The 71,677-nt window shown below is 44.1% G+C and overlaps 1 protein-coding gene across 2 annotated transcripts; it reads left to right on the top strand.

Annotated features, from left to right (window-relative positions):
* Window positions 1–27,718: 27,718 nt before the first annotated feature.
* inhbaa (inhibin subunit beta Aa) lies at window positions 27,719–56,481 on the top strand. 2 transcript variants are annotated; one of them, XM_072378925.1, is made up of 3 exons: window positions 27,719–27,832; window positions 28,207–28,966; window positions 54,759–56,481. In XM_072378925.1, the coding sequence occupies exons 2-3, from the start codon at window positions 28,429–28,431 to the stop codon at window positions 55,577–55,579; spliced, it is 1,359 nt and encodes a 452-aa protein (XP_072235026.1). In that variant the 5' UTR covers window positions 27,719–27,832; window positions 28,207–28,428; the 3' UTR covers window positions 55,580–56,481. The 2 variants fall into 2 exon arrangements, with proteins under 2 accessions (XP_072235026.1, XP_072235027.1); XM_072378926.1 differs by lacking the exon at window positions 27,719–27,832 and having other exon boundaries at window positions 28,045–28,966.
* Window positions 56,482–71,677: the final 15,196 nt, after the last annotated feature.

The following is a 71,677-nucleotide window of genomic DNA, read 5'->3' on the forward strand; positions in this document are numbered from 1 at the left end:
GGATCTGTGGCTTTCCGTCTCAGTATGAGGTCTAAACCAGTCAGAAACCAGCTAAAAACCTTGGATCTGTGGCTTTCCGTCTCAGTATGAGGTCTAAACCAGTCAGAAACCAGCTAAAAACCTTGGATCTGTGGCTTTCCGTCTCAGTATGAGGTCTAAACCAGTCAGAAACCAGCTAAAAACCTTGGATCTGTGGCTTTCCGTCTCAGTATGAGGTCTAAACCAGTCAGAAACCAGCTAAAAACCTTGGATCTGTGGCTTTCCGTCTCAGTATGAGGTCTAAACCAGTCAGAAACCAGCTAAAAACCTTGGATCTGTGGCTTTCCGTCTCAGTATGAGGTCTAAACCAGTCAGAAACCAGCTAAAAACCTTGGATCTGTGGCTTTCCGTCTCAGTATGAGGTCTAAACCAGTCAGAAACCAGCTAAAAACCTTGGATCTGTGGCTTTCCGTCTCAGTATGAGGTCTAAACCAGTCAGAAACCAGCTAAAAACCTTGGATCTGTGGCTTTCCGTCTCAGTATGAGGTCTAAACCAGTCAGAAACCAGCTAAAAACCTTGGATCTGTGGCTTTCCGTCTCAGTATGAGGTCTAAACCAGTCAGAAACCAGCTAAAAACTTGGATCTGTGGCTTTCCGTCTCAGTATGAGGTCTAAACCAGTCAGAAACCAGCTAAAAACCTTGGATCTGTGGCTTTCCGTCTCAGTATGAGGTCTAAACCAGTCAGAAACCAGCTAAAAACCTTGGATCTGTGGCTTTCCGTCTCAGTATGAGGTCTAAACCAGTCAGAAACCAGCTAAAAACCTTGGATCTGTGGCTTTCCGTCTCAGTATGAGGTCTAAACCAGTCAGAAACCAGCTAAAAACCTTGGATCTGTGGCTTTCCGTCTCAGTATGAGGTCTAAACCAGTCAGAAACCAGCTAAAAACCTTGGATCTGTGGCTTTCCGTCTCAGTATGAGGTCTAAACCAGTCAGAAACCAGCTAAAAACCTTGGATCTGTGGCTTTCCGTCTCAGTATGAGGTCTAAACCAGTCAGAAACCAGCTAAAAACCTTGGATCTGTGGCTTTCCGTCTCAGTATGAGGTCTAAACCAGTCAGAAACCAGCTAAAAACCTTGGATCTGTGGCTTTCCGTCTCAGTATGAGGTCTAAACCAGTCAGAAACCAGCTAAAAACCTTGGATCTGTGGCTTTCCGTCTCAGTATGAGGTCTAAACCAGTCAGAAACCAGCTAAAAACCTTGGATCTGTGGCTTTCCGTCTCAGTATGAGGTCTAAACCAGTCAGAAACCAGCTAAAAACCTTGGATCTGTGGCTTTCCGTCTCAGTATGAGGTCTAAACCAGTCAGAAACCAGCTAAAAACCTTGGATCTGTGGCTTTCCGTCTCAGTATGAGGTCTAAACCAGTCAGAAACCAGCTAAAAACCTTGGATCTGTGGCTTTCCGTCTCAGTATGAGGTCTAAACCAGTCAGAAACCAGCTAAAAACCTTGGATCTGTGGCTTTCCGTCTCAGTATGAGGTCTAAACCAGTCAGAAACCAGCTAAAAACCTTGGATCTGTGGCTTTCCGTCTCAGTATGAGGTCTAAACCAGTCAGAAACCAGCTAAAAACCTTGGATCTGTGGCTTTCCGTCTCAGTATGAGGTCTAAACCAGTCAGAAACCAGCTAAAAACCTTGGATCTGTGGCTTTCCGTCTCAGTATGAGGTCTAAACCAGTCAGAAACCAGCTAAAAACCTTGGATCTGTGGCTTTCCGTCTCAGTATGAGGTCTAAACCAGTCAGAAACCAGCTAAAAACCTTGGATCTGTGGCTTTCCGTCTCAGTATGAGGTCTAAACCAGTCAGAAACCAGCTAAAAACCTTGGATCTGTGGCTTTCCGTCTCAGTATGAGGTCTAAACCAGTCAGAAACCAGCTAAAAACCTTGGATCTGTGGCTTTCCGTCTCAGTATGAGGTCTAAACCAGTCAGAAACCAGCTAAAAACCTTGGATCTGTGGCTTTCCGTCTCAGTATGAGGTCTAAACCAGTCAGAAACCAGCTAAAAACCTTGGATCTGTGGCTTTCCGTCTCAGTATGAGGTCTAAACCAGTCAGAAACCAGCTAAAAACCTTGGATCTGTGGCTTTCCGTCTCAGTATGAGGTCTAAACCAGTCAGAAACCAGCTAAAAACCTTGGATCTGTGGCTTTCCGTCTCAGTATGAGGTCTAAACCAGTCAGAAACCAGCTAAAAACCTTGGATCTGTGGCTTTCCGTCTCAGTATGAGGTCTAAACCAGTCAGAAACCAGCTAAAAACCTTGGATCTGTGGCTTTCCGTCTCAGTATGAGGTCTAAACCAGTCAGAAACCAGCTAAAAACCTTGGATCTGTGGCTTTCCGTCTCAGTATGAGGTCTAAACCAGTCAGAAACCAGCTAAAACCTTGGATCTGTGGCTTTCCGTCTCAGTATGAGGTCTAAACCAGTCAGAAACCAGCTAAAAACCTTGGATCTGTGGCTTTCCGTCTCAGTATGAGGTCTAAACCAGTCAGAAACCAGCTAAAAACCTTGGATCTGTGGCTTTCCGTCTCAGTATGAGGTCTAAACCAGTCAGAAACCAGCTAAAAACCTTGGATCTGTGGCTTTCCGTCTCAGTATGAGGTCTAAACCAGTCAGAAACCAGCTAAAAACCTTGGATCTGTGGCTTTCCGTCTCAGTATGAGGTCTAAACCAGTCAGAAACCAGCTAAAAACCTTGGATCTGTGGCTTTCCGTCTCAGTATGAGGTCTAAACCAGTCAGAAACAGCTAAAACCTTGGATCTGTGGCTTTCCGTCTCAGTATGAGGTCTAAACCAGTCAGAAACCAGCTAAAAACCTTGGATCTGTGGCTTTCCGTCTCAGTATGAGGTCTAAACCAGTCAGAAACCAGCTAAAAACCTTGGATCTGTGGCTTTCCGTCTCAGTATGAGGTCTAAACCAGTCAGAAACCAGCTAAAAACCTTGGATCTGTGGCTTTCCGTCTCAGTATGAGGTCTAAACCAGTCAGAAACCAGCTAAAAACCTTGGATCTGTGGCTTTCCGTCTCAGTATGAGGTCTAAACCAGTCAGAAACCAGCTAAAAACCTTGGATCTGTGGCTTTCCGTCTCAGTATGAGGTCTAAACCAGTCAGAAACCAGCTAAAAACCTTGGATCTGTGGCTTCCGTCTCAGTATGAGGTCTAAACCAGTCAGAAACCAGCTAAAAACCTTGGATCTGTGGCTTTCCGTCTCAGTATGAGTCTAAACCAGTCAGAAACCAGCTAAAAACCTTGGATCTGTGGCTTTCCGTCTCAGTATGAGGTCTAAACCAGTCAGAAACCAGCTAAAAACCTTGGATCTGTGGCTTTCCGTCTCAGTATGAGGTCTAAACCAGTCAGAAACCAGCTAAAAACCTTGGATCTGTGGCTTTCCGTCTCAGTATGAGGTCTAAACCAGTCAGAAACCAGCTAAAAACCTTGGATCTGTGGCTTTCCGTCTCAGTATGAGGTCTAAACCAGTCAGAAACCAGCTAAAAACCTTGGATCTGTGGCTTTCCGTCTCAGTATGAGGTCTAAACCAGTCAGAAACCAGCTAAAAACCTTGGATCTGTGGCTTTCCGTCTCAGTATGAGGTCTAAACCAGTCAGAAACCAGCTAAAAACCTTGATCTGTGGCTTTCCGTCTCAGTATGAGGTCTAAACCAGTCAGAAACCAGCTAAAAACCTTGGATCTGTGGCTTTCCGTCTCAGTATGAGGTCTAAACCAGTCAGAAACCAGCTAAAAACCTTGGATCTGTGGCTTTCCGTCTCAGTATGAGGTCTAAACCAGTCAGAAACCAGCTAAAAACCTTGGATCTGTGGCTTTCCGTCTCAGTATGAGGTCTAAACCAGTCAGAAACCAGCTAAAAACCTTGGATCTGTGGCTTTCCGTCTCAGTATGAGGTCTAAACCAGTCAGAAACCAGCTAAAAACCTTGGATCTGTGGCTTTCCGTCTCAGTATGAGGTCTAAACCAGTCAGAAACCAGCTAAAAACCTTGGATCTGTGGCTTTCCGTCTCAGTATGAGGTCTAAACCAGTCAGAAACCAGCTAAAAACCTTGGATCTGTGGCTTTCCGTCTCAGTATGAGGTCTAAACCAGTCAGAAACCAGCTAAAAACCTTGGATCTGTGGCTTTCCGTCTCAGTATGAGGTCTAAACCAGTCAGAAACCAGCTAAAAAACCTTGGATCTGTGCTTTCCGTCTCAGTATGAGGTCTAAACCAGTCAGAAACCAGCTAAAAACCTTGGATCTGTGGCTTTCCGTCTCAGTATGAGGTCTAAACCAGTCAGAAACCAGCTAAAAACCTTGGATCTGTGGCTTTCCGTCTCAGTATGAGGTCTAAACCAGTCAGAAACCAGCTAAAAACCTTGGATCTGTGGCTTTCCGTCTCAGTATGAGGTCTAAACCAGTCAGAAACCAGCTAAAAACCTTGGATCTGTGGCTTTCCGTCTCAGTATGAGGTCTAAACCAGTCAGAAACCAGCTAAAAACCTTGGATCTGTGGCTTTCCGTCTCAGTATGAGGTCTAAACCAGTCAGAAACCAGCTAAAAACCTTGGATCTGTGGCTTTCCGTCTCAGTATGAGGTCTAAACCAGTCAGAAACCAGCTAAAAACCTTGGATCTGTGGCTTTCCGTCTCAGTATGAGGTCTAAACCAGTCCGAAACCAGCTAAAAACCTTGGATCTGTGGCTTTCCGTCTCAGTATGAGGTCTAAACCAGTCAGAAACCAGCTAAAAACCTTGGATCTGTGGCTTTCCGTCTCAGTATGAGGTCTAAACCAGTCAGAAACCAGCTAAAAACCTTGGATCTGTGGCTTTCCGTCTCAGTATGAGGTCTAAACCAGTCAGAAACCAGCTAAAAACCTTGGATCTGTGGCTTTCCGTCTCAGTATGAGGTCTAAACCAGTCATAAACCAGCTAAAAACCTTGGATCTGTGGCTTTCCGTCTCAGTATGAGGTCTAAACCAGTCAGAAACCAGCTAAAAACCTTGGATCTGTGGCTTTCCGTCTCAGTATGAGGTCTAAACCAGTCAGAAACCAGCTCAAAACCTTGGATCTGTGGCTTTCCGTCTCAGTATGAGGTCTAAACCAGTCAGAAACCAGCTAAAAACCTTGGATCTGTGGCTTTCCGTCTCAGTATGAGGTCTAAACCAGTCAGAAACCAGCTAAAAACCTTGGATCTGTGGCTTTCCGTCTCAGTTTGAGGTCTAAACCAGTCAGAAACCAGCTAAAAACCTTGGATCTGTGGCTTTCCGTCTCAGTATGAGGTCTAAACCAGTCAGAAACCAGCTAAAAACCTTGGATCTGTGGCTTTCCGTCTCAGTATGAGGTCTAAACCAGTCAGAAACCAGCTAAAAACCTTGGATCTGTGGCTTTCCGTCTCAGTATGAGGTCTAAACCAGTCAGAAACCAGCTAAAAACCTTGGATCTGTGGCTTTCCGTCTCAGTATGAGGTCTAAACCAGTCAGAAACCAGCTAAAAAACCTTGGATCTGTGGCTTTCCATCTCAGTATGAGGTCTAAACCAGTCAGAAACCAGCTAAAAACCTTGGATCTGTGGCTTTCCGTCTCAGTATGAGGTCTAAACCAGTCAGAAACCAGCTAAAAACCTTGGATCTGTGGCTTTCCGTCTCAGTATGAGGTCTAAACCAGTCAGAAACCAGCTAAAAACCTTGGATCTGTGGCTTTCCGTCTCAGTATGAGGTCTAAACCAGTCAGAAACCAGCTAAAAACCTTGGATCTGTGGCTTTCCGTCTCAGTATGAGGTCTAAACCAGTCAGAAACCAGCTAAAAACCTTGGATCTGTGGCTTTCCGTCTCAGTATGAGGACTCACTTTGGTTCAGACTTTCTTTCTGATTCAGATAAGTTTGTTTCAGGTCCCTGGAGCACATCATATCTGACGGGGTCCTCACACAGATGCAAAAACAAGTGTGTGTGTGTGTTTGTACTTGTTTGTGCCACATAATGGGGACAAAGAGCCTGACCTTACGCACACTTATGGGGACTTCCAATGAAAGTGGGGACAGCAGTGTTGTCTCTTCAGAGGGATTTCAAGTGTAAAGGTTTTAGGGTCAGAGCTGTGTTATGCCAATGTTGAATCACTACAAAGGCAGAAAAACAAGTTCGTCTGTGTGTGTGTGGTGCAATCAGATCGCTGGCAGCGTGCAGCAGTATGTGACGGGGTTATATAAAGCACTCAAAGCTCTTCAGAGAGAGAAGAGTCGACACGCACACACAAACGAACACTCTGGGGAGCGATGATGCACAAAGTGAGTTAAAGAGTAAAAAACCCAGACGAAAGAAAGAGCTTCAAATGCCACCGAGCTTCCAAGAAGCTGCTGTCGTCGTGCCGCATGGAGAAGAGGTGAAAAGAAAGAGCAAGAAGTGAGTTAATGAGGCAAAGATGGAGAGAGAGGTTGGTGAGAATGTCAGGAGCAAAGCAAACAGAGATAATGACGAGGAAAAGATGAGGATATTCGACAGAAAAGACGAGAGGAGGGAAGCAAAGAGCCTCACGGGGGAAACGGGATAATAAGGACGCAGAGGTGGACAAATGAGCAGAAACAGCAGATGTGAGGGGGATGACAGGTGAAGATGGAAGGGCTGACATCACAGAGACAGGTGTACCTGCAGTGAGTCACCGCTCAGTGTGCAGTGGAGCAGCAGGAAACCTGCTGTGCGTCACATCTCTTTACTGTTTCATCCCTTCTCCTGGGAGACAGTTTCCCAGAAAACTTCAGCAGCGACACAGAAAAGCTTCTCCAATACAGCCAAAGCTCAGCCGGACCGTAAAATACACGAATCTCACTCCTGTGGCGCTGCAAAACCAACCAAACACACCTGAAAAGGAAGGAAATCTGCCCCCGACACGCTCTTTTTCTGTCTTTGTCCACCCAAAAACATCTTATTTAGGGTTTTTAGACTCTGACACAGAAGCTCAGACCACATCTTTCTGTGTTTTCCTTTGTTGTTGATTCCATCCTCGGTTTCCAGTCTTCTTCTGATTATAGATTTGGTTCATTTGAGGTATTTTCCTGCCAAATAAAATAAAAACTTCTGGTTAACTCCAGTTCTGCCTCCTGTTGGTCCACCTTTGGGTCCAAACTTCGCAGCTTTAACCGTTGAACAGAAGCAGTCGGATTCAATCCGATATCCATTTTCTGTTTTAAAAACAAGTCATTTCTGTAAATGGGGCATTGATTAGCATTGATTAGCATTGATTAGCATAAAATGGAATCACTTTAAGTTGGTAAATCTTTATCAATAACTCAGACAGCAGGTGCTGAAATGACCTTTGACCTCCCTGAGTTGTGGTGTAACTCAGAAAACTTCAGCAGCGACACAGAAAAGCTTCTGAAATACAGCCAAAGCTCAGCCGGACCGTAAAATACACGAATCTCACTCCTGTGGCGCTGCAAAACCAACCAAACACACCTGAAAAGGAAGGAAATCTGCCCCCGACACGCTCTTTTTCTGTCTTTGTCCACCCAAAAACATCTTATTTAGGGTTTTTAGACTCTGACACAGAAGCTCAGACCACATCTTTCTGTGTTTTCTTTAATCTGGGAGTTCTGGGTTGGAATCAGGATTTATTCTTTGTCTGTTCTTCCTTTGCCTTCGGTAGTTTTTTCTCTGTTTCAGTTCTGTTTTGAGTTATTTTCTCAGTCCTGATCTTAGCTCGGTTTCCAGTTTATTCTCTGTTTCCTCACCAGAGTTCTGTCTGTGTTCTGTTAGGGACTTTCTCTAGTTTCTCTTTTATTTTGAAAGTCAGTTTCCTGTTACTCCTCCTGTAGTTATTCCCGGATGTTTTCCTTTGTTGTTGATTCCATCCTCGGTTTTCAGTCTTCTTCTGATTATAGATTTGGTTCATTTGAGGTATTTTTTTAGTTTCCTGCCAAATAAAATAAAAACTTCTGGTTAACTCCAGTTCTGCCTCCTGTTGGTCCACCTTTGGGTCCAAACTTCGCAGCTTTAACCGTTGAACAGAAGCAGTCGGATTCAATCCAATATCCATTTTCTGTTTTAAAAACAAGTCATTTCTGTAAATGGGGCATTGATTAGCATTGATTAGCATTGATTAGCATGAAATGGAATCACTTTAAGTTGGTAAATCTTTATCAATAACTCAGACAGCAGGTGCTGAAATGACCTTTGACCTCCCTGAGTTGTGGTGTAACTCAGAAAACTTCAGCAGCGACACAGAAAAGCTTCTGAAATACAGCCAAAGCTCAGCCGGACCGTAAAATACACGAATCTCACTCCTGTGGCGCTGCAAAACCAACCAAACACACCTGAAAAGGAAGGAAATCTGCCCCCGACACGCTCTCTTTCTGTCTTTGTCCACCCAAAAACATCTTATTTAGGGTTTTTAGACTCTGACACAGAAGCTCAGACCACATCTTTCTGTGTTTTCCTTTGTTGTTGATTCCATCCTCGGTTTTCAGTCTTCTTCTGATTATAGATTTGGTTCATTTGAGGTATTTTCCTGCCAAATAAAATAAAAACTTCTGGTTAACTCCAGTTCTGCCTCCTGTTGGTCCACCTTTGGGTCCAAACTTCGCACCTTTAACCGTTAAACAGAAGCAGTCGGATTCAATCTGATATCCATTTTCTGTTTTAAAAACAAGTCATTTCTGTAAATGGGGCATTGATTAGCATTGATTAGCATTGATTAGCATAAAATGGAATCACTATAAGTTGGTAAATCTTTATCAATAACTCAGACAGCAGATGCTGAAATGACCTTTGACCTCCCTGAGTTGTGGTGTAACAGCTCTTCAGTCTTTATTTTGTGTGCTGTTGCTGAGATCTGAGATCAGACCATTTCCAGATCTCAGATTTGATGTAAACTCAGTCGGTTCTGATCACTGGACACTGAGAAGACTTCCCTGGTTGCTCTTCTGCAGTAATTTCAGCCACACATGGCCACAGTATGGATTAGCTCCAGCAACAAGGTGTTTTTTAGGTACAAACTCAGGCAGAAGAACCTGATTAACCTGAAATTGTTCTTAAATGGCAGTTTGAGGGCATCGAACCTGTGACGTTTCCCTGTTTCTCCACTCAGAGAAAGGAGCAGCTGTGAAACCACATCATCCTCCTCCTGGTTTCCGAACCAGTTCGTCTCCATCTCCACCCTCGCTGTTTCTCACCCCCCCCCCGCTCCGTGTCATGTTTGGACGCATCGCATCCGGCGGTTTGGCCTGAAGTCATGTTGTGGTCAGCTGGTTTCTCAGCTTTAGCGGCTCCTGCTCCGGCTCTGATGAGAGGCTCAGTTAGCGTGTGCAAATCCTGCAGAGTCACGGTGGAACTCGTTCCTCCAAAGCACCGAGGGGGGAAACCCAGGACCTTTGACCTTTGACTGAATCGCTGCTGACTCAGTAAAAAGCTCCGGCTCCATGACTCGTGCCCAAAGATGATATAAATGATGGCTGAAAGGGAAGAACAGGAAGTCCGAGGTGTGAGAATCTAAGCTGGGACGGGATAGTGTGGAGCGGTAAGATTGGCACCTTTCCTGTGGGTTCAAAAGGTATTACCTCCAGTAGGGTCCTTAGGTGAGCCCCCTTACCCTACCTGCCCCCTTAGGCCCCCCTTTACCCTACCTGCCCCCTTAGGCCCCCTTACCCTACCTGCCCCCTTTACCCTACCTGCCCCCTTTACCCTACCTGCCCCCTTAGGCCCCCCTTTACCCTACCTGCCCCCTTAGGCCCCCTTTACCCTACCTGCCCCCTTAGGCCCCCCTTTACCCTACCTGCCCCCTTAGGCACCCCTTACCCTACCTGCCCCCTTAGGCCCCCTTACCCTACCTGCCCCCTTAGGCCCCCCTTTACCCTACCTGCCCCCTTAGGCCCCCCTTAGGCCCCCCTTTACCCTACCTGCCCCCTTAGGCCCCCTTACCCTACCTGCCCCCTTTACCCTACCTGCCCCCTTAGGCCCCCCTTTACCCTACCTGCCCCCTTAGGCCCCCCTTTACCCTACCTGCCCCCTTAGGCACCCCTTACCCTACCTGCCCCCTTTACCCTACCTGCCCCCTTTACCCTACCTGCCCCCTTAGGCCCCCCTTTACCCTACCTGCCCCCTTTACCCTACCTGCCCCCTTAGGCCCCCCTTTACCCTACCTGCCCCCTTAGGCCCCCCTTTACCCTACCTGCCCCCTTAGGCACCCCTTACCCTACCTGCCCCCTTAGGCCCCCCTTTACCCTACCTGCCCCCTTAGGCCCCCCTTTACCCTACCTGCCCCCTTAGGCCCCCCTTACCCTACCTGCCCCCTTAGGCCCCCTTTACCCTACCTGCCCCCTTTACCCTACCTGCCCCCTTAGGCCCCCCTTACCCTACCTGCCTACCTGTAAGCTGCTTTGGATAAAAGCTAAATGCATAAACATAAACATAAGCTGCTCTCTTCTGGTTCTGTGTGACATCAGAGTCCAATCAGTGCAACTCAGGCTTGAAAATATTAATGAATAGAAACCCTGAGAAAGAAATGAAGATGATGTGGTCATTTTGTGTAATTTTTTTCCCTTTTTGGTCATTTTTTCTCCCTTTTTGGTCATTTTTTCCCCCTTTTTGGTCATTTTGTGTCATTCTTTTCCCCTTTTTGGTCATTTTTTCCCCTTTTTAGTCATTTTTTTCCCTTTTTGGTCATTTTTTCTCCCTTTTTGGTCATTTTTTCCCCCTTTTTGGTCATTTTGTGTCATTTTTTTCCCCTTTTTGGTCATTTTTTCCCCTTTTTAGTCATTTTTTCCCCTTTTTGGTAATTTTTTTCCTTTTTGGTCATTTTATGTCATTTTCCCCCTTTTTGGTAATTTTCTTCCCTTTTTTGGTCATTTTATGTCATTTTTTCCCCTTTTTGGTAATTGTGTGTCATTTTTTGTGTCTTTCTCTGCTTATTATCTGTAATCCTGGTGTTTTTTTGCCTTGAAATTAATCCGTAGCAGTTCTACATCTCTTTGCTGTGACTTTCTTGCATCCCTTTGGTCATTTTTCATCTCTGTGGTTGTTGCAGGGTAAGCCAATCAGATCAACTTAGGCTTGAAAATATTAATGAATAGAAACCCTGAGAAAGATATGAAGATGATGTGGTCATTTTGTGTCATTTGTTTCCCCTTTTTGGTCATTTTTTTCCCTTTTTGGTCATTTTGTGTCATTTATTTCCCTTTTTGGTCATTTTTTCCCCTTTTTGGTCATTTTGTGTCATTTTGTTTCCCTTTTTGGTCATTTTGTGTCATTTTGTTTCCCTTTTTGGTCATTTTGTGTCATTTTGTTTCCCTTTTTGGTCATTTTGTGTCATTTTGTTTCCCTTTTTGGTCATTTTGTGTCATTTTGTTTCCCTTTTTGGTCATTTTGTGTCATTTTGTTTCCCTTTTTGGTCATTTTGTGTCATTGTTTTCCCTTTTTGGTCATTTTGTGTAATTTTTTTCCCTTTTTGGTCATTTTGTGTAATTTTTTTCCCTTTTTGGTCATTTTTTTCCCCTTTTTGGTCATTTTGTGTAATTTTTTCTCTCCTTTTTGGTCATTTTTTCCCCTTTTTGGTCATTTTATGTCATTTTTTGTGTCTCTCTGCTTATTATCTGTAATCCTGGTGTTTTTTCACCTTGAAATGAATCCGTAGCAGCTCTACATCTCTTTGCTGGGACTTTCTTGGTCACCTGGTGCATCTCTGTGGCTGTTGCAGGGTAAGCCAATCAGATCAACTGGTTTCTGAAGCAGCGAATAAAAAGAAACTCTTGGAGACAGATAAAGGTGCTCTGCTGGCTTTCTGAGACAGATTCAGTGGCATTTGGAAAAAGCAGATCACATTTTCTGCTGATTTCATCTTTATTCGTGCTGACTGAGAACCACTCTAGTGATTATTATTGCAGAGGTTTGGTTTTAAAGGTTCAGTTTTTCCATAAAAAGGCTTTTAGACTTGTGCAGTAGCAGATAATCCACTTCATGCGTGGAAACCACAGTTTCTGTCTTCTTTACCTCTGCCAGCTACAGGCTGATTCTGACAACAGTAACCCATTCGCTCTAAATGATCCGTCCCGACGAGACGTTTTAAAAAGAAACCGTAGCTTATATAAACAGCTGCGCTGCTTCCTGGCTGATTTGCCTGTTATTCTTTTTGAAAAACTCTTAGAAGATAATCAGTTGACCACCCTGAAAAATCTCTGCAGCCCTACTCCGAGACCACCGCTTTATTTATGAACTTAAGTTATTTTCAATCCCTGTTTGGATGAGTTTCATCACCATAAATGCTCAGTTATGACAAGCAACTCGTCATGCTTTGGGTTAGACTTCAGCCCGGCTTGATTCATTGACCAAAAGTTCCATCGTCATCCCGCGACAGGGTGAGGATGAAAGGTCAAAAACAAGCTTTTAAAACCCTGTGTGGTAATAAGACTCCTTACAGCAGCAGCTTCTTCCAGCAGGACATCAGTGGGCCCCACAAAAGCTGCTCAGGGAGGCCTCTGAGACACAGAAAAGAACTCAGATACCGACCTGATGGCATCTGCAGGTCCAGCCCACAACCCACGGGCCTGAAGGACCAACCGGAACCGGCCAGAGCCGTCAGGCCTGTTTAATATAGGCAGGTGCCTATAATGCCTATATTAGAGACTCAAAGAAGGTCACGGCTGGCTCTGGAGTCCATCAGAGAATCGTCAATAAGCTGACGAGACAAAGCAAAAGCTGCTCAATAAGATGGACAACTGCCCCCTCTGCACAGCTGTGATCCAGGTGTGTTCAGCCAGAGGCTTCCTCAGCTCTGCTGCAGCAAAGAAAGGTGGAGGAGGGCATTCCTCTGTCTAATAACTGCTAAATCATGTCAGATGTGGGGATTCATAAAGTGTTATTCAGTTAAATCCATCTGAAAGTCACCCTCTGAGGTTCAGTCTGAGCACATTTCATCATCTATTGATGAGGCACCAGCTGGGAGCAACTAAACTGTCTGATGAGGCTCATCACCGGCAGCTTGAGATTCAATTCAATTCAATTCAATTCAGTTTTATTTATAAAGCGCCAGATAACAACAAATATCATCTCAAGGCACTTAAGTAATAAAGTCCAATTCAAGCCAATTGGAATTCAATTCATTGTAATCATAATCCAATTAATTCATATGGAGCCAATTCAAAAATAATATCCGAGCTAAGGAAACCAACAGATTGGACCGAAACCTGTCTTCAGTCCAATCTCCCGTCCTGAGCCTGAGGGACTGTGGAAAGGAACGACTCCCTTTAACAGGAAGAAACCTCTGGCAGAACCAGAACCAGGAAGAAACCTCTGGCAGAACCAGAACCAGGAAGAAACCTCTGGCAGAACCAGGAAGAAACCTCTGGTAGAACCAGACTCAGGAAGAAATCTCTGGCAGAACCAGAACCAGGAAGAAACCTCTGGCAGAACCAGGAAGAAACCTCTGGCAGAACCAGGAAGAAACCTCTGGCAGAACCAGACTCAGGAAGAAACCTCTGGCAGAACCAGAACCAGGAAGAAACCTCTGGCAGAACCAGACTCAGGAAGAAACCTCTGGCAGAACCAGGAAGAAACCTCTGGCAGAACCAGAACCAGGAAGAAACCTCTGGCAGAACCAGACTCAGGAAGAAACCTCTGGCAGAACCAGGAAGAAACCTCTGGCAGAACCAGAACCAGGAAGGGTGTCCATCCGCCTCGACCAGCTGGGGTTTGAGAAGACAGAAAAGAGGGAAAAGAGGGGGAAAAACACCATAACACCATTCAAAGGATACCTGCTGGAACAGGGAAACACAAGTTAATAACCGCAATAATGTCACATGGACATAAAATCATTTGAGAAATTAAACAGGAGGAAAAAGAGAGCAAAGAGGGGAAAGGTGCATCATGGGAGCTCCCCCAGCAGGCTGGGCCTATAGCAGCAGAACTATGGGATGTTTCAGGCTCACCTGAGCCATCCCTAACTATAAGCTTCATCAGAAAGGAAAGTTTCAGCCTGATCTTAAAGGTAGAGAGGGTGTCTGCTTCCTGAAGCCAAACTGGCAGCTGGTTCCACAGAGAGGGGCCTGATAACTGAAGGCTCTGCCTCCCATTCTGCTTTTAGGGGCCTGATAACTGAAGGCTCTGCCTCCCATTCTGCTTTTAGGGGCCTGATAACTGAAGGCTCTGCCTCCCATTCTGCTTTTAGGGGCCTGATAACTGAAGGCTCTGCCTCCCATTCTGCTTTTAGGGGCCTGATAACTGAAGGCTCTGCCTCCCATTCTGCTTTTAGGGGCCTGATAACTGAAGGCTCTGCCTCCCATTCTGCTTTTAGGGGCCTGATAACTGAAGGCTCTGCCTCCCATTCTGCTTTTAGGGGCCTGATAACTGAAGGCTCTGCCTCCCATTCTGCTTTTAGGGGCCTGATAACTGAAGGCTCTGCCTCCCATTCTGCTTTTAGGGGCCTGATAACTGAAGGCTCTGCCTCCCATTCTGCTTTTAGGGGCCTGATAACTGAAGGCTCTGCCTCCCATTCTGCTTTTAGGGGCCTGATAACTGAAGGCTCTGCCTCCCATTCTGCTTTTAGGGGCCTGATAACTGAAGGCTCTGCCTCCCATTCTGCTTTTAGGGGCCTGATAACTGAAGGCTCTGCCTCCCATTCTGCTTTTAGGGGCCTGATAACTGAAGGCTCTGCCTCCCATTCTGCTTTTAGGGGCCTGATAACTGAAGGCTCTGCCTCCCATTCTGCTTTTAGGGGCCTGATAACTGAAGGCTCTGCCTCCCATTCTGCTTTTAGGGGCCTGATAACTGAAGGCTCTGCCTCCCATTCTGCTTTTAGGGGCCTGATAACTGAAGCCTCCTCACCAACGTTTCAGGTCCCAGAAACCAATCTGGAGCCTAATCCCAGTGGGAGGCGTCTCCAGTATAAAACAACCAGCCATGCATGTCTGGTCGCTGTTTTTCTCCTGAAAACCTCTGAATCCGGTGGTCAAATGTTCCCAAACTGTGACGGAAACACATTGTTCACGAAGCATCAGCTGCAGCTCCACTTAAAATCCAAATAAGCTGTTTGGAAGCAGTTTCGAGTAAATGTCATCAGAGATGACTGGAACGGTGTCATAACCCAAAGCTCTCGCCCACGCTGACGTCTGTTTACATTGTTATTAATGTCCGAGGAGCTTTAAACACTCCGAGGAGCGGCTAATGTCCACCGTCTGCACTGCAACATGCAGATGAAGCCTCCTTTTATTTGTTTATACTCCGGTTCACATCCAGTCTGCTGTGTTTGGGCTGTAATCTGCTGTTTATACTCAGATTTGCTGTTTCACTGCACTTAAGTGGAGCTGAGCTGACAGCAGGAGTCAAAGTGTCTGATGCAGAATTACTTCTGGGCTGGAGAAAAATGGCCCGATTCACTGAAATGGAGGAGTTTTTGTGGCTTATGTTCACATCCAGTTAGTCACCAATCTTCATGTTGAATGCTATAGTAAGATATAAATCTCTGAGAACCCGGGGAGACGATCCTTATATAAACAGAGATGCTTGGATAAAAAAATCTGAAGCAGTTTTATATGTTTTCGGCATTTTATGCCCTTAAAAGGCTCAACTCGCAGCTGCAGGTTGCCTCATATAGTAGAAACAATGACAGATTTCTGTGTCTCATCTGCATTAATCACAAGTTAAATCTTTCTTCTGAACCAGACTGTAGATTATCTTTGAATTATACCTGAATATTACCTGAGTTTAGTGACAGCTGCTCTCTATTGTTGCCTGTTTTTTTCAGGCAGATTAATGGGAGATCTTCAGGGGTCCATCCAGATGGGCTCGAATCCCTTTGTTTCATCTGCTGTTAAACGTTCAGAAAGCCTGCAAACATGCAACAAAAACCTGAATCAGTAACTTCTTCATTAGTTTGAACCTTTACGTAACAAACAAGAATCCTAAAATATATTTCCTCACCTGAGGAAGGTGCTTGTGTCCCATGTGGTCAGTACAGATCAGCAGTTTTTTCCAGAAAGGTCGGTAATCCTATGAAATTAAATCTGTAAAATGATTTTTAGTGTTTTTCTGACTAATTTAATTGTATTTAGAAACAAATCAGAGTCCGACGCAGCATCAAATTTAGTAAAAGTCTAGTTTGTGGGTCAAAACTTGACGTAAAATTCACTTTAAACACGACTCGAAGCTGCTTTTCTCACCACAGGGATGAACAAACAACTTATTATCAGGTGTTCCTCACAGCTTCTCTTATCCTTTAGCTTTATTATGTGAGTTTTACTCAGCCTGGTTTCATCTGCTGTTAAACGTTCAGAAAGCCTGCAAACATGCAACAAAAAGCTGAATCAGTAACTTCTTCATTAGTTTGAACCTTTATGTAACAAACAAGAACCCTAAAATATATTTCCAGCCTCTTCACTGACCAACAGAACCAAAAGTAGAACCTGAAGCTGTTCTGGAGCCAAAGAAAGACATAAAGTTTGTAGAATCTGCAGCAACAGCTTCTGGAGCTTCTCCAAGCAGCAGGTTACCTGCTGACAGGTGAGGGTGTCAGGATTGGGTATAAAAGCAGCTTCCACCAAAGGTTCAGCCTCTCCAACAAGGATGGGTCGTGGCTCACCGCTTTGGGCCAAACTCCATCAGAGAATCATCAATAAGTTCAGGAAATATTCCTCAGAGTCAGACTGGAAAGAACTTTGGTCTTTCAGCATCTACAGAGCAGGATATTGGGAACAGATTCAGGGAGTCTGGGGAAGTCTCAGTGTGGAAAGGCCAAGGACAGAAAGCCCTGTTGGATGAGCTCGGAGCCCTCAGGCAGCACTGCAGGAGAAACCGTCAGGCCACCATGATCCATACAGCCACATGGGCTCAGGAGGAGCTGGGAAAAGCATTTCCACTCAACACAGTCCACGGCTGCATCCAGAAATGTGAGCTGAAGCTGCATCACACCAGGAGGAAGCCATATATCAGCTCTGAGCAGAACCACGGCCCAGTTCTCTGGACTCCAGCTCATCTCAGAGGGACAGAAAGACAGTGGACACGTGTTCTGTGGGCAGATGAGTCCACGTTTCAGCTGCTTCTGGGAAAAACTGCTGAGAAAGAGCATCCAGCTGTTCTCAGAGGAAGGTTTAAAGCAGCGTCTGTGATGGTCTGGGGCTGCAGCAGAGTCCAGGGCATGGAGGGCTTCATCTGGGTGAAGGTACCACTGATGCACAGCTGGATGTTGGAGTTCTGCAGAGACAGATGCTGCCATCAAGGTGCCGTCTTTTCCCGGGAGGTCCGTGGTTATTTCAGCAGGACGATGCCAGACCTCATTCTGCAGGACTTCCAGCAGCTTCAGACACACAGAGTGTGTGAGCTCGGCTGCCTGCCTGCAGTCCACATCTGTCTCCTGCTGCAGATGTTGGAGCATCATGAAGAGGAGAACCAGACAACCAGGGACTGCTGAGCAGCTGGAATCTGGGATTCAGCAGGAATGGACTCAGAACAACTCCTGCAGAGAGCGTGTTCCTCACTTCTTTGAGAAACTAAATAAATTAAACATTTATAGCAAAAGTATAAAGCTGCTCAACCAGTTTTCTGCCAGTTAAACTGTTAATGAATCGTTTCGGTCTGTGGCACAGCTGGAAAAAGCCCAAAGTAACCAGCAAAGGGAGCATAACTCCACCTGTTGAGTCAGCTGGACACACTTCTGTCATTAAATCTATTTCTGTGCAGAGCTTGTATACTCGGACAGGGACGGTGGTTGAGTTAAATGGCTGGGTGGAGCTGTAACCATAGCTTAACTGAACTGTACTTGGGAAACAACTGAGAGAGGCTGGTGTGGTCACACTAACTGTCTGAAGTCTACCCGTGTGCAGCCCTTTAGGTTAGAGCAGGGGTCGGGAACCTTTTTGACTAAGAGAGCCATGAAAGCAAAAAATTTGGAAATCTATTTCAATGAGAGCCATATAATATATTTTAAAAGTGAATTCAACTAAATGTCAGTATAATAAGCCTCTGAATTTATTAGCATATTATATTAGTATATATTAGCATATTATATTAGCATATTATTTATTAGCATACTCGCCATCTGTGAATGGTTTTCTGTTCCTCACTATTGCTAAAGATCCAGCAAAGCTAGCAGAATTATAGCCACCTTGCCGGGTTGCTGCTGGTTCGCTTGTACCCTGCTCAGTAGCTCTAGCTTGTACCCTGCTCAGTAGCTCTAGCTTGTACCCTGCTCAGTAGCTCTTGCTTGTACCCTGCTCAGTAGCTCTAGCTTGTACCCTGCTCAGTAGCTCTAGCTTGTACCCTGCTCAGTAGCTCTTGCTTGTACCCTGCTCAGTAGCTCTAGCTTGTACCCTGCTCAGTAGCTCTAGCTTGTACCCTGCTCAGTAGCTCTAGCTTGTACCCTGCTCAGTAGCTCTAGCTTGTACCCTGCTCAGTAGCTCTAGCTTGTACCCTGCTCAGTAGCTCTAGCTTGTACCCTGCTCAGTTGCTCTAGCTTGTACCCTGCTCAGTAGCTCTAGCTTGTACCCTGCTCAGTAGCTCTAGCTTGTACCCTGCTCAGTAGCTCTAGCTTGTACCCTGCTCAGTAGCTCTTGGCACGCTTTCTTTCTGCTGTCTCCTGCCGGGTATTTTGATGCAAAGGTAGCATGGCGCGTATCGAAGTGCCGCTTTACATTCGACCGTTTCATCGATGTAATTTTGTCTTTGCAAATTAGACACACCGCAGAATTTGCTCTCTCCACAAAGGCGAATTCTTCAGTCCATTCGGCCTGAAATATACGATACTCGTCATCTTTTTTTCTTTTCGCCATCTTCTTCGTCGAAGGGTTAGCTTTGAGCTAATGACCGAGCAGACTGATTCAAAAGGGGGCGTTTACCTGTTTTACGCTGCCAACGTAGTCCAGTATCATCCAATTAAAATAATGCTCCTGCAGCCCTGAACAGGACATGAAAAATCGATGGATGGATTAAAACAAGTGAGAATATTTAGTTTTATCTGCGAGCCAGATGCAGTCATCAAAAGAGCCACACCTGGCTGGCGAGCCATAGGTTCCCGACCCCTGGGTTAGATCCATCGTGTATGATTTGACTGTAAAGATGCAAACATCTGCAGACTTCCTGGTCACAGCTGGATGTTTCCCAGCCTCAGAAATACAATAACCAGCGAAGTAAGCAGCCGGTTCAGTGGGTTTAAACACGGGTTTAACCCAGAACAGGTAGTCATCCTCTTACTTTCCATCCACCAGATCAGTCGAGCTTTGACCACTTTGTGAGCTGCTGTTTGGAACAGCTCCATACGCTGAGGTAGATGATGAAATCTATTGTGAAGCTCCAGTGGTGGAAGATCCAGAAAGTAAACCCACCGATGTTACCATTTAAACACCCACCATCACTCTCACACGTCGGTTCGATGCCAAATACTCTGAGTCTGACACAGTGACGATGCCAGGAACCACAGGGAATTCAGAGAAACACAGAACGTCTCGGTGACTCAGCGTTTCTGCAGCGAGAGTGTTGGGGTCCTAATTTACAACTTCTTCCACCAGCAGAGTCACATGCCTCTGATGTGTCATGCTTTCCTGAACCACCTCAGACCCTTTGAAGTATCAGAGGTCTGACTTTGGGCTTAAAAACACACACGAAGGATCAAAAGATGGGAAAAGAAAGTGCTTTGTTTGTATGCCTGTGTTCTTGTCCAATTATTCTTATGAGGACCACAGACAATCTTACAGCTTCTGAGGATCTTTGACACAAACCTTCAAAGGACTGTTCAGGGTTTAGACTGGACCATCAATCAGCCAACGCCTGCAACTGATCAGGCGGAAGTGATGCATCTGATGATCCTTAGATCTCATCGGACCTTTTGGATCAGCTGGAGGCTTTACAGAAGTCATCTGCAGTGACGGCTTGTGGTGACATTGAATGTGTCGACTAATGTATTATAAAAGCCAAGTAGTTGTATTTCAACATAAAAGGTGTCCTGTTAGAAAGTTTAAACTATCACAACAACACGGGCCTTTTCAACAAACCACCAAAACACTGTTTAGAAGAATGCACTGATGGAAAATATACCATCTACCATCTCTCTGGAAATACAAATACTTTCACACCATAAAAGGTTTTTAAAAAAGGTCAACCCAGACTTATAGCCTATTGCAGTTAGCTTTGGAACACAATAATCCAAACATCAGCACAAAACTAAAAGAGTAACTCCAGAAAAACACTCCAGAAAGACGTTAAGAGAGCCTTAAAAAGAAATACTCCACAAAATGTGCCATCTGTGTGACATGAATGGGGGGGGTCTACCTTATTTGAAGAGAAGCTTCAAGAGGCCGTTAGCCTTTAGCCAGTCCTTTCTAACGCTAGCCGTTAGCTGTTAGCCGTTAGCCTTTCTAACGTTAGCCGTTAGCCAGTCCTTTCTCTCAAACCAAGCTACACAAAAGCTACGATTCTGGCGCTTTTCTTTCTGTGTAATTTGGATATCCTTTGGATGATGTGCCCCTACTTTTTTCACCTGAGGACATTGAAGAAAACGGATTTGAAAGTAAATAATCCACTTCATTAAAGCCGATGCCTGCCATTGTCAAAGTTTCGTCCAACACACGCAATCAAGTAGAGTCGTCTGTGATTGGCCCAAATCTGCTGGCTTTGGGCTGTACAGATTTAGCCCAAATGAGCCACAAATGGAGGGGGCGGGACTTTCAGCCTGTCACTCAAATGCTGAAGAAAAGTCAAGTGTAACCGAGCTGCTTCGCTTGGGCTGTAGATAATTAGCCCGTTTTCACCGATTTCATGGGTTTCAGTTCAGATTTTGCTCCGCCTCTGATAAAAAATTAAAAAACAATTTGTTTAAAGTTTTTATTGATTTATTTATATATTATATTCTAATTTTTATTGAACAATGTAGGGAGGGCTGAGCCCTGTTAGTTATACCAGCCGTCCCTGCATCTGTACAGTTTCTGTGCACGAAGCGTGCACGCTAACATCAAACTCAGTCGAGCTGCAGCAGAACCACATGAAGCGGTAACAAGAAAACCATGAAGCCTTTCTTGGCTCCTCAGAGATTACTTCATTAAACCAATAAACGCAGTTAACACAACAAGTTACTTTACCATTTTTACAGGTTTTATGCCAATCTGCACCAGGTGCCAATGGAAGTTGACCAGTTTGCATCCAGCTTCCTGTTTCTTAAAAGTTTCCATTTTGACAGCATGGTGATCGTTGAACTTACCCCGTGGGGCGACATCACTACCTTCCTCTTCTCTGATTGGTGAGTTTGTGTCACTCTCAGGATAACCACATCAGTAGAGCTAGAAGGACACTGCCTACACAAACTGAGACATCATGTGCATGCCACACACACATTTATTAAGAAATGTGGTGGAGAATTCCCCTCCTGTGTATGTTACACAGAGCTGGAACTCACAGAACCCTCAAAAACATCTGAAAACCTTATCATCACCCTTCAGATGCTCCTGTTATCCTACAGAGATGCACTTTTAACCCCCGTTTTCACCATATATAGCCCACAATAACCATTTCAAATGTTTTAAAACCATCTTAGAAACCATTACATCACTTTAAAATGGAGATAACACTTAGGCCTTATGTCTAATTAGTACTGTTAACAGAACCAACTAAATGCAATAAAGTTCTTTGCCTTCCTTTAAAAGACTTATTAATATTTAGAGAAAGTCCTAATTCCTCATTTGAATCTCCTAGAATCCTAAAATGGGTTCTTGCAACCCATGAAAAACCCTAAAATCCTAAATGGGAACATGCTGACACCCGTTTAAATGACCTCCCTGAAAAATGTTAGATTTTATTAGAACTTGATTTGTACCACTTGGGAACCCGTTTAAAAACTGATTAATTACTCAAAACATGAAAAAGTTCAGGCCTAACCCTAACCCTTACATACAATAGAGCCATTTAAACCCTGTTTAACCTTCTCAAATTCATTGTTCCTGGAACTCATTCATTGTCTATTTCTGGAAAACTCCTAAAATCCCCACATATCTGTAAATGCCTTTAACTCTTTTCCTTCTGAAAAGTTAAAACCTTCTGAGACTCTTAGAATCCCTTCAAATCTGGAGAGTTGGCGACCTTGAGATTAATCTCACCTGATAGATCTCGACCTGGAGGGATTCATACCGACCCTCTGAGGATCAGCGTAATTCTACATTGATCTATCCCTAGACAGCAAGACCAGGACAGACTTGGGGTAACTCCAAACTACCGCTGAGGTTTAAGGGTTCATTAATTACTTTTTTGCCTGTGGTCTTGTCATCCCTCCCAATAAATCATCCGTAGTCTTCACAACCCTGGAGTCTGGAGATTGATCTTGCTTGGCTGTAAGCTTCCCGGCCCCCCAACACATTCGCTGGATAGAGGGAATTCCATCCATCCATTTCCTATACATTTAGACACCAAATCCATTTCCTATACCTGCTTAATCCAGTTCAGGGCTACCTGGAGTCTATACCAGCTGTGATTGGGTGGGAGGGCGGGGTCCACCTGGATAGGTAGCCAGTTCATCACATGCACACTCACACTCACTCCCAGGGTCAGCTTAGAGCCACCAGTTAACCTGATGTGCATGTCTTTGGATGGTGGGAGGACGCCGAAGTACCCGGAGAGAACCCAGAGAATCTCAAGCTTAAAAGCTCAGGCTGTCACTTTCAGGCTCCTCCAAGTTATTCCACAATACTTGGAACTCATTTCTGGTCATTTTTGAAGCTAGTGAACTGATTTAGTTTATCCCCAGACCCCCAGTTTATTCCTTCGCATGGTCCAGCTGGTTCTGACCTGAAAAGGATGGTCCTGAACATGAAGTCTGTGCATTAGAATCCACCTTAGAATCCAGTCAACACATCAGAACTTGTTTAGTAAACCATTAAATAGTCTTTAGGCCTATATCAAATCATTCTTTTTTAACTCTAACACCCCTTTTTGGACCTTTTTTATGTCCCTAAACTGTGTTACCCTGTAAGAAATGATCAGCTTTCTCAGAACCTTCAGGAGAACTTTCCCTGCTGCTGAGTCTGGTTTTAAACTGTCAGACAAACTGAACGGACTCCTTTTTATTTTTCTTCTTGTGTCCTACACCCTTCCTCTGCCTCCCTCTACTCCCTTCCTCTGGTCAGCTTTCCTCACCCTCTCCTCTCGGCCTCACCTCTCTGTTTTCTTTCCTCTCTACTCCCCCCCTCTCTGAAATGTTACTGTCTCCCTGCTGCCCTCTTCCTCCTCCTCTTCACATGAGGTCTGATTCATGAAAAGACGCCACACATCCCGCACACCTGGAGGACCAGTGTTGACATCATATAAGAGCATAAGAAAGTGTGTGTGAACATAAATCTGTTGGCATTCGAGTCTTTTTTCATTCAGCTTTCCTCAGAACAAACGCATTAAAAGAAAACTGCTTGTTTACAGTCACAGTAGTTGTGTTTACTGTACACTGAGTCAGATTTGAAAGAAAGGAAAAAGGGGGAAAGGTGCTTCGAGGTCACACTGTGGACGTTACACCTGGTGTCCACTAGATGGAGCAGTTTAGCGTTCATTCAGCAGCTTTTATCACTTGTTCACGGCCGTGCGTCCGCATACAAACACCAAGTTTACGAAAGCTGTCACAGAGCAAAGTGGGGAAGACAGACGAGGGACCTTCTGCCAACAAAACAAACACAGACGTGAGGACAGTTTGATCGCCAGAAGAAGTGTGTTTGACTCCTCAGTCTTTCACCTCAACCCCCAGCAGGCAAGTTTCCACTGAGGAAAGCGTCAAGGAAGCACAGAAAGTTTAAACAGTAGCACAAACAAACAAACCCACCGTGGACTGTATTCAATTTGAAAAATTTGCATGAATTTCAAGCATGAGATTTAAATTTGACCACAGCGCCAACAGAGCATGTCAGAGGCAGATTCGGCCTGAGAGACGGAAATCTTCTGCACTTCTGCTGCATCTCTTCAGTCCCATAATTCAGTCTGACACGTTCGGTACCTTTGGAAACTTTAAATAAAGTTCTGTGGCTTTGAAGACGCTCACTCCCTTGAAGCCTTTTTTCTCCCCAGCTGTTCTGAATGCATCCTGGATGTGGTTTTTCAGGCCCGGAGGCAGCTTTAAAAACAAAGCACATCACTGCGCTGCTGTCGGTACAAAAGGTTCGTGACTCAAAGGTGGGGAGTTATTTAAAGAAGCCACCAGTGCAGACACGTTAATGCAAATAATACACAGCGCACAGCCTTTATAAGGCAACTCAGAGAGCGGCGAGCTCGCTCAGGCATGAGCTGAAGTGTTTTTACAAAAAGCATGTCGACAGTCCCACACACACTCATGGGCTTACACACTTTCCCCACAGTGATGATGTCAGAGCCGAAAAGGGTGAATCCCAGACGTCTGATTAAAGCAGGAAACTTCGGTGTGTAACTCTGAGTCTTCTCTGCTTCCTCTACACTCACATCTGACTGTGTTGTGCGGGTTGGGGGCAGTTTAATGAAATAACAGTGAAAGGATGAAGTGAAAACTACATTATTTCCCATTTAAACGCCTCTGAGCCCCTCGAAACTACACTGAAAATCCTTAAAATTCTTTGTGAAACCACATCGGTTTCTATTTGAAAGCTTCAAGAAGCCCTAAAAAAGCTATTAAGTCTGTTAGTTGTACCCAAACAGCTTCTGTTTCCTTCTTCCCCAAATCAAAGTAACATTTAGCCTATAGAACCTTGTCCAAAGTCCCCCTAAAATCTTTAATTTACTACATTAAAACCCCTAAAAACATTAGAAAGCTTTTAGAACCTTCTGCCTGGAGACTCTTTAATTCCCTTAAAGTCCAACCTAAGACCTCTTCATCGCCCATTGGAGCCCGTTGGATACATCTCAAACTCTTCATTTACATGCTCACCAGATAATTAAATGAGATAAAACTAGAACCAGGCAATGAAACATGTCCTTCAGCTCTTGTTTGAAAGTTTTAACACCATTAGGACAGATAACAGCCTGAGTAGAGCTGCAAAGACACCAGAGTACATAAACACAATGTCAGGATTATCTGACTCATCCAGTTATTTCAGAACATTGTGGAAATCTACAAGAATCTCCGTTTGAGTGGCTGAATCTATTTAGAAATATCTTGTAATACAAATAAAAGACCTTCCCCCCCCTTTAGGTCTGATGATGAGCTGCTGAAGATTTCTATGGAAGTTTTTGAGGATAATTTCTCAGCAGAACAGACACAATGACAAGCTTCACCATCCTGTTTGTGGTGTTTTCCAGCAGGAAACTGTGGGCTGCTGGAAAACAAGGCAGGTAATGACTGGGAGTATTCTGGGATGATGATGGCATGACTACTGATGATGATAAACCAACAAATATGTATAATAAGATCATCAGAAGCGTGTTTTTCCAAAGCGTTTCTGAACAGAACCGGTGAGATTAGCTGTTTGCAGCAAAGGAAAGTTTCACTTCGGTTAGAGAAGGAAGAAGAAATTAGGTTATTTATTCATTTTGTTCAGTCCTTCACTCAATCTGTGGGATCTCCATTTATTTTCAACCAAACACATCTGTGTGCAAGTTAAAGATGAAACATTTTAAATGAGTTTTACCAAGACGACCAAAACCCAAAGCTTAAAACCCCTCGAACCCAACCAAAACAGAGAGACTCTCCACCACATTCACCTTTAAACTCCTCACAGTACTTAAAACTTTGGAGACGAGTAAATCTTCTCATTGTGACCTTCTTGGAACCAAGTGGAGGATTCAACACATTTCAGAACCTTCCTTTTATCCATCAAAGCCCCTTTAAATGCTGAAAGGACACATTTCTGTTCCAAACTTGCCTGGAAGGCAGTAAATCTAATGTCTTAGCACTTAGTCCTCCTTTAAAATGTCCCGGTTTGGGTTGGATGTGTTCCTATGGTCGCTTGGCCTCCTTTAAAATGTCCTGGTTTGGGTTGGATGTGTTCCCATGGTCGCTTGGCCTCCTTTAAAATGTCCCGGTTTGGGTTGGATGTGTTCCTATGGTCGCTTGGCCTCCTTTAAAATGTCCCGGTTTGGGTTGGATGTGTTCCCATGGTCGCTTGGCCTCCTTTAAAATGTCCCGGTTTGGGTTGGATGTGTTCCTATGGTTGCTTGGCCTCCTTTAAAATGTCCTGGTTTGGGTTGGATGTGTTCCTATGGTCGCTTGGCCTCCTTTAAAATGTCCCGGTTTGGGTTGGATGTGTTCCCATGGTCGCTTGGCCTCCTTTAAAATGTCCCGGTTTGGGTTGGATGTGTTCCTATGGTCGCTTGGCCTCCTTTAAAATGTCCTGGTTTGGGTTGGATGTGTTCCTATGGTCGCTTGGCCTCCTTTAAAATGTCCCGGTTTGGGTTGGATGTGTTCCTATGGTCGCTTGGCCTCCTTTAAAATGTCCCGGTTTGGGTTGGATGTGTTCCCATGGTCGCTTGGCCTCCTTTAAAATGTCCCGGTTTGGGTTGGATGTGTTCCCATGGTCGCTTGGCCTCCTTTAAAATGTCCCGGTTTGGGTTGGATGTGTTCCCATGGTCACTTGGCCTCCTTTAAAATGTCCTGGTTTGGGTTGGATGTGTTCCCATGGTCACTTGGCCTCCTTTAAAATGTCCCGGTTTGGGTTGGATGTGTTCCCATGGTCGCTTGGCCTCCTTTAAAATGTCCCGGTTTGGGTTGGATGTGTTCCTATGGTCGCTTGGCCTCCTTTAAAATGTCCTGGTTTGGGTTGGATGTGTTCCTATGGTCGCTTGGCCTCCTTTAAAATGTCCCGGTTTGGGTTGGATGTGTTCCCATGGTCGCTTGGCCTCCTTTAAAATGTCCCGGTTTGGGTTGGATGTGTTCCTATGGTCGCTTGGCCTCCTTTAAAATGTCCCGGTTTGGGTTGGATGTGTTCCCATGGTTGCTTGGCCTCCTTTAAAATGTCCCGGTTTGGGTTGGATGTGTTCCTATGGTCGCTTGGCCTCCTTTAAAATGTCCCGGTTTGGGTTGGATGTGTTCCCATGGTCGCTTGGCCTCCTTTAAAATGTCCTGGTTTGGGTTGAATGTGTTCCCATGGTCGCTTGGCTCGGTTATGGAGCCCGATTTAAGTGCCATTGAAGAAACTGAGAGAATAAGAAGTTCTACATGAGCTGCTTGGTTTCAACCGACAGTGACCACTCTTGGACTTTAAGGTCTTTGGCATTTAGGACCCAAACATCTGCTTCTGGGGGGAAATCGGGTTGCTTTCATGAGCACATGGACCCCAGCAAGCAGAAAGCAAAGGAAGAGTTCCTCTGTGGTGATCTCTGGGTAATGATCGGTCACTTCAAACATAAAACCCAGCGACTGTAAAAGGATCTGTAGATCTGTGGAGCAGCAGTGAAGGATCCAGAGTGGTCACACGGATCTTTACAGCTTCATCGGCTGCAAAGCAACGAGATAATAAAGCCGATGATGCCGTGTTGACTGGAGCAACCAGACTAAACACATGCAGCGCGTCAGACAGAATGACTGACTGATAGACAGCCAAACAGATGCCAGATGGAAAGGAGAGTCACGGCTCATCTTAGATTTTTCACCTCAATACGTAACTCATTGAAAGCCGACCGTGGGAGGAGTGAGGAGGAGGGGATAAAGGAATCCCTGCTCTGCTCCATTAACTGCTAACCAGAGGGAAGGAGAAGGTAAAAGTACCATGAGTCACTGAGATGGGAGGAGACTGGAGTGATGGAGGGAGGAGGGAGGTGTAATTATGGAGGCTATATCAGGCTGAGATAGAAGAGAGGAGCAGAGAGAGGGAAAGAAAGACGAGAGCGAGGAGGAGAGAGGGAGTCCAGCCCACTCCGCTAAAAGCATTCAACTGTTGAACGAGGGAAGGCATTCAACTCTGACAGAGAGAGGGAGCAGCAGAGGTAAAAAGACTGAGAGGAACTCCCCTCGTCTGGGATAACTTAGTCCAACTGCCTCTGACACACACTGCGAACACACACTCTGCAGCGACCTCGCCCCGGGAACAAGGATCCTCCTGCACCACAGTTTTTCCTTCATCCATTCATCAGTTTTTTCCTCTTCTTGTTTTGGTATTTTTTCTTGTCCTTTTTCTTTCTTTCTTTCTTTCTTTCTTTCTTTCTTTCTTTCTTTCTTTCTTGTGACGCCTCCACATTTTGCAGCCATCTGTCCCTGACAAAAAGATAAGGATTACTCATTTCTCTCTCGCCGCCGCTGTGGTTTTTTTTGCCGTCCTCTCTCTCGTTTCTTTACAGCTTTTTTTCCCTCCGTTTCGCAGGTGGACTGTGAGCTCAGCTGAACTTTGCAGCTTCCAAACTTCTGAGAGGAGGACGAGAGAGAAAGACAAAGACAGTAAGACCGAAGGGAGGCAGACGCAGGAGGGAAATCTTTCTTTCTTTACTCCGGACTCAATTTTTGTTCACTTTTAGCACAAATTAGACTGTCTGTGCGTCTGCATCAGACCGCATCTTTGAGAACCAATCAGGCGTCCCCTGCCATCATGTCTGTGTTACCTCTGCTGAGCTGGACCCTCCTGCTCCTGGTTCAGGTCCAGAGCTGTGGCTCGTCCTCGGACTCGCCGTCCAGCCTCCAGCCTCCATCTCTGACCGTCCAGCCTCACAACCAGCCCCTGCCGGACGCCGCCTCCAGCTCCCACTGCCCCTCCTGTGCTCTGGCCAGAATGCGGAGAAACGACGGGGTGACGGCGGCGGATGAGCGGGAGGAGGAAGAGGAGGCAGCTCAGCAGGACGTGGTGGAGGCGGTGAAGAGGCACATCCTTAACATGCTGCACCTGCAGGCCCGACCCAACATCACCCGGCCCGTGCCGCGCGCCGCGCTCCTCAACGCCCTCAGAAAGCTCCACGTGGGGCGCGTGGCAGAGGACGGCAGCGTGCAAATCGAGGGGGAGGAGGAGGTGCGAGGGAGGGGAGGCCGGGGAGGAGGCGGTTTGGGAGGAGCGGCGGCGGCGGCGGCGGCTCGAGTGGGAGACGGCGGCGACGCACAGGAGACCACGGAGATCATCACCTTCGCCGAGGCTGGTGAGTACCGACGGTGTAAATTTTCCATTTTAGTGTGTTACTACGAAGGTGTGCATGTGTGTGTGTGTGTGTGCACGTGTGTGTGCACGTGTGTGTGGACAGCAGCTGAGATGAAGCACACGTCTGTGTTTGCTCTGAGCTGGAAATCCGTTGATAGAAAACTGTCCATCCATTAGTGTGTGTGCTGAGAGAGTCGAGCTGCTAATTCCACCTGCATCCTCCCCCAGCTGAGCACACACACATGCACACTCACATGCACACTCACATGCACACACACATGCACACTCACATGCACACTCACACTCACACCTCTGCCTCCTGCTGTTTGCAGAGAAAACCTCATTATCTCCTTACAGTCGGAGGGGATTGTGTGTGTTTTCAGTGGCTCTCCTCAGACGCTGGAACGTTTTTCCGGCAGCGCTTCAGAGAGGGAGGGAGGTCAGGTGTTAACGCCTCTGACCTGCAGCAGGGCCCGCTTCGCCCCGTTTAACACCCTTTAAACAGCTTTAAATCACAGCAGCGCGGGCATTCGGGAGGTTTCCTGTTGGCAAAGGGCTTCGGAAAACTCCACGTTTGTTTCAGCTCACTTCGCAGGCAGTTTGTGTGTAAATGCATCCAAAGGGAAAACAGCTCAACTGTCTGCATGGATCAGGAGCTGAAATCAGTTTAAAATCGGTGCTGTCAGCGCAGAAGCTCGGTCAGCACATTTAAACGGTTTAAACGTCGTCCTCGCTGTGAAATTCCTGCCTCCAGTTCCTCACCTGTCGGCCGGGCAGCGTGGGGGCGGGACTCTGACGTCCGCTTCCTGCTCCGGATTCTCTGCTGCAACAGTTTGAGTTTCTGTAGGCGAGAGTCTGGAACAGCAGATGGAAAAGATTTTTATGAACTGGATCTGTGCAAACAGGCTCAGCAGAGCAGCTTTACTGAAGGGAAACACAGAGTCTGAAGCTGCCCGAGGAGCTCCTCTCTGTGGAGGAATCTGGTGTGAGAGGCAGCTCTAATGTTGTGTTACACCAGTGTTACAAATAAAATGTGGCACAGCTAGAAAATGAGCAAACAGACCGTCAAAAACAAAGCACGGCTGCCTTCTTCTGCTGTTTTCTGCTCAGAATCCAACAGCAGCTTCAGCAGAACCTCAGACAGGCGGGCGGAAGCTTGCTTTGAGACTGTAAAACCTCCTGCTTTACCTTGTTCCACCTCCATCAGACAGAAATATACCTGACTGAGAGCCACTTTCCTCAGGAATGCTTCTCAGAACTTCCTCATCCTCAAAGATAAACCTGAGTGATGTTTTTCACCAGTTAAACAACTCAAACAGCCTCCTCTGAAGATGAGCAGGCACAGACTAAAGCAGCATCAACCAGGCATCCTGACTTAAAAAATCTATTTAAAGGTGCAGAAATGTAAATTTACCTTCAGATCCTGCTATTTTATTTCTTTGTGCTTTCATTAAAGGTCAGAATTACGCTCAGAACTTCTTTTCTTAGCCACCAAGGGGCCTAAAACCAGAGGCGTGACTAAGGTTAACACAAATTTACAGTATGTGAGCTGGTTTTATCTGGTCCAGACAGCAGACCTGCAGAGTTGAAGGGATCAGAGAAGCAGTTGCATGCAGTCAGGAGGCTACGAAAACCACGGCCGCTGGAAGGGGGGGTGCCAAGGGGCCCCTAAAGCTTGGTGCTCCACATCTTTAATCGCAGCTCATTGTGTCCCGTTTCTGTATTTATCAGAAGCTTTTATCCAAAGCGACTTACAAATGAAGATATAACAGCTTTATAAAAGCTAACAATAAGCTCCATAGAAGGAACCCAGGAGTCCGACTCTGTCAGAGGGGACAGAGTAGAGATAGGGTGCAGGCATAGAAGGAAGAGCAGAAAGACTTTATTATTCACGTTTTAGCAGTTATTTGGTTAATTTAAGTGCAGATGTTGTCACAAACGCGCATCATCAACCACATCATTATGAAATGTTAGTTGACAAATCCATTTTTAGACAAAATGTGACCTTTTCTTGTAGAATTTTGGCTAATTTTTGGGTCCTTCTTGCACCAAGGATTTTCTTTTGGGTGCCAGGATTCTCAATATTGACCTTAAAGTCAGAGTAAAACTGAAAAAACTGCAGAAAAATGTGTTATGAACTATTAGGTCAAGCATAGAGTTTATATTTCTGTATTTATCAGACGCTTTTATCCAAAGCGACTTACAAATGAAGATATAACAGCTTTATAAAAGCTAACAATAAGCTACATAGAAGGAACCCAGGAGTCCGACTCTGTCAGAGGGGACAGAGTAGAGATAGGGTGCAGGCATAGAAGGAAGTGCAGAAAGATAAAGAGCAGAGATAGAGGGGGTAGGGAAGTACAAGGTAAGTGCTGGGATAGGAGATGCTCTCTGAAGAGCTGGGTTTTCAGGAGCTTCTTGAAGATAGACAGGGACGCCCCTGTTCTGGTAGCGCTCGGTAGGTCATTCCACCATCGTGGGACGACACATGAACAGAGTTTGGATTGTCTTAGGCGTGGTGTAGGAGCTGCTAGATGTAAGGACAAGGTACTACCTACAAGGAGGTAGGTAGCACAAGGTGTTCCGTGTTCCTGATCTAATCTAGAAACAGATTAGAGCAGATAAACTTTTAACTTGTTCCGGTTATTTCAGTCCTTCGTCGGGTCAACAGCAGACAACACAGGCTTCACAGTTCAAGGAATATTACATTTCCAAAAGTAATCTGATCTGAGAGCAGCACAGAAGATGTGGAAGGCTTGTTAGTTTCATGCTAAATTTGGTTTGAGAGATGGTGATTTCTGTGTTCCAGTGAGCCCAGAACAGGACAGGAATCTAAAACAAAATGTCAAAATTAGGTAAATCTCTTTTTTTTTTTCTTGCAATAAGATTATAAGTGATGGATTTTTGGTCCGGTGCCTTTAAAGTCTGCTTATAAAGAGCCTCAGACTTGTTCTGGTGAAAGGTTCATCTTCCTCTGGGTACCCAGAACCCACCCTAACCCAAATATGCTCATATTTCCTGATTTTCCAAAGCTGCCTGTAATGTTTGGTCATACTTAGCGTCTCAAACTTGAGTCTCTTCAGCCACCTGATTAGGACCTTGTTGGAAGGATTCCTGCGTTAGCTGTTAGCCCCTAAAGTTGGGCCGCTCGGCCCATCAGGTACTGATGATACACCCTGAGGGTCTCAGAGATGCAGCTGCATGATGCAACAATGTTTTCCACCTCTGTGGACTATGGGCTATACCAGGGATGTCAAACCCCTGGAGGGCCGCTGTCCTGCAGGTTTTAGATGTTTCCTGCTCCAAAACACCTGATTCAGACCAATGCCTCATTAGCTGGTTTGTGCAGAATGTAACAATCTTTTGTAGAGATCCATTTAATCTGAATCAGGTGCTTTGAAGCAGGGAAACATCTAAAACCTGCAGGACAGCGGCCCTAGAGAACCGGAGTTTGACATCCCTGCGCTATACTATACTGAATTCCCTCATGTCGTTTGGTTTATAGCACCCTCTTGTGACCCTAGGAATAATGACTGTGGCTGAAGAGACCAGTGCTTATATAAATATATATATTAAACACAAATGATGCAAACTAATAAGCTAATTTACCTCAGACCAATAGATCCAACCTCTTGCTTCCATCTACCCAAAGTTTGCAACACCTGCTGAGACCCAATCCCATCCCTTCCTTGGCCCAGCTCCTTAGTCCTGCAGGTGCCCCTATTCTTTGGATAATAAGCTCTTTAAAACACTGGAAGTCTGAACCATTTCATACTATTAAAGCCGTCTGTAACGCAGCATCCTGTTGAAGTGGAGGACTGTTGATGCCCCCCTGTCCTGTTGGATTCTTCAGCTTTTCGGTATCTCTTCTCTGCTTCGTCCTCAGATCTAAGCCAGCCCCAGATTTTCAAACCCGGGCCCAGAAAAAACGCGTCCTACATTTGGGTCAGCTTATTTTAGGCTGTATACGAGCTTGCGGTTTTCCATAAGAGCTCGTTGTTTTTCTAAGATGTAACACGACCCGCCGTGAGAATACTTTGCACCCAGCCAGTGCTGTGCTTTGTTGGGAATAAGCGATGCATTCAGGGAGCTCAGTAATTATTTTGGGGAGGTAAAGGAGCAGAGAGATGACTGGATTCTTGGCGAAGACAAAGTGTCAACCTCTGTTTAGCAGCTCTGGCACAATATGTGTCTGTCTGCGTTTTATTCTGTTGAAACTCTTCTCCTCGTCCCTGTTTCTTTCCTCCCTCTTCTCCCCGTCTCTCACCACACACAGAGGACAATTAGGCTAATTGAACTTAATTGAACACATCATTAGTGACATTCCACAATCCACTTTCATCTGCCTGCTTCTCTGCTGCTCCCTCTAACCTCGATATACCCTTGGCTGCTCTGGCAGACAGAATAAACCGGTCATTGTTGGTTCTATTCTGGCAACGCGGCGGCGAGCTCGGGGTCGCTTCACTGACCTCCGACAACCGAGAGGAAACTGAATCAAAGCAGCTGATAGGAAGACAAAAACATCTGTCTGTCATGAAAATAAACTACAATTAGCATGTTTCCTTTGTCTGCTTTTCTTTCTCTTGCTCCCATTTTTCTCCTCTCTGCTTTTCTTTTGATACTTTTTCTTTGCCTCTCGTGTTTTTCTTGGCAAAAACTCAATTTTCTTCATCTTTTCTTCTGTTTATTCTCTGTTCCCCCACATTTCTTTGGCTCTTTTGTCATCTGCTTCTCGTCCACCAGCAGGCCTCTCTGCCCTTCCCTCCACGTCCAAGACTGGGAGGATGGTGGCTTTACTGTGTTAATAGCCTGTTTACGGTCATGTCCGTGCAGTCAGAGCGCTGCTGGTTTGAATCCCGGGGCGGCTTGTTTTATATGTCATCCCACCACATCGTTTGGCTCCACTTTGATGTGTGACCAACCACCAGAGATGCTCTATGTAAGGAGAGATGAATCACTCGATAGTAAACAACACAGATTGTGTGCAGAGACACAAAGTGCATGAGAAGAATCAGCAGATGATGGAAAGAAAGTGGAAGGATTGTGTATCAGAAACTATTCATAACAGCAAAATGTGGATAAATCTGCCGTCAGATTCCTCTTGTTTCAGTAAGCTTAGCAGAAAGAGAGCTCTGAAAGTCCTGATCAGCTTCATTTCTGTCTATATTTCCAGTAAAACAGGAACCAGCTGCAGAGATTTATTCAAACATGTTCAAACATGAACATAAACCCAGAATATGAGGCAGAAACAGAGTTTTTTATCAGTTCTCAGCAGCTTTAAAGTGAATCTCTGGTCTGAGCTCCTTTATTCTCCAACACAGCCTGAACCCTCTGAGACCAGCTTTCTGTCATTTCTTTAAGGAGTCTTCAGGAATAGTTCTCCAGGCTTCTTGAAGGACATCCCAAAGCTCTTCTTTGGATGTGGGCTGCCTTTTGTTCCGTTCTCTGTCAGATGATCCCACACTGCTTCAATAATGTTGAGGTCCGGGCTCTGGGGAGGATTCATCCCTCCATAAGACCTGTTGCCACTGATTTTCAGTCCACTTCTTGTGTCATTTGGCACAGCTCAGCCTTTTCTCCCTGTTTCCCTTCCTTAAGAACGGCTTCTTGACAGCCACCCTTCCATGGAGACCATTTCTGATGAGGCTTGGGCCAACAGTAGATGGATCAGCTGAAGGTCCAGATGCATCTCTCAGGTCCTGTCAGGTCACAGCTGGATTTTTTCCTCTTTCTTAAGGACATCACTTTCAGATCCTGTTCATCTGCTGGAGATAGTTTTTTAGGCCTGACACTTCTTCTTTTGTCCTCCACTGGTCCAGTTTCCTCAAATGTTTTAAGGACACACTGCACACCATGCTGAGATATGCCAAGTTTTCAGCTAATAGCTCTTTGGGAATCACCTTGTTGCTGCAGAAATCCTATTTTCTGTCTGTCAAACTGTGTTTTCTTTGCTGTTTTTCATAGATGCAGCTAAAGAAATGGGAACAAATGATGTGTCTTTGTGACAAAGTGTCTAAAGATCCAGTTTAAAATGGCTTCTTTGCTAAGTTGTCTGTTCTGTGTCGACACAACACTGGTTCATCCCTTGAGTTAGGAGCCTTTTTTCTGCCTGAATGGGTCAAAGGTCAGAGTTAAGTGGCTGAACTGCGTGAACATACTTCATCAGACTTTAAGTTAAAGCCTTAAATGGGCCTCGGAGCCCATTGGTCTGAAAGGATCATCAAGAAGTTAAAAATTCATGTTTAATGATCTTAATCTGTTCAACCTGGATGGCCCAAAGTTGTTCTCTTTATAACTTTTTAGGTAAAAATCAGCCCTTTTCTGCCCCTTATCTCAGTCCCAGTGTGTTCAGCATTTTGAAAACTGGTTGGAGTGAGACGTCTGCGTTTGGCTTCTCTTGGCAGCCGCCTGCTGCGTCGTCCCTTTGGGAGGAATCAGGGAGGACAGGAAGGCAGTGAGCAGCGGCCTCGCTTCAAACAGAGCGGGGAGGAATCGGTGGGAAAAAGGAGGGAATTAGAGAGTAAGGGCTCTGCGCGATGGTCAGGTTTATATTTATCCCAAACTGACGTTCCAGTGAGAAATTGGTTGTACTGGGAGGCTCCCAGTGACACGGGAGGAGTTCTGATTACAGGAAGCCGTTACCTTCACAGGCCTGATTAGAGTTTTCCTGCAGAGATAAAGACGAAGCTGGTTTTGGCTTTAAGTTGGACTGGGATGGAGGCGTCTGCGGCGGTGGGATCCATCAGCTGAGTGTGCAGCTCTCTCTTTATTGAGCTTTTCAGAGAGCTTCGGCTCACGCTTTAACTGTGCAGCTCTTTTACTGTCCCACTTCAGTCTGTTGTTTTCAGCCACAGCAGGCGGCTGTAAAAGCGCCTTTACATTCCCCGCTCAGCAGCAAACAGCAGCCAGACGCCATTACAGACCAGCTGGTGAACACAAGCGTCATTTCAACCAAAGCACTTCCAGCTGGTTCAGAAAGAACTTAGAACCAGTTCACTCAGCTGCCAAAGCCCTGGCTCCTGCCCAGAGGCTGCTGGTCCAAAGAGAAGAACCTTAGCTTAGAGTTCTGGGGCAGGGTTATGGACACCAGCTCCAGAGCCAGTGAAGTCTGCCTGATCCATAGCTGAATGATAAGGCTGAGCTTCAGCATGAATGTGAAAGAACACGAGCTCAGCTGAACGAATATGCAAGTATTTCACAGCTGGCTTCATCAGATCCTGCTTGAAACAGCGAGTAGAAGTGATGTTTCACCCGTAACAGCATTATTACACCGTCTCCATGAGAAGTTTTGGATGTTTGGGGGCTGGATAGTGTAGTGGTATGATTGCCACCTTCCATGTGGGAGATCCTGGGTTCAAATCCCCTGCATGAAAGGTTCTACCTCCAGTAGGGGTCCTTAGGCAAGGCCCCCTTACCCTACCTGCCTACCTGTAAGTCGCTTTGGATAAAAGCTAAATGCATAAACATAACATGTTTCAGATGACATGAGTCTGTGGTGGAAAACCAGACCAGTTCTGAGAAGGTTTTAAACCTGAACCAGCTCTGAACGGGCCGCCGTACCAGAACCGAGTCATAAAAAGGGGACAAGAGTGCAGCGTTTAGCTGCTAACGAGCCTGATCTGGAGACCAAAATCAGAGCAAAAAGACACTGAACATCGGGCCTAGTTTTACGTCGTGCACCCAAAACCACTGCAGAAAAAGCTTTTAGCAGGACTGAGATCACAGAGCTGTTGTTGCCATACTTTCCACCATCTTTCATTAGAATTCAAACAGATTTGTTTCAGATAAATCCTCTGAAATGACCTTGTTCCTACACCTGGGTTTCTACTCCCACTGACTTCGGTGGCGTCGAGCCCCCTGAGCTGCTGTTCTGAATGAGTCGTGGTCCGCCCTGAAGCTAAGAAAAGACCAGCAGGTCATGTTTCTGAGGCGGACGCTCGTCCAACTCATCAGATAGAGCAGCTCTGGGGAGGACAGCGCCTCAGAGGCTCTTTGGTATTTGCGTGCTTGGAGACGGGAGCATCTCCATTTGTAAATAAACTGGCCTGAGAACCCAGACTAAGTTCCAAGATGGCACTCCGGCTTTAATTCAGCTCAAATTTTTAAAGTCCCAAGACAGGAATCTGGTTTGTCGCCGTGGTCTGAAAATGGAAAACATGCCACTTTGTTAACCCCACAAAAAATGTGACAGATGAACTTTTTCAGTAGACGGAGAAGCTGCTGGAACAGCTTTCTCATGTTTGTTATTGTCCTCGTGTTTAAAGCTGAATTTCAGTCTGGAATCATTTTACAGCCCACTTTTATTTGGCATAAAGAGGGAACGCTAACAGCACTCTGTTACAGCTCAGACTGAAACTCCAGCTTTCATTTCTTCTCACTTTGCCAGGCGGCAGCAGTAAAAGTACCACAGGCTACACATAAACACACGCCAGAACACATGAAAATGAAGTGCAGTGCACTCCAGAACTGGCTACCAAATACATTACCCAGAGCAGTTCGTACCCTGGATCCCTCAGCCGCAGATGCTGTCTCAGACACCGGGATCCACCGGGATCAACCGGGATCCCAGGTCCATCTCAAACCTCCTCCTGGATTTGATCTTTTTAGGCATTTGATGTAGGAAACAGACATGAGTGTGATCCGTTTGGGACACTTTAAACTTTACAGGTGTGATCCGGTCGGTCCGTTTGGGACACTAAACTTTACAGGTGTGATCCGGTCTGTTTGGGACACTTTAAACTTTACAGATGTGATCCGGTCGGTCCATTTGGGACACTTTAAACTTTACAGGTGTGATCCGGTCCGTTTGGGACACTTTAAACTTTACAGGTGTGATCCGGTCGGTCCGTTTGGGACACTTTAAACTTTACAGGTGTGATCCGGTCGGTCTGTTTGGGACACTTTAAACTTTACAGGTGTGATCCGGTCCGTTTGAGACACTTTAAACTTTACAGATGTGATCCGGTCGGTCAGTTTGGGACCCTTTAAACTTTACAGGTGTGATCCGGTCGGTCCGTTTGGGACACTTTAAACTTTACAGGTGTGATCCGGTCTGTTTGGGACACTTTAAACTTTACAGGTGTGATCCGGTCGGTCCGTTTGGGACACTTTAAACTTTACAGGTGTGATCCGGTCTGTTTGGGACACTTTAAACTTTACAAGTGTGATCCGGTCGGTCCGTTTGGGACACTTTAAACTTTACAGGTGTGATCCGGTCCGTTTGGGACACTTTAAACTTTACAGGTGTGATCCGGTCCGTTTGGGACACTTTAAACTTTACAGGTGTGATCCGGTCCGTTTGGGACACTTTAAACTTTACAGGTGTGATCCGGTCTGTTTGGGACACTTTAAACTTTACAGGTGTGATCCGGTCTGTTTGGGACACTTTAAACTTTACAGGTGTGATCCGGTCGGTCCGTTTGGGACACTTTAAACTTTACAGGTGTGATCCGGTCCGTTTGGGACACTTTAAACTTTACAGGTGTGATCCGGTCCGTTTGGGACACTTTAAACTTTACAGGTGTGATCCGGTCCGTTTGGGACACTTTAAACTTTACAGGTGTGATCCGGTCGGTCTGTTTGGGACACTTTAAACTTTACAGGTGTGATCCGGTCGGTCCGTTTGGGACACTTTAAACTTTACAGATGTGATCCGGTCTGTTTGGGACACTTTAAACTTTACAGGTGTGATCCGGTCTGTTTGGGACACTTTAAACTTTACAGGTGTGATCCGGTCCGTTTGGGACACTTTAAACTTTACAGGTGTGATCCGGTCTGTTTGGGACACTTTAAACTTTACAGGTGTGATCCGGTCGGTCTGTTTGGGACACTTTAAACTTTACAGGTGTGATCCGGTCCGTTTGGGACACTTTAAACTTTACAGGTGTGATCCGGTCGGTCCGTTTGGGACACTTTAAACTTTACAGGTGTGATCCGGTCTGTTTGGGACACTTTAAACTTTACAGGTGTGATCCGGTCGGTCTGTTTGGGACACTTTAAACTTTACAGGTGTGATCCGGTCCGTTTGGGACACTTTAAACTTTACAGGTGTGATCCGGTCGGTCCGTTTGGGACACTTTAAACTTTACAGGTGTGATCCGGTCTGTTTGGGACACTTTAAACTTTACAGGTGTGATCCGGTCGGTCCGTTTGGGACACTTTAAACTTTACAGATGTGATCCGGTCGGTCTGTTTGGGACACTTTAAACTTTACAGGTGTGATCCGGTCCGTTTGGGACACTTTAAACTTTACAGGTGTGATCCGGTCGGTCCGTTTGGGACACTTTAAACTTTACAGGTGTGATCCGGTCCGTTTGGGACACTTTAAACTTTACAGGTGTGATCCGGTCGGTCCGTTTGGGACACTTTAAACTTTACAGGTGTGATCCGGTCTGTTTGGGACACTTTAAACTTTACAGGTGTGATCCGGTCGGTCCGTTTGGGACACTTTAAACTTTACAGGTGTGATCCGGTCGGTCCGTTTGGGACACTTTAAACTTTACAGGTGTGATCCGGTCGGTCCGTTTGGGACACTTTAAACTTTACAGATGTGATCCGGTCTGTTTGGGACACTTTAAACTTTGTGTGATCCTGTCCCAGCTTTTCTTATCAGACAGGGAAGTCATGGTTTTATCACTTTCATCATGTCAAATGAATCCAAACTGTCAAAAACCATGTTGACCCACTGGGTGAGTCGGGCCACTTTTGTGCACATTTACAGTCTTTAAATTTCCTCTTTTCATCAGCAGCTCCATGTATAATGCTAATATGTGTTTATTCATCCAAATGTTCTGGCTTTCTTAGAGCTTTTACACTGAAGTCACCGAAACGTTCTGGCGAAAACATGTGAATCCAGAAGGAACTCTGGCTGTCAGAGCTCCTCTCTGCATACTTAAGTCTCAGCATATTTAAGCTGCTGCTGGTAAACATGAGGCCTGATTCTTACTGACCCAGCCCGCTGAGCCATCCTAAAGTAAACTCTGAGGACAGAAGGAAGGGTGGACTGCCATTCTTTTAATGTAAAACAGGCCTCAGGTCGTAAATCTTCCAAAACACCTAAAAGGCACACAGTGTGATTATTAAAAGGCTCAGCAATTTTAAACAAACAGGAGGTTTAGGGCTCTTTTCAGGGGTGGATTAATCATGTGGCTGCAGGATAAACCTCAGATTCTGGGAGCGTGTCACTAAGAGGCTCCAAACACCGGCTGAACTCGTATTTTTCATGCTGAGCCTGTTGTTTAGTTCAGAGGGAAACTGCTCACAGACCACTGCCTCCATTAAACCTGCTCTGGAAATTCATAATCCCCAGAGGATGAGCACTCATTATCTTAGTCTGAGCAGAATACTCGGAGGATTTCCAGTTAAATGTCTCGTTACATGGTCCAGTGAGTCGTGGTGCCCTGAGGATGAACCACACATCCCTTTGGTGACCTCCTGACTGCTGCTGCCCCACCTCCAGCAGCTAAAACTCGCTGTTGACTGGATCTTCATGCTTTGTGAGTCATTCTTCTGCTCCAGCAGGATGAACTTTGTGCTTTACTTTGTTCTTTTACAGCAAATAGATGAATCGTGGCCCCTTTATTGTAAAAAAGAGAGGACAGGAAGTGAGATTCTGACCCCACACCCACCTCATGGTCCCATTCTCTGGTTCAGGCTGCGCTAAGATAAAAGCTGAAGGCATTTTTCCATTTTGGAGAGTGGACAGAAGAGAAACAGCTGTGCAAACTGTGAGTCCCGACAGAAGCTGCTGTTTTAATCTGCCTCAGTGAGCAGAGTGTGAAGAGGAAAGCTGTGACTTCCAGCCGCCTCGTCCTGCTTCACCGTGAACAAACACACGGATGCCTCAGATCAGCTGAGGTGGGATTATGTTGCACACAGTGTGTAAACACTGAGGGGTGAGGATGATGGAGGGTGTGTTCACTCAACAGTCAAACCCAGAATTAGCAGCTCCGCCCACTGCTGTTGGTGGGTTCTGGTGCTCCTCATCAACCTGTGGGGTCACAACAATGAGGGCAGCATCAAACCCAGCTGCTGACCTTTAACACTGGTTCAGTTTAACCTCCTTTAGGCTTGGAGATGTTTATCTGCAGCATTTGGAGCACATTTCATGTCCAAAACTATTCAAAGTGCTTTATATAAAATAAAAGACTGCAGCGGGGGGCGGAAGAAGCATTAAAATATGTAAAAGAATATAAACAGAAAGAAGTAAAGCAGGATGAAAGGCAGGAGACTTGTTATAGGATGATGAGACACAGCGAACCGGGGATTGTGTGGTCCTGAGAGAAGCTTTAAGAAGCTTTAAGAAGTGTAAAATGCTTCCAGTCGGCCCTTTTGCCAGCTTTTGGTGAGCGTTCCACCTGGTTTGGCTGCTGAAGAGTCCTTTCAGGTGTCCTGTGAAATGAATCTCTGCCTGATAGAAGAGTCTTTCTGCTGTGTGCAGAGGATTCAGTAAGATTTATAAACAGTGTTTGTGTCACATGTTGGCAGCATCTCTTGTTTAGCTTCGATAGCTGCTCTGACTGATAAATCAAATAAGTCCTAATATGCCCCAGGGGCTGATGGGGGATTTGGTTAATGTTTGGAGGCTGTTGACGTTGAGCTGAGCTGAACAGTCAGACGGGGATCAGCTGATGATGAAGAAACAGGAGGCTGAGAGAAGCCAGAGGAGCAGGCTGACCTCGCTGCCTGGAGCAGCTGGATTTTAGCCGGTTAAACTGGGTTAAACTGACTTTTAAACTTTCTATTTGATGGGCTTTTGCTCATCTAAACTGGCTGCTGCATGATGGTTTGTCAAGTCTGAAACATGCATTTGATATTCTTTATTTATGGAGGAATTTTTGGCCACCAGTTGCCTTTATTTGAAAGTTTCTGGACAGGAAATTGGGAACAACCTGCAGCAAAGGGCCAGAGGCTCAGTGAGAGGATTTGAGCCTGATTCCTGGTGGTTTTTCATGGTCTAAGCTGGGTTTTGGAAGTCTATTTCATGATTTAAACTGGATGGATGACGACGTTCTGACGTAAATTGGTCTAAACTTGGTAGTATTGGGTCCTTGGATGTTTTCTGGTTGTTCCAGATGTGTTATTTGATGGGAATCTGAAGGTCAAAGCTAAGTTTTTGTTGTCTAACCTCTGTTTTTCATGATCTGAGCTGCTAAGTTGGTTTAAGTTGGTTTAAGTGGCTGTTTGATGGCCTAAAGTAGATTTATAATCGTCCAAACTGGGCCACTGGTATCTTATGAGTTTAGTTTGGGTTAAAAGAAGCTGAACTAAAAGTTTGTTTCGGGCTTCTTTCTGTAAGATGCAGGAAAAGTTTTTTTTTTCTAATCAGATGAGAAAACAGATGCAAATAATTAGGAAAACACTGGTTTCCACAGAACGAGTGCGCATATGTTTCAGTGTTCTACTCACCAATGTTCTGGCTCTGAAATCATGTTTTATGAGCTGTTGAGACATCAGTTTGTAAAGATCCATCTTCTGTAAATGAAGGGGGATTACAGAGAGGGAGGGAGGAAGATTAGCTGTGAGGCGAAGACTCGCAGAGGCTGGACAGACCTCTCTCTGCTGCATGTTGTTCTTCCTTTCGTGAAGCTCACGTTAAACAAGCTTCACACCAAAGTTGGGACTGATTTCCTTCCCTTTCTCCTGTCCTGCCGTGTTGTAGCTCCACAGAAACTGTTATTTCTGAGGCATAAAACACCGAGACAGACAGTGAACGTCCAGCTTTGTGTCAGAACTTTTCTTAACATTGTTTTCGTTTGTTTTGGTCGTGACGGGGCTCCAAAAAGCGCCAAAGCTGCACATTGCTGAAGTGATTTAATAGTAAAAATGCTCAGAATCTGAAGCTGGACCTGCTTCAAAATTCCACCCAGTGATGGACAATCACACGATGCATGCCGCAGATTGTTTTCATTAAAGCAAGAGCAGGAGTTCATGAGAAAAATGAAAAATGTTGAAATATGCTCTTCTGCCAAAGTCCATTAACTTCTCTTTCAATTTAAGTGAAGTTTGTTTGTGGGTTCTGCTGCTAAAGAAACAGGATTCAGCCTTAGCTGTCCCTTCTTTTCCAGTTTAAACGCTCAGATTTCAGTCTGCGTTCCATCACATGTTCTGTTGTTTCTGTTTAGGGTCGAACCGAAAACTGTTCTGAGCTGAAGTTATCTGGCTTCAGCCTCTCAAACGGGACATTTTTGGACCGTTGGTGAGACAAAACAAGCATTCGATGCAGCCCGGTTGTTTCATTAAAGCCTTTTGGAGTAAAAAAGCAACTAAATTCAGTCCGGACTGAGCTGACCTACATAAAGCATGTTTTCCATCATCCACGGACTCAAACTCGCTGTTAAAATGCTTGTATTTGACCAGACTTTATGGTACCTTAGGAACAGGTGATGCAGGGTGGGGGGCGGAGCTTGATCAGGCTGTTGGAGCTGACCAATGAGGACAGACCGGATTCTTTTGGGAGGGGTCGGCCTCGTTAAGGTCGTTTTTACAGGAAACCCTTAAATCTGTGAAACCAAGCAGCACTCTGTGAGTTTGAAGATAAAATCAGCCTCAGTGAGCGGAGTCACATGAGCTCACCTTCAGGTTCTGTGTTCTGCTGAAATAATCCCGTCTGTGGTCTGAGGCGAGCATTTCCAGCGTGTGTTCATACGTTTCCTTGGATAGAGCAGCCGCGAGTCGCTCCATGTTTTACGAGCAGTAACTTCCTCACATGGCAGCCAGCTGCACTTCTGAATTAAACAAACAGAAATGAAGCATCAGCCCCTTTGGGACTACATTCAGGGGTGGATTAATCCTCACTTGCTGCAGCAGGATGGTGTCTTTTGTCTGTTAAGTCAAAACAGCTTTTGTCCAACACACAAAAACAGATTCAGGGCTGGTTTTTAGCTCTGAATCTGAATTAAGAGGAGCACAAGAAGCGGGCCGCAGGAACCCAGTTAAAGCAAAGACTCCACAGAAAGGATGAATGAATCTTTATTTTTCATTCTTCCTGAGGTGAAGATGACGAAAGTGAGATAACAAACCGGCGCTCGGGCTGCAGCAGCGGACTCGCTAAAGTGCCGCCCGCCTCCACAAAGCCGCCCGTTCACAGCCTTCACGGCTGCTGCTGACATTCATGAACTCTCACATCGTGACTTTGACTTTCTGTGCGGACACATCGCTGACAGAGGGACGGGGGGGTGGGTCCAGGGTCCAGGGTCTAGGGTCCAGGGTCCAGGGTCCAGGGTCCAGGGTCTAGGGTCCAGGGTCTAGGGTCTAGGGTCCAGGGTCCAGGGTCCAGGGTCTAGGGTCCAGGTTCTAGGGTCCAGGTCCTAGGGTCCAGGGTCTAGGGTCTAGAGTCCAGGGTCCAGGGACTAGGGTCCAGGGTCTAGGGTCTAGGGCCCAGGGTCCAGGGCCCAGGGTCTAGGGCCCAGGGTCCATGGTCCAGGGCCCAGGGTCTAGGGTCCATGGCCCAGGGTCCATGGTCCAGGGCCCAGGGTCTAGGGTCCATGGCCCAGGGTCCATGGTCCATGGCCCAGGGTCTAGGGTCTAGGGTCCAGGGTCCAGGGTCCAGGGCCCGGCCGATGGGTTTCAGTGAAATATGGCGACCGTTCGCCAGTCGATCCTCAGCAGGACGAAGACTGAAGTGAGACTTCAGAGATCTTTGAGGCTTATTTCTGTCATCTGTGTTTCTCCTGAATTTGTCTGTTGTTTCTTCTTGGGTTATGTTCCAAGAACCTGATTTTCACATGAATCATTTGTTTTCACAAAAACATTTATCTAATTACTGAAGGAATCTCCATCTGTGTGTATTCTGAATCATCTGCAGATTCAGCCACACAAACTGACCGTTTCCAGCACTTAACACAGAATAAAAATGACGAAATCCATTTTAGATTTTAAATTGTGGTGATTTGTAGCGTTTTTAATTCCATGAAACCAGGAAGCAGCTGCAGAGATTCACTGAAACATGTTAAACATGAACATAAACCCAGAATCTGAGGCAGAAACAGAGTTTTTCTCAGTTCTCAGCAGCTTTAAAGTGAATCTCTGGTCTGAGCTCCTTTATTCTCCAACACAGCCTGAACCCTCTGAGACAAGCTTTCTGTCATTTCTTTAAGGAGTCTTCAGGAATAGTTCTCCAGGCTTCTTGAAGGACATCCCAAAGCTCTTCTTTGGATGTGGGCTGCCTTTTGTTCCGTTCTCTGTCAGATGATCCCACACTGCTTCAATAATGTTGAGGTCCGGGCTCTGGGGAGGATTCATCCCTCCATAAGACCTGTTGCCACTGATTTTCAGTCCACTTCTTGTGTCATTTGGCACAGCTCAGCCTTTTCTCCCTGTTTCCCTTCCTTAAGAACGGCTTCTTGACAGCCACCCTTCCATGGAGACCATTTCTGATGAGGCTTGGGCCAACAGTAGATGGATCAGCTGAAGGTCCAGATGCATCTCTCGTTATCAGACCAGGTTTTCTCCAGAGAGATTCCCAGTTATCTTCACAGCTCAGTTCTCAGCAGCTTTAAAGTGAATCTCTGGTCTGAGCTCCTTTATTCTCCAACACAGCCTGAACCCTCTGAGACAAGCTTTCTGTCATTTCTTTAAGGAGTCTTCAGGAATAGTTCTCCAGGCTTTTCATCCTCGTTAAATGGGGGCTTGTCCAGGATCGGTCCGACTGTGATGGAGATTTGTTATTGTAAAGTTGCTCTTGTTCGAAGACGAGGTTTCTGGGCCTTTTTGTCTGTTTTTAAGCTCATTACTCATTTATTCAAAGGAGCCTTTAGGTGAGATTCAAATCAGTTAAATCAGAAGGTTAAGGAGATGGATCCTAATGAAAATGGTGTTTTATTTTGGACTGGATTTGTTTTCATGACAGATGAATATAAAATGGTTTAAAGTTTATCTCAGACTCTTCTAATGAGACTGGGATGAAGTTCAAGAAAGTGAAATATCAAAGAAATTCAGGAGATTTAATCAGTGTCTGGATCTTTGGAGCTTTGGTGGATGAATAGTCGTGTTTCAGGTAATCTCCTCACCACAGACCGCTGTTTTCCTCCTTTTATAAGATTGTAAAATGAGTTTTGGACAGTTGGTCGGGGCGCTGTCAGCTCTGGGAATCTGCAGCAGTCTGTTTTCAGCCATTTTAAGACCATAAAACTCAATCATTAGCTGCTTTCTTACAATTTCTTACCTTATGGACAAAGCTGCCTGAGAGGCAGCGTTCAGTCCCACTGAGTCTCAACATCATCCCAGGAAACGATCCGACTCAGACTCATCTTCCAGCTTCTTCTTCTCTCATTCCTCATCCGGTCCCAGCTTTGATCTGCAGGCTGTTACCATAACTCACTGTGAGGAGGAGAAAGGCAGCCACAGAAAGGACAGCACAGCTCCTGGTGGGAACCATTAGCTGCTTTAAACGCCTCCAAAACCTCCGACCGCTGCTGCCGAGTCAGCAGTGAAATGATGAGAGTGTCTAAAGCTCAGATGTGGCGAACACAAAGTGAACCGAGTGAATTCACATCAGCACAAACACGCCGTGTTCGCGATGCGTTCACTGTCTCCCCGAGAGAAAGCATCTTTACACGCCGTAATGTGTGTTTCTCAGTTATTTACACGCCGTAATAAGTGTTTCTCAGTTATTTACACGCTGTAATGCGTGTTTATCAGTTATTTACATGATGGAATGCGTGTTTCTCAGTTATTTACATGATGGAATGCGTGTTTCTCAGTTATTTACAGGCTGTAATGCATGTTTCTCAGTTATTTACAGGCTGTAATGCGTGTTTCTCAGTTATTTACAGGCTGTAATGCGTGTTTCTCAGTTATTTACACGCTGTAATGCGTGTTTCTCAGTTATTTACACGCCGTAATAAGTGTTTCTCAGTTATTTACACGCTGTAATGCGTGTTTATCAGTTATTTACATGATGGAATGCGTGTTTCTCAGTTATTTACATGATGGAATGCGTGTTTCTCAGTTATTTACAGGCTGTAATGCATGTTTCTCAGTTATTTACAGGCTGTAATGCGTGTTTCTCAGTTATTTACAGGCTGTAATGCGTGTTTCTCAGTTATTTACACGCTGTAATGTGTGTTTCTCAGTTATTTACAGGCTGTAATGTGTGTTTCTCAGTTAATTACACGCTGTAATGTGTGTTTCTCAGTTATTTACACGCTGTAATGCGTGTTTCTCAGTTATTTACACGCTGTAATGCGTGTTTCTCAGTTATTTACACGCTGTAATGTGTGTTTCTCAGTTATTTACAGGCTGTAATGCGTGTTTCTCAGTTATTTACAGGCTGTAATGCGTGTTTCTCAGTTATTTACACGCTGTAATGCGTGTTTCTCAGTTATTTACAGGCTGTAATGCGTGTTTCTCAGTTATTTACACGCTGTAATGCGTGTTTCTCAGTTATTTACACGCTGTAATGTGTGTTTCTCAGTTATTTACAGGCTGTAATGCGTGTTTCTCAGTTATTTACAGGCTGTAATGCGTGTTTCTCAGTTATTTACAGGCTGTAATGCGTGTTTCTCAGTTATTTACACGCTGTAATGTGTGTTTCTCAGTTATTTACAGGCTGTAATGCGTGTTTCTCAGTTATTTACAGGCTGTAATGCGTGTTTCTCAGTTATTTACATTATTTACAGGCTGTAATGCGTGTTTCTCAGTTATTTACACGCTGTAATGTGTGTTTCTCAGTTATTTACAGGCTGTAATGCGTGTTTCTCAGTTAATTACATTATTTACACGCTGTAATGTGTGTTTCTCAGTTATTTACATTATTTACACGCTGTAATGCGTGTTTCTCAGTTATTTACACGCTGTAATGCGTGTTTCTCAGTTATTTACAGGCTGTAATGCGTGTTTCTCAGTTATTTACAGGCTGTAATGCGTGTTTCTCAGTTATTTACATGCTGTAATGCGTGTTTCTCAGTTATTTACACGCTGTAATGTGTGTTTCTCAGTTATTTACACGCCGTAATGCGTGTTTCTCAGTTATTTACATGCTGTAATGCGTGTTTCTCAGTTATTTACAGGCTGTAATGCGTGTTTCTCAGTTATTTACATGATGTAATGCGTGTTTCTGAGTTAATTACATTATTTACACGCTGTAATGTGTGTTTCTCAGTTATTTACATGCTGTAATGCGTGTTTCTCTGTTATTTACACGCTGTAATGCGTGTTTCTCAGTTATTTACATTATTTACACGCTGTAATGCGTGTTTCTCAGTTATTTACATTATTTACACGCTGTAATGCGTGTTTCTCAGTTATTTAAAGGCTGTAATGCGTGTTTCTCAGTTATTTACACGCTGTAATGCGTGTTTCTCAGTTATTTACAGGCTGTAATGCGTGTTTCTCAGTTATTTACATGATGTAATGTGTGTTTCTCAGTTATTTACACGCCGTAATGTGTGTTTCTCAGTTATTTACATTATTTACACGCTGTAATGCGTGTTTCTCAGTTATTTACATTATTTACACGCTGTAATGCGTGTTTCTCAGTTATTTACATTATTTACACGCTGTAATGCGTGTTTCTCAGTTATTTACAGGCTGTAATGCGTGTTTCTCAGTTATTTACACGCTGTAATGCGTGTTTCTCAGTTATTTACAGGCTGTAATGCGTGTTTCTCAGTTATTTACATGATGTAATGTGTGTTTCTCAGTTATTTACACGCTGTAATGCGTGTTTCTCAGTTATTTACATGCTGTAATGCGTGTTTCTCAGTTATTTACACGCTGTAATGCGTGTTTCTCAGTTATTTACAGGCTGTAATGCGTGTTTCTCAGTTATTTACAGGCTGTAATGCGTGTTTCTCAGTTATTTACAGGCTGTAATGCGTGTTTCTCAGTTATTTACACGCTGTAATGTGTGTTTCTCAGTTATTTACAGGCTGTAATGCGTGTTTCTCAGTTATTTACAGGCTGTAATGCGTGTTTCTCAGTTATTTACAGGCTGTAATGCGTGTTTCTCAGTTATTTACACGCTGTAATGTGTGTTTCTCAGTTATTTACAGGCTGTAATGCGTGTTTCTCAGTTATTTACATGCTGTAATGCGTGTTTCTCAGTTATTTACACGCTGTAATGCGTGTTTCTCAGTTATTTACAGGCTGTAATGCGTGTTTCTCAGTTATTTACATTATTTACAGGCTGTAATGCGTGTTTCTCAGTTTTTTACAGGCTGTAATGTGTGTTTCTCAGTTATTTACAGGCTGTAATGCGTGTTTCTCAGTTAATTACATTATTTACACGCTGTAATGTGTGTTTCTCAGTTATTTACATTATTTACAAGCTGTAATGCGTGTTTCTCAGTTATTTACACGCTGTAATGCGTGTTTCTCAGTTATTTACACGCTGTAATGCGTGTTTCTCAGTTATTTACAGGCTGTAATGCGTGTTTCTCAGTTATTTACAGGCTGTAATGCGTGTTTCTCAGTTATTTACACGCTGTAATGCGTGTTTCTCAGTTATTTACAGGCTGTAATGCGTGTTTCTCAGTTATTTACAGGCTGTAATGCGTGTTTCTCAGTTAATTACATGCTGTAATAAGTGTTTCTCTGTTATTTACACGCTGTAATGCGTGTTTCTCAGTTATTTACATTATTTACACGCTGTAATGCGTGTTTCTCAGTTATTTACATTATTTACAGGCTGTAATGCGTGTTTCTCAGTTATTTACAGGCTGTAATGCGTGTTTCTCAGTTATTTACAGGCTGTAATGCGTGTTTCTCAGTTATTTACAGGCTGTAATGCGTGTTTCTCAGTTATTTACATGCTGTAATGCGTGTTTCTCAGTTATTTACATGCCGTAATGTGTGTTTCTCAGTTATTTACATGCTGTAATGCGTGTTTCTCAGTTATTTACAGGCTGTAATGCGTGTTTCTCAGTTATTTACAGGCTGTAATGCGTGTTTCTCAGTTATTTACAGGCTGTAATGCGTGTTTCTCAGTTATTTACAGGCTGTAATGCGTGTTTCTCAGTTATTTACATGCTGTAATGCATGTTTCTCAGTTATTTACAGGCTGTAATGCGTGTTTCTCAGTTATTTACAGGCTGTAATGCGTGTTTCTCAGTTATTTACACGCTGTAATGTGTGTTTCTCAGTTATTTACACGCTGTAATGCGTGTTTCTCAGTTATTTACATTATTTACACGCTGTAATGCGTGTTTCTCAGTTAATTACATTATTTACACGCTGTAATGTGTGTTTCTCAGTTATTTACAGGCTGTAATGTGTGTTTCTCAGTTATTTACACGCTGTAATGTGTGTTTCTCAGTTATTTACAGGCTGTAATGCGTGTTTCTCAGTTATTTACATGATGTAATGCGTGTTTCTCAGTTTTTACAGGCTGTAATGCGTGTTTCTCAGTTATTTGCAGGCTGTAATGTGTGTTTCTCAGTTATTTACACGCTGTAATGTGTGTTTCTCAGTTATTTACACGCTGTAATGCGTGTTTCTCAGTTATTTACAGGCTGTAATTCGTGTTTCTCAGTTATTTACACGCTGTAATGGGTGTTTCTCAGTTATTTACACGCTGTAATGCGTGTTTCTCAGTTATTTACATGCTGTAATGCGTGTTTCTCAGTTATTTACATGCTGTAATGCGTGTTTCTCAGTTATTTACATTATTTACACGCTGTAATGCGTGTTTCTCAGTTATTTACATTATTTACACGCTGTAATGCGTGTTTCTCAGTTATCTACACGCTGTAATGTGTGTTTCTCAGTTATTTACAGGCTGTAATGCGTGTTTCTCAGTTATTTACAGGCTGTAATGCGTGTTTCTCAGTTATTTACAGGCTGTAATGCGTGTTTCTCAGTTATTTACATTATTTACACGCTGTAATGCGTGTTTCTCAGTTATTTACATTATTTACACGCTGTAATGCGTGTTTCTCAGTTATTTACACGCTGTAATGCGTGTTTCTCAGTTATTTACAGGCTGTAATGCGCGTTTCTCAGTTATTTACATGCTGTAATGCGTGTTTCTCAGTTATTTACATGATGTAATGTGTGTTTCTCAGTTATTTACAGGCTGTAATGCGTGTTTCTCAGTTATTTACAGGCTGTAATGCGTGTTTCTCAGTTATTTACATGCTGTAATGCGTGTTTCTCAGTTATTTACACGCTGTAATGTGTGTTTCTCAGTTATTTACAGGCTGTAATGTGTGTTTCTCAGTTATTTACATTATTTACACGCTGTAATGCGTGTTTCTCAGTTATTTACATTATTTACACGCTGTAATGCGTGTTTCTCAGTTGTTTACAGGCTGTAAAGCGTGTTTCTCAGTTATTTACAGGCTGTAATGCGTGTTTCTCAGTTATTTACATGCTGTAATGCGTGTTTCTCAGTTATTTACACGCTGTAATGTGTGTTTCTCAGTTATTTACAGGCTGTAATGTGTGTTTCTCAGTTATTTACATTATTTACACGCTGTAATGCGTGTTTCTCAGTTATTTACATTATTTACACGCTGTAATGCGTGTTTCTCAGTTATTTACAGGCTGTAATGCGTGTTTCTCAGTTATTTACAGGCTGTAATGCGTGTTTCTCAGTTATTTACATTATTTACACGCTGTAATGCGTGTTTCTCAGTTATTTACATTATTTACACGCTGTAATGCGTGTTTCTCAGTTATTTACAGGCTGTAATGCGCGTTTCTCAGTTATTTACATGCTGTAATGCGTGTTTCTCAGTTATTTACACGCTGTAATGTGTGTTTCTCAGTTATTTACAGGCTGTAATGCGTGTTTCTCAGTTATTTACAGGCTGTAATGCGTGTTTCTCAGTTATTTACATGCTGTAATGCGTGTTTCTCAGTTATTTACACGCTGTAATGTGTGTTTCTCAGTTATTTACAGGCTGTAATGTGTGTTTCTCAGTTATTTACATTATTTACACGCTGTAATGCGTGTTTCTCAGTTATTTACATTATTTACACGCTGTAATGCGTGTTTCTCACTTGTTTACACGCCGTAATGCGCCTTTCTCAGTTATTTACACGCTGTAATGCGTGTTTCTCAGTTGTTTACACGCCGTAATGGGTGTTTCTCAGTTATTTACATATTGTAATGCCTCTTTCTCAGTTATTTACAGGCTGTAATGCGTGTTTCTCAGTTATTTACATTATTTACACGCTGTAATGCGTGTTTCTCAGTTATTTACATGCTGTAATGCGTGTTTCTCAGTTATTTACATGCTGTAATGCGTGTTTCTCAGTTATTTACATGCTGTAATGCGTGTTTCTCAGTTATTTACAGGCTGTAATGCGTGTTTCTCAGTTATTTACATTATTTACACGCCGTAATGCGCGTTTCTCAGTTATTTACATGATGTAATGCCTCTTTCTCAGTTATTTACATGCCGTAATGTGTGTTTCTCAGTTATTTACATTATTTACAGGCTGTAATGCGTGTTTCTCAGTTATTTACAGGCTGTAATGCGTGTTTCTCAGTTATTTACAGGCTGTAATGCGTGTTTCTCAGTTATTTACACGCTGTAATGTGTGTTTCTCAGTTATTTACACGCCGTAATGCGTGTTTCTGAGTTATTTACACGCTGTAATGTGTGTTTCTCAGTTATTTACACGCTGTAATGCGTGTTTCTGAGTTATTTACACGCTGTAATGCGTGTTTCTCAGTTATTTACACGCTGTAATGCGTGTTTCTCAGTTATTTACACGCTGTAATGCGTGTTTCTCAGTTATTTACATGCTGTAATGCGTGTTTCTCAGTTATTTACACGCCGTAATGCGTGTTTCTCAGTTATTTACATTATTTACACGCTGTAATGCGTGTTTCTCAGTTATTTACATGCTGTAATGCGTGTTTCTCAGTTATTTACATGCTGTAATGCGTGTTTCTCAGTTATTTACACGCTGTAATGCGTGTTTCTCAGTTATTTACACGCTGTAATGCGTGTTTCTCAGTTATTTACAGGCTGTAATGCGTGTTTCTCAGTTATTTACATTATTTACACGCTGTAATGCGTATTTCTCTGTTATTTACACGCTGTAATGCGTATTTCTCAGTTATTTACACGCTGTAATGCGTGTTTCTCAGTTATTTACACGCTGTAATGCGTGTTTCTCAGTTATTTACACGCTGTAATGCGTGTTTCTCAGTTATTTACACGATGTAATGCGTGTTTCTCAGTTATTTACATGATGTAATGTGTGTTTCTCAGTTATTTACACGCTGTAATGTGTGTTTCTCAGTTATTTACACGCTGTAATGCGTGTTTCTCAGTTATTTACATGCTGTAATGCGTGTTTCTCAGTTATTTACAGGCTGTAATGCGTGTTTCTCAGTTATTTACATTATTTACACGCTGTAATGCGTGTTTCTCAGTTATTTACAGGCTGTAATGCGTATTTCTCAGTTATTTACAGGCTGTAATGCGTGTTTCTCAGTTATTTACATTATTTACACGCTGTAATGCGTATTTCTCAGTTATTTACAGGCTGTAATGCGTGTTTCTCAGTTATTTACATGATGTAATGCGTGTTTCTCAGTTATTTACATGATGTAATGTGTGTTTCTCAGTTATTTACACGCTGTAATGTGTGTTTCTCAGTTATTTACACGCTGTAATGTGTTTCTCAGTTATTTACACGCCGTAGTGCGTGTTTCTCAGTTATTTACATTATTTACACGCTGTAATATGTGTTTCTCAGTTATTTACACGCTGTAATGCGTGTTTCTCAGTTATTTACATGCTGTAATGGGTGTTTCTCAGTTATTTACACGCTGTGATGTGTGTTTCTCAGTTATTTACACGCTGTAATGCGTGTTTCTCAGTTATTTACAGGCTGTAATGCTGTTTCTCAGTTATTTACATGATATAATGCGTGTTTCTCAGTTATTTACATGCCGTAATGTGTCTTTCTCAGTTATTTACACGCCGTAATGCGTGTTTCTCAGTTATTTACATGCCGTAATGTGTGTTTCTCAGTTATTTACAGGCTGTAATGTGTGTTTCTCAGTTATTTACACGCTGTAATGCGTGTTTCTCAGTTATTTACACGCCGTAATGCGTGTTTCTCAGTTATTTACACGCTGTAATGTGTTTCTCAGTTATTTACACGCTGTAATGTGTTTCTCAGTTATTTACACGCCGTAGTGCGTGTTTCTCAGTTATTTACATTATTTACACGCTGTAATATGTGTTTCTCAGTTATTTACACGCTGTAATGCGTGTTTCTCAGTTATTTACATGCTGTAATGGGTGTTTCTCAGTTATTTACACGCTGTGATGTGTGTTTCTCAGTTATTTACACGCTGTAATGCTGTTTCTCAGTTATTTACATGATATAATGCGTGTTTCTCAGTTATTTACATGCCGTAATGTGTCTTTCTCAGTTATTTACACGCCGTAATGCGTGTTTCTCAGTTATTTACATGCCGTAATGTGTGTTTCTCAGTTATTTACACGCCGTAATGCGTGTTTCTCAGTTATTTACACGCTGTAATGCGTGTTTCTCAGTTATTTACACGCCGTAATGCGTGTTTCTCAGTTATTTACACGCCGTAATGTGTGTTTCTCAGTTATTTACACGCTGTAATGTGTGTTTCTCAGTTATCTGAAGCATCAGTAACATTCAGCTTTGTGTCACCTAATTTAACACAAATAGAGTTGTTTTTACCTCCTGTTTCAGCCCAAGTCTAAGTTTCTTCCTCTAACTCCTATGAAGCATTATTTTTATCTAAATTTCTGCTAAAGACGGAAACATGGTGGATGTGTTAGACCTGATATGTTTGAGCCAGATATCATCAGCTGGCGTAACGCTGTCTGTCTCTCTGTTTCTCTCAGGTGAGTCTCAGGGCGTGGTGAACTTCGTCCTCTCCAAAGAAGGAGGTGACATGTCTCTGGTGGAGCAGGCTAATGTCTGGCTCTTCCTCAGATTGGCGAAGGCCAACCGGAGCCGAGCCAAAGTCACCATCCGGCTCTTCCAGCAGCGCCATCTGCCCAGCGGACGCCCGTCTCCACCGCAGGACGACATCCTGCTGGCGGAGAAGACTGTGGACACGCGGCGCAGCGGCTGGCACACCTTCCCGGTGTCCGCGGCGGTGCAGGCGCTGCTGGAGGGCGCGGCGAGCACCACGCTGAGCCTCAGGGTGTCCTGCCCGCTCTGCGCCGACACCGGCGCCACCATCGTCCTGGTTTCTGGGAGCTCAGAGACGCCGCAGCGCAGCAACCAGCGGGAACAGTCCCACCGGCCCTTCCTCATGGCCGTGGTCCGACAGGGCGACGGCAACGACTCGCGGCGGCGCAGGAAGCGCGGGCTGGAGTGCGACGGGAAGGTGCGTGTCTGCTGCAAGCGGCAGTTCTACGTCAACTTCAAAGACATCGGCTGGAACGACTGGATAATCGCGCCGTCAGGTTACCACGCCAACTACTGCGAGGGCGAGTGCCCGTCCCACGTGGCGAGCATCACTGGATCCACGCTGTCCTTCCACTCCACCGTCATCAGCCACTACCGCATGAGGGGCTACAGCCCCTTCCAGAACCTGAGGTCGTGCTGCGTTCCCACCCGGCTACGAGCCATGTCCATGCTGTACTACAACGAGGAGCAGAAGATCATCAAGAAGGACATCCAGAACATGATCGTGGAGGAGTGCGGCTGCTCGTAAACACGGATAGAACAAACTGGACTGGAGAGGGCCGGCGAGGACCTCTGACCCCGGAGGAAAAGATGCGCAGGTGACTTTCTGATCACTTTCAGTCGCTCTCTGGGATAAAAACAAAACTGGTCTCCTTCAGCAGAACTCACACGGAGTTTCGATGGCACTTTCAGAAAAAGAAAAAGGAAAAAAAAAAAGAATATCTAATATATTTTTGTTACAAACGGAGGGAGCGAGGCTTATTTATGTGGCGAGACGTTCAAGCACCGCTCTACCAGTCAGACCGCGGAGAGACGAGGTGCCTGAAAAACTACGAACAAAATCTCAAAACTATGCAACTTGTTTCCGTATTACGATCTTATTGTATTTTACTTTGACTCGTTCATGTCTGTCTCCCAACTGTTTACTTTTTGAAAATGTTGGAGGAAGAGGGAAGAAGACTCTTATGTATTATTTCTATGGAAGTACACGTCTGTGTGTGTGTGTGTGTGTGTGCGTGTGCACGTGAGTGTGCATGTGAGTGTGCGTGTTGAGATACTTGAAAGAAACAAGTTGGCCCGGCTGCTGGAACCAAACACTTCTTTATGTTACCATGTTGTTGTTATAATTATTATTGTTAGTAAATATATTAATAATATTAATGTTATTGTTAATAATATTATGTCTGTTTTGTTTTTTTAAAGAAACGTTACAAACGTTTTCATATTTTGCACTATAGCGACACTCGAGTTCAGATTAGGCCGAAATCACCGTCAGAGAGACGCCGGACCGGCGCCTCGGCGTTCATCTGCGGGTCTCAGACAGTTCACGGGTTCGATCCCCGCGATGTCACCCTGAATTTGCTCAAAGTTTCCTGAAGCCTAAAGTTTACTGTTTGCTCAAAGAAAAGCCCGATTTGGCTGACTGTGACAGGCCGGCTCAGCTGTGCATCTGGCTGAGTTTCAGAGGCTGAAACTCACTTCGAATGCTCAGAATTTAACAGAATTTCAGTGAGACCCAAAACCAGTCGTTTAACAGTTTGAGGAAAAAACATTAAAAGTAGCAACAAAACTTTTTTTTGGTGTGTAGGTGTATAAAAACACTTCATGATGACGTTAATGCTGCTTTAAATTCTTCTCCTAATTGCCCTAAATAAAAAGCATAAAACTGCATCTCTTTCTGTTTGTTTTTGTAGATACTCTTTAAATATCCTCCCTGTGTGAGTGTTTTGGTGGTAAAATGTTAATCCTTTCAGAAGCATCTCTGACCATTCCTGAGAATAAATCACACAAAAAGTTCCCAAATTCTCCACGAAATGCTAAAACCCGCAAAACATTTTCACTGAGTTTGTTTCATCCGAGAAAGTTTGCATCAAACCATTTGAGACATCGATTCCTCACATTTTGACTTGTGAAACACCTGCAGATGGACTGTAGGACCATCATGATGCAACAGGATCAATGTTTGCAGTTCAGTTCTGACCCAAAGACTCAACACAAGTATCATCCGGCACCGAAAACACCATCAAATATCTGTCAAAAATACCGGCTTTCTACTCTTTTCCCACTTGTTATCAGTCTGTATGCCCAAGTGTGTTTTGTTCTGTGGGTACATTTTAACGTCTGAGACAGAAGAATAATTAGCATCTGTTTAGGAATAATTAGCATCTGTTTCGGAATAATTAGCGTCCGTTTAGGAATAATTAGCATCTGTTTCGGAATAATTAGCGTCTGTTTCGGAATAATTAGCGTCCGTTTCGGAATAATTAGCATCTGTTTCGGAATAATTAGCGTCCGTTTCGGAATAATTAGCGTCCGTTTTGGAATAATTAGCGTCCGTTTCGGAATAATTAGCGTCCGTTTCGGAATAATTAGCATCCCTTTCTGAATAATTAGCGTCAGTTTCGGAATAATTAGCGTCAGTTTCTGAATAATTTGCGTGTTTCGGAATAATTAGCGTCAGTTTCGGAATAATTAGCGTCAGTTTCGGAATAATTAGCGTCAGTTTCTGAATAATTAGCGTCAGTTTCGGAATAATTAGCGTCAGTTTCTGAATAATTTGCGTGTTTCGGAATAATTAGCGTCAGTTTCGAAATAATTAGCGTCAGTTTCTGAATAATTTGCATGTTTTGGAATAATTAGCATCTGTTTCGGAAGTTTCACGACATCGTTAAACTGCTTCTTCTTCCAAACCTAAATAGCTTCCCAGGGACTTCTGGCTCGCTCACGTTTAGGTTTCCATGTTAAAACAGCTCTATTCTGCACTAGTCTTCTGGATTGTTTTCAGTTGCCCTTAAACTAGCGTTAGCGACATACGCTAATAACTCCACTGCTGCGACACTTGAAGAAGTTTCATTTCTGGCAGGTCAAAAAGTTTATTGAAGGTGTGTCATTGTGTGGTTTTTCAGCAAGAAGACAAGATTTCCACAGCAAATTTAGGCATTTTAGGTTTCTGTTATTAGCATTGTGATACCTAGCATGAATAAAAAGACACAATCATAGAGAGTTCCTCTGTAATGTAGAATTTAACAACTCTGATTATCATCACAGTCCAGTCTGCTAGTTTCAGACGGAGTTTTATGGAGAATGAAAAGCTCTTAAGACGAAGTGGGATTGGATGATGGAGCAAAGACGTAAATAAAACATGAGACCTAGCATGACAGCTAGCTGGCTAATGTCCAGAAACACAGCCTTGGACTGCTAAAACAAACCACTTTAACTGGAAAAATGCTGTTTGTATGAAAGTAAGGGAGCTTTTTCCACCCTAACAGGCCCATCTGCTCTGATTGGCCGGCCCTAGTGGCCTGATCTGCTTCCTGTAAAGCTGTTGCACATTATATCCATTCAAAGGACCTTCAAACCCAATTTGATTTGATGCAAACTTGAAACAATCTTTACATCTTTGTCTCTGATTTCTGGATTCAGGATTTCCCTTGAATCTAGTTTCAAGCAACTGATTTCCCACAGGTTGTAGAAATTAAGATGTTTTTGAGTGAAGAATGACTCAGAGTCTGACTACAACCGTATGTTAACATCTACAAACCACGGCTAGGTTCCTCCTTTGCTTTCTGAACTTTGGCCAAAAGAACAAAGAACAAACCACACGATTACTTCACCTCTTCTTTAAAAATAAACCCCTTATTTAAAAGATGAATGGTTCAAATGGGAGAAAACACTTTTACAACCAAAACAGAAACCAACCAAGCAGCCACCCTCGCATGTTAAACTGAGTCTTTGCAGCACTTTGGACCAACTGAAGGGGTCTTTTTGGGTGAATTATCCTCCTAAAAGCGATTTGAAGCTTTGGGGTTATTAAGAAGAAGCTTCTTTGTGTTTAATAAAGAAATGAAGGAGATTTAAGTTGGACAGTTTGGGTTGGTTAGCAGAGCTCACACGATCCATTCATTCATTTTGCTTTAGCTTTTAGAAACACCAAAGAGTGAGTTGTTGAGCTCACTGATGGTAAAAAAAAGTTCATTTTCTTAAAAAGAAATTCCCAATTCAGTGTTTCTAAAGTGTGTAAAACGTGGCGTCATTATGTGGACAAATGAGAGATTGATGACTGATGTTTAATTTATGCTTCATGGTTTTCATTTCAAATTAATTGAGTTATTTGGAGCAGAATTCTTTAGTTTTTCCGTTGACTTGTGATGTTTTGATTGTCTCGTTTCTCCGTGCACATCAAGAAGTTCCCACGATGCTTTACTCTGTCGTTCCATCTCCCTTTAAAGAGAGAAAAGACAATCAACTGCCGCCCGCCGCTTGGTTTCCCATCTGGGAGAAAACAAACATCCACTCAGTGTTTCTGTGGCGTTCGTGTTTATAGCAGTACCGTTGATTTCGTCCACCAAATGTTTTAGAGTATCGGTGGCCTTTCTGATGAAGTCTCATAGTTTTTCGTGTACTTTTATTTTCTCTTTGCTGTCGGTGTTTTAACAGAGAGCCGAGCCTCTTCTGTCGGACTTCTTGGGACAAACTCAGTCTGTCCCGTGTGAACGTGGACACAAAAAATATGTCAGTGCGGAAAAAAAAGGCTCAAAAAGCTGAAAAAAGTGAGTGAAACAAGTGGTTGTGTTTGTTCAGATTTTGTTCTTAATAATGCCGACGCTGAACAAAGTGGACAAAGAATAAAAAGTCTATTTTTTATTCTGTATATATGGAAATAAAGACTTCAGTATGTTGCATTGCATTGTTGTACAAATCAAATGTGCTTGTGGCATTTTTTTAATCTAATTTATTTTACCATATTTCTGGGTTCTTTTGTTTTTGCTTCACCATTAAAGGATGTACACGAAGGACAAGTGTCACTGATCCTTCTTCTTCTGCTCTTTTAACCCCGAAACGCCTCATTTCTGCCCGTCATTCATTTCTCCAGGAACAGACTCGTGAGGTGAAAGTAATTAGGCACCAGCAGCCTTTCCTTGTTGAACATGCACAGGGAGAAAGTGACTCCAGGCTGGAGGACGCTGGAGCGGCTGCAGCCCATGCAGGAGGAATTCATTTCCTCTGGAGGAGGAAAAACTTCGGGCCCTATTAAAGCCGCGATGGGAGAGGAAAAGAGCTGCCTGAAGCGCCGCGGCCTCTCCTCTCCTCTCTGTTTAACTTAGAAGCTGTTAAACGGCCCAGTGTTTGCTCTGTGCTACCAAACCAGTGGAAACCACCTGAGAGGCAGGTACAAAAGACAAATAATCACACATAAAGCTGAAAGCTGCAGCCAATGAAACACTTTAAAGAGCTCTTCAAGGGCCAATGAAAAGCGACTGTTTGTGACAATGAGCGGCCGGAGTTGTGGTCATTTCAACTATGTTTGGGGATAGTTTAACTAAATATAAAAGGGGCACCTACCCTACCTGGAAGCATGAAGAACGCAGGGTGGGGTCCAGGAGCCACTCGGATTGGGCCAAACCGCCACATTCTTTCCTTGAATAGCTAAAGAGTGTCATTTCACTCACTCCCTTAAGGGTCGTGACGCGTTGTTGTGATGCTTCTGCATCACGAAGGAAGGCCTTAGGAGGGTGAAGAGAGGCCAAATCTGATGTAATAAGTGGAAAAGAACTGTGACTCAGATACGTTTCCATTTACAAGCTTTAAGTGAATAAACTCGGCTGAGCGGTGGCACCAGAGTGGGGAAACCTTTGGTTGTATTAACAGGAAACGAACTGTGGTGGGCATCCAAAACAGGACCCTGGAGGAAGCCCTGGGATATTCTATCGTATCTGGTCAGTCACTGAGTTTATCACTGTTGGCTCAGGGCCTGATGCCCTGCTGGAGCCTTTAAACAACATATAATGCAGCTTTCCACACTTTGAGGGACACAAGAATGAGTTTAAGGCACCAAGGTGACCTCCAGATGTTACAGATCCCCAACTGAAAAACTGTGGGATGTGCAGGACGAACATGTTCAACCCATGGAGGGACCTACTCCTCGCAGTTCGGTGCCAGATACCACAGCCGACCTTCAGAGGCTCAGAAGAGTCAACATCTCAACAGGTCAGGGCTTCTTCGGTGGAAAAAAGGACCCCCTCAGTGGTGGGCAGGTGGTCATAATGTTATGGCTGAGTGCCGTACATATAATCAGGTGTCGTGTCACAGATCATCTGCGCCTCATCATCTGGTGAACCAGGAAAAGCAGCTTTTTAACAACAGCAAAGTTTGTAAAAGGGTCTTTCTTGATATTTCTTTAACCCAGAGACGTCCAAAGCTGGTCCTCAAGGTCCTGCTCATGATGCCGTGAGCTGAATCAGGTGTGTTGAAGCTGGGGAGCTTATAAAACCTGCAGGACCGCGGACCTCCAGGACCGGATCCCTGCGTTAACCAAAAGGTTTCAGCGCCTAAATCGATCCAAGTGGTCGAAGTGACTAAAACAAACAAGTAAAACCAAACGGAGGCAGCGACAGAAAACAAAAGGAACGAGAGAAACTCCAACCCTGCACGAGTCGCAGTCGTAAACTTCCGATTCCGAAGTAGGAAACTTCCGATTCCGCAGTAAGAAACTTCCGATTTCGCAGTAAGAAACTTCCGATTTCGCAGGAAGAAACTTCCGATTTCGCAGGAAGAAACTTCCGATTCCGCAGGAAGAAACTTCCGATTCCGCAGGAAGAAACTTCCGATTCCGCAGTCGGAAACTTCCGATTCCGCAGTCGGAAACTTCCGATTCCAAAGTCGGAAACTTCCGATTCCCCAGTCGGAAACTTCCGATTCCGCAGTAAGAAACTTCCGATTTCGCAGTAAGAAACTTCCGATTTCGCAGTAAGAAACTTCCGATTTCGCAGTAAGAAACTTCCGATTTCGCAGTAAGAAACTTCCGATTTCGCAGGAAGAAACTTCCGATTTCGCAGGAAGAAACTTCCGATTTCGCAGGAAGAAACTTCCGATTTCGCAGTAAGAAACTTCCGATTTCGCAGTAAGAAACTTCCGATTTCGCAGTAAGAAACTTCCGATTTCGCAGTAAGAAACTTCCGATTTCGCAGTAAGAAACTACCGATTTCGCAGTAAGAAACTTCCGATTTCGCAGTAAGAAACTTCCGATTTCGCAGTAAGAAACTTCCGATTTCGCAAGTCGGAAACTTCCGATTCCAAAGTCGGAAACTTCCGATTCCCCAGTCGGAAACTTCCGATTCCGCAGTAAGAAACTTCCGATTTCGCAGTAAGAAACTTCCGATTTCGCAGTAAGAAACTTCCGATTTCGCAGGAAGAAACTTCCGATTTCGCAGTAAGAAACTTCCGATTTCGCAGTAAGAAACTTCCGATTTCGCAGTAAGAAACTTCCGATTTCGCAGTAAGAAACTTCCGATTTCGCAGTAAGAAACTTCCGATTTCGCAGTAAGAAACTTCCGATTTCGCAGTAAGAAACTTCCGATTTCGCAGTAAGAAACTTCCGATTTCGCAGTAAGAAACTTCCGATTTCGCAGTAAGAAACTTCCGATTTCGCAGTAAGAAACTTCCGATTTCGCAGTAAGAAACTACCGATTTCGCAGTAAGAAACTTCCGATTTCGCAGTAAGAAACTTCCGATTTCGCAGTAAGAAACTTCCGATTTCGCAGTAAGAAACTTCCGATTTCGCAAGTCGGAAACTTCCGATTCCAAAGTCGGAAACTTCCGATTCCAAAGTCGGAAACTTCCGATTCCAAAGTCGGAAACTTCCGATTCCAAAGTCGGAAACTTCCGATTCCAAAGTCGGAAACTTCCGATTCCAAAGTCGGAAACTTCCGATTCCACAGTAAGAAACTTCCGATTCCACAGTAAGAAACTTCCGATTCCAGTCGGACCTGCCGATGACTCAGAGTTCCAACATCTTTCAGTCAGAACCTGCCTTTAAACTCGTCTGTGCTGTGGTTTAACTTCCACAGCACACCAGGAAACCCCAACAACCAACTCAAAACATGGCGTGTGTGCACTGATGAGGTAATGGACCAACGTGTTCTGTTGTGAAGAACAGAGAACAGAACTATTTATTTTGAGGAAGAGGGAAGGAAAGTGTGTGGCTCATGTTGTGGAGACATAAAACTGTTTATATGGCAGCATTTCAGGGCCAAAATGCTTAAATTTCAGGGCGCAGACTTGGTTTCAGGGTAGAGTCGTGTGTGGGTGTGTGTGCACGGTATAAATAGCAGTCGCAGCTAATGACAGGAGGACAGTGAAATGACTTGCAGATGAAACTGTCCCGCCTCAGCAGCGGCACATCAAAAGATGTCCGCCTCCCTCTGCTTTGCTGTTTCTGTGAGGACCTTCCAGCGGGGTCAGAGTGCGGGGATCCGGGGGCGATGGCAGCCATCGTGGTCACCCGCCGTTTGATGCTGCACGATTCCAGGAGGTTCAGGAGGTGTTTGTGGAAACTCTGGTAAGAACAGAGCGACGACAGAACGGATCCTCGATCTGCTGATATTACAGTTATTTATGTGTCTTTGGAAATATGTCAAATTAATCTCTTTTATTTAGAATAGTCTCATCATTCTATCTCATTATTTATCTCTTTAATGTGATTTGTGGAACTTATTACTGAATAATACCTCTGAAGTATTAATATATTATTAATAAATGTGATATTTATTACACACAGATAGAGAATAAACTCGTAGAAAGAGGAGCAGAAGGTCAGAATATTGATGAATAAAACTAACAACTCAGAGTTTTTTGACTTAGCTCCTTATTTTCAGAGTAATTTTTACATTTTTCTCATTACTTTTAGACGTTAGCGCTTCATTCTTCACTCACGACTCAAACAATATCGTGTTCAGATCTTCGCACTTTTGACAGAATACTTGCCTTTAACTGCCCAATAGTTACTTTCTCCTATCACTGGCTGAGAAAACGAACTCATTGGGTAGTTTTCAGCAACCAAACGTGCACTAATGTCGGTGGGGATCCGTGCACATAGCCAAGCAAACTGTAAGAACTTAATTGATGATCTAAAACGTTCATTAATTGACCTCCGAGAGGCAGCTTTTCATCAGTTCATCTTTCTTCCTTCAGCTCATTTTGTAGAAATAATTCAAAGCAAAAAGGGCTTCATATAAGAAATAAAACAGCAAAGATATCATGAAACTTACAGAAAGTGCTGCCTTAAAGTGCTGGGATAAATAAAACTAACAGAAGATGATAAACTCAGCTGAAAGTGAGTTCAGACTCACTCTGACCCCTAAAGGGAGCTTCAGCTCAGCTGCCTCAGCATGGACCATGAAGCCATGCCTCTCCATCAGCTTCAGGTCTGACTTTAGGAATTAAAGGCCGACCAGCGTCAGAGAACCTGGTCTCAAACCGACCGAACCCGCCTTAAAAACAGTTTAAAAGCATCTTAAACCCAGCTGGAAGCCAGTGTGGAGGCCAGTGTCTGTCTGGTCCTGGAGGAGCAGCAGCTGGATGGGTGTTCTTTGGGAATCTCAGCCCAGCACACTGTGACTCTTCTTCTTTCACATTTAAACAGTAGCATGAGAACCGTGCAGCTCCAGCATCTTTCCTCAGCACATGACGTTGGCTGAGTGACGAGTGAGAGCAGAAGCTGTGCCCTGAGCTCACAGTCGCTGCCTTTTAATGAGCGTCATGGAGCAGCTCTTCTGCCTGCAGAAGCACACGCCCTAAAAGCCCCTGATGCTCATTAACCGGAGCAACATCTCCAGCGAGGAGCCGCTGGGTGGATCACGTGTGGCTCTGGAAATTAAAGCTCTCCGGGTAATTTAACACGGAAGTTTTTCTTGACAAATTACAGACATGGACGATTTGCGCAGGAATAAAATCACTGAGGCCAATTATCACAAATGACTGCATTTTCCCTGCGAAAGGGAGGCTGCTTACAGTCCAGAGGGTGTGACAGCAGAGTCATTTCCCCTCCGGCCGGCGCACATCTCGCCCTGAACGGTGGGAAAGTGGAACAACAGCACAATCTAAACCGGTTAAAGCGAGCCAAGTGACCGGTGTGAGTACCCATCTGCAAACTCTGCAGTCTCCTGTAACTACGATGTTCTTCGTTTGTTCAGGAGAGGCAGACGGAAGCTTTCTGTGTCACAAGCCTCTGGGTTCACATTAAAGAAGGTTCAACCTCCTCAGAACTTTTGTGTCTGTGGTCATTGTGCATCGATGCCATCGTTTAAACTTTCTACACTGACAACAAAACCTTTGGAACATGTTTTCTGTAACTCGGTCAGATTTAAGGTGGATTTGATGGAATCACACTGACCTCTACTTTCAGCTTTAGACATTTATGTTACAGATGTGTTTTTCTACTTCATCCTGTCCTGATCAACAGTTCTGCAGCTTTCTGAAACCTTTAAAGTGACCTGATCAATAGTTCTGCAGCTTTGTTCAGCCACTTAACTCTGACCTTTGAACCCTTCAGGCAGAAAAAAGGCTCCTAACTCAAGGGATGAACCAGTGTTGTGTCGACACAGAACAGACAACTTAGCAAAGAAGCCATTTTAAACTGGATCTTTAGGCTCTTTGTTACCAGCAGCCTGTCACAAAGACACATCATTTGTTCCCATTTCTTTAGCTGCATCTATGAAAAACAGCAAAGAAAACACAGTTTGACAGACAGAAAATAGGATTTCTGCAGCAACAAGGTGATTCCCAAAGAGCTATTAGCTGAAAACTTGGCATATCTCAGCATGGTGTGCAGTGTGTCCTTAAAACATTTGAGGAAACTGGACAAGTGGAGGACAAAAGAAGAAGTGTCAGGCCTAAAAAACTATCTCCAGCAGATGAACAGGATCTGAAAGTGATGTCCTTAAGAAAGAGGAAAAAATCCAGCTGTGACCTGACAGGACCTGAGAGATGCATCTGGACCTTCAGCTGATCCATCTACTGTTGGCCCAAGCCTCATCAGAAATGGGCTCCATGGAAGGGTGGCTGTCAAGAAGCCGTTCTTAAGGAAGGGAAACAGGGAGAAAAGGCTGAGCTGTGCCAAATGACACAAGAAGTGGACTGAAAATCAGTGGCAACAGGTCTTATGGAGGGATGAATCCTCCCCAGAGGAACGTCAACATGAGCCGGCAGTAAAACGTACATATTTCTGTTTTACATTCAATGAAACAAACTGGTTCCAGTTGAAAGCAACAGGGCAGAAATGGTTAGAATGTGAATTAATTGTTAAAAGGAGTCGTTGTTCTGTCCAAAAACACAAAGTGTCTCATTTCACCAGTTCTTGCTAAATATGCTTCAGTTTATCCTGGAAACACTGAGACTGTGATACTTTGTGAGCAGAGAGGAACACAACAGTGCAAAGAACAAGGATAAAGATGTTAAAAGATATTAAAATGACTGGATGGAGCCGTTACTTTGCCTTCAGTGTAACTGGTGCAATCACCCCGAGCAGGCAGACCGTTACACTGTTGGAGATTAACCAAAGATGGCGCCATTTTTCACCCGTCTGCAAACACTGAAGACGTGCAACGCAACTCTGGAGTAGCAGAATGGACACAGAAATACTTTGTATGACTGGGGAACCGAGCAGGCCGGCACTGCTTTGCTACTTAAACGGTCTTTTCCACCTGCTGTGTCAGGATTTGAGGACCAAGGACATTAACATCTGACCAGAAATCCGGTCTCCTGACATGTGAACAGAGCTCTTTTCTAACAGCAGGAAACTTTCTGAAGATGTCCGGCCGTACTTCAGAGGAGTCAGATGAGTCCTCTGGCTTTATAACAGAGAGCAGCTCATGTTGGGGGGTCAACATTTTCATTATTCCTGCTGTAATGCTCAGCATTAAGCATGCATAACAACCCCAGAGCAGGCTGCATCATTAGTCCTAAGATTCTCCCTTTTTCCTCTGCTCATGTTGTAAATTAAATCTAAACTAACACTTAACCTAACTACAATTAATCAGCGTTCAGTACACGTGGATTTTAATTGTTCACCAACCCAAATAGATTAAACTACAGCAAAGGTTTGCCTGTTTTTCAGTGGCTCAATAACTATTTTATGGTTGTAAAAAACATCTTTTTATGCATAAATGCAGTATAAAGAGCTGTTGCATCGCCAGAATTAATGCATTTACAGAAGAAACAAACCCGGAAGTCTCCTTCTGTTGCAGCTGCCACACATAAAAAGCATCAATAACAACCACGTATTATTTATCAAAAAAAGCAACATTATACTCACCAAAAATCCTGATTATTTGCACACAAAATCCATCCTTTCTTTCTGTCCTTGTTACTCTGTCTTATAAATTATCCGGTTCAGTTCCATCAGGGAGTCTTTTCTGTCGCCATCGAAGCTAATGCTAAAAGTCGAGCCTTCCCGGTCTATTTCTGGCATAAGCTTGAGAAGTTTTAAAGTTTTAAATCCATTTCTTCTCCTCCTTCAGCTATTGTGGGTTTACAAAACAATTATAAAATCAAAACAACTATATTTCTACATACTACATACATACTATATCGCTACAGATGCAGTTTGCTAGCTCTGGCTCGTTCGCTCTCTGACTATCCAATCAAAGGGTACGAATATGATGACGTCACCGTGCACCTGCTCGAGGGCCTTGGTGTCGCCAACTCAAAATCTGATTGGTTGAAGCAACAGTTTGATCGACACTTATTTTATGCGACAGGGTGAAGGCCTCCGGGCAGATTTCTTTGACCCTGGCAACGAATGATGGCTTGAATGTGATTGGTTAGATGCTTTAATATGAAAAAACACGTCTGGAATCAGCGCGAAGAAGCGCGAAAAGCTATGAAAGGAAGGACTTAATAAGTATTCATAGATTAAATATAACTAACATCAGTCTGTGATTCAGATATTTTTTAGGCCAGCAGAGAAGGCCTTGCAGGCCCAGCACTGCTAATTTAAAAGCTTCTATCAAAAAAGGCAAAAGCCTATCTGAAACACCACTTAAAAGCTTATTAAATAAAACAATATCATATACTAATTCATTATAATATTATGTGCTATGCTAATACACAAATAACACTACAAACACCAAACATCCGCATTATATTTTTATAATATATTCAATTCAAATGAATGTGGTTTCGAAAAGGGGGCAACTGTCAAACCTGGCAACGCAGCAGGCTTTGGGCATTGTTTACATTGTAAACCTTACATTAATTAGCCTTGTAAACTTTACAACTTGACCGCAGTACACGCCTGCAGGTTACAGGGGTGACACGCACAGGGCACAAAGTTGACATTTGATAACGTGTAAGCTAACATTCACGTGATGACATTTTACATTTAGATGGAAAACCACAGACACACGTCAGCATTTGTCTGAAGTCACCTGACACAAAACACTCTGAGAGTGAGAAACTTAAGTGAAATAAACCAGTTAGATAGCTGCTTACATTCATCCACAGCTACCTGCAACACAGCACTCTGGCGCCAAGTTTTTTTCGTGTAAACGCGCCGACTTGGACGCAAGCCAGTGACAGACAGGCAAACAATGAAATGGTACAGTCCGCTTCAGGGGTGTCTGACATTGTACTACAAGCATCCTCCTGGCATGAACATGGAATATACTGTGTGTTGTAACATGTATGATTACGGATAAGAAAGATAAATGTTTCAACCCCAACAATCTGTTATTTGTACCTCTTTTACGGGGGATGAAGTCGTAACGAGGGCGTCATGTGATCTAACCCTCAGACCCAAAGCGGCTCTGCTTCATGTTGTTTCCATCAAATGCAAAAAGTCTGAGTTACACAGATTAGAAATGGCAAAGGGAAAGCAACCTGTCTGGGTCTACAACACAAAGTGTTCCCTACGAATCCACATTCATGAGCCCGGGTCCATTATGGTGATGCTCTGAAACATCGGTACAGTCTATTCTAGAGGAATTTATTGTGTTTTGCAGCCAGTTGAACAGCCTGTGGCCTTTGAGGCGTTTGTGTTTCTGTGACGTAATCAGCTCTCCCTGACAAACCTGTCTGATGTGTCACTTCCTAAACTTTGGGGAGTTGTCAGATGTTGGCAGGAAGGTTCGTTCATTGCAACTGTCGTAATATTATTACAGCTCCTCCAGGAACACCAGCTTCAAGTGCAATACTCAATACTGCCAAAGAGGCTATCTTGATGGTTTAATCCGGGCCGAGACCAGCTCTCCTTGTCGGGTTCAGTGTTAGATGTGCGGTCTGGGCTGTGGTTGGACTCATTCCACATCTGTAATTTTACTCTGGATCAACTGAAAAGTCTGAAAGTCCAGATTAGGGCTGAAAACATCTGATTAATATCACAAAGACAACAAAACTCCCAGCTGGTTCTTTCTGTGTGGAGTCTGCATGTTCTCCCCATGGATGCTAGGGTTCTCTCCGGGTTCTCCGGAGACATGCATGTCAGGTTAATTGGTGACTCCATAATGGATGGATGGACAAAGAAAACAATATTTAAAGGACCTTTTGACGTAAAATAGGACAATATGTGGATTAATGAGGGCCGCATTCCATTTAGAGGAAGTTTGGCTTTTGTGCAACTGACCAGCTCCAGATGTGGAATGCAGCCGTCGTTAATACACCAAAGATTATTACCACGTAGAAGCATTTGTTTATATATTCAGCATTGATACGACATATCGCATGTTTCCTGTCGTTGTCCTGATCAAACTTCCTCATTTAAACCACCAAACACCTCACTGGACCTGAAGTACGGTTCACAATCACAACTATGTCGTTACAGCAAATCAACTTTTTGTTTTATATGTTTTATAAAGTATAAAACGTCACTTTCTGAAATGTTCAATTCAATTCAATTCAATTCAATTCAGTTTTATTTATATAGCGCCAGATTACAACACTTGTCATCTCAAGGCCCTTAAGTAATAAAGTCCAATTCAAGCCAATTGGAATTCAATTCATTGTAATCATAATCCAATTAATTCATATGGAGCCAATTCAAAAATTATATCCGAGCTAAGGAAACCAACAGATTGGACCGAAACTTGTCTTCAGTCCAATCTCCCGTCCTGAGCCTGAGGGACTGTGGAAAGGAACGACTCCCTTTAACAGGAAGAAACCTCTGGCAGAACCAGAACCAGAAAGAAACCTCTGGCAGAACCAGAACCAGGAAGAAACCTCTGGCAGAACCAGACTCAGGAAGAAACCTCTGGCAGAACCAGGAAGAAACCTCTGGCAGAACCAGACTCAGGAAGAAACCTCTGGCAGAACCAGAACCGGGAAGAAACCTCTGGCAGAACCAGGAAGAAACCTCTGGCAGAACCAGAACCAGGAAGAAACCTCTGGCAGAACCAGAACCAGGAAGAAACCTCTGGCAGAACCAGAACCAGGAAGAAACCTCTGGCAGAACCAGAACCAGGAAGAAACCTCTGGCAGAACCAGACTCAGGAAGAAACCTCTGGCAGAACCAGGAAGAAACCTCTGGCAGAACCAGACTCAGGAAGAAACCTCTGGCAGAACCAGAACCGGGAAGAAACCTCTGGCAGAACCAGGAAGAAACCTCTGGCAGAACCAGAACCAGGAAGAAACCTCTGGCAGAACCAGAACCAGGAAGAAACCTCTGGCAGAACCAGAACCAGAACCAGGAAGAAACCTCTGACAGAACCAGAACCAGGAAGAAACCTCTGGCAGAACCAGACTCAGGAAGAAACTTCTGGCAGAACCAGAACCAGGAAGAAACCTCTGGCAGAACCAGAACCAGGAAGGGTGTCCATCCGCCTGGACCAGCTGGGGTTTGAGAAGACAGAAAAGAGGGAAAAGAGGGGGTAAAAACACCATAACACCATTCAAAGGATACCTGCTGGAACAGGGAAACACAAGTTAATAACCACAATAATGTCACATGGACATAAAATCATCTGAGAAATTAAACTGAAAATGTTCAGCAGGTCATTGATTAATCACATCAAGTCAGTCAGAAACACGAACCTAATGAGGTAAAAAGTGCATAAAAGTTCAGTTTCTGTTAGTTAAAACCTTCCTTTAACAGAAATGCATACAGAGCATCTTCTCCCACTGTCAGATAAGTCTTCACTTCCTGATAAAAACAGCAGACCTCCGGCCTCAGACTCAGTGGAAACGCCAACCTGTAAACTATAAACGCTGCACGAGATAAGAACTCAGAGTCATGGTCCCATTAACAAGCCTTTAAACACACAATGTGTTTTCCAAGAAACGCTGTAAATCTGTTTCAGGCTGGGAAGCCTCAGCCTCCTCAGAACCAAACCACTGACCTCAGATGTGATCCTGCTGACCTGAGATGGCGTCCCTGCCACCCTTTATGGCTTTCTGCGGGCTAAAGGAAACCCAGTTTAGGCTCATTTATATTTTATGTTGTGATTAAAATAGCTGCAGAGGCTGTTCAGCTTCTACATCTCAGTCCTGCAGACATTCCTCAGCTGGCTGCTGATTAAATAAGATTTCAGGGACTGTTAAGTGAGGAAATACTGAAGGCAGTAAAGGTTTTGGCCACAAATTGTCTTACTGGTTCCTTCGGGTTCAAAGTTTCACCACAGATCTGGGACCTGACTGGAAAACACAGTTGGAGAGATCTTTGTAACCTGTGGGTTTTACATGAAATTGTTGTTTCTCATCGTCAGAAATAGAGCTGAACGCTTCGCATGAACAGCTCAGACAGTGCGTCATGCTGCTTGAACAGTTTTTCACCTGCAGCTGGTGTTTTTCAGCTCTCGGTTGAGATAAAAAGCTGTTTGGATGCTGGCTGATGTGTCATCGCAGCGTCATTATGGTCATC

Source organism: Leuresthes tenuis, unplaced genomic scaffold (genome assembly GCF_036924035.1).
Source record: "Leuresthes tenuis unplaced genomic scaffold, fLeuTen1.0.hap1 SCAF_24, whole genome shotgun sequence".
Taxonomy (NCBI): Eukaryota; Metazoa; Chordata; class Actinopteri; order Atheriniformes; family Atherinopsidae; genus Leuresthes; species Leuresthes tenuis.

Bases quoted from the DNA above. Each gene is read 5' to 3' on its own strand.
- inhbaa (XM_072378925.1), top strand. From the start codon at position 28,429: ATGTCTGTGTTACCTCTGCTGAGCTGGACCCTCCTGCTCCTGGTTCAG. The intron at 28,967-54,758 runs GTGAGTACCGAC...TGTTTCTCTCAG, and splicing joins CATCACCTTCGCCGAGGCTG to GTGAGTCTCAGGGCGTGGTG.